We start from the raw sequence: 72,089 nt of genomic DNA on the forward strand, positions 1-72,089 counted from the left end.
GTAGAATCGTGACATAAGAGGTTCGTCGTCCCAATCAAGCTTTGAGGTGACTTGACGGAACTTCGCAGCATAATCCGATGCTGAGATCCTTTGTCGGAGTTCTCGAAGTTTCTGTTCGGCCTCTCGTTCCTCGTCGGTTGTTCCGAATACCTTCGTAATGGCTTCTTCGAATCCTTGGAAACTGGCAAAGACTTCGTCTGTCTCGTTGTCTCGTCGCGCTGGTTGGTTGTCGAGAAAGTCCTCATGATGGGTCCAAACCAGGCGAGTGCCGTTCCAGATAAACAATTTCCTGCGTGGAGTACCTTTCGACTGGGTCCGAGAGCTTGGTCGGATAGAATCGGTGGTAGGCTTTGAGTTGGGTGAGAAAGTCTCGAAGCGTGCCATGAGTACCGTCGAATGGTCCTGGCTGTTTTGGTTTGACTGCTTCTCCGAGGTCCCTAACTTGTCCGTTGCCTCCTCCGTTCCTGAGTACTTGGACCTCCTGTCGAAGGCTGATGATTTCGCGCATCATGTCCTGCGGCGACACGGTGTGTCCGAGTCGGTTGATCCAGTTTGCTGTGCAGGCATGTTGACAGTTATGCGATATTGCTCAGAGAGACGCGGTATCGTTCTGAACAAGAGCTTTCAACGTGTGACGACCGGTGATATTCCCAGGGATAAACCTGTCGTGGGGTTTATGTTGGCAGATACAACAGGGCGTGGTCTGAGCAATGATAAGTATGTCACGTTGGTGATGAGTCGGAGGTCGTAGACCGTAGACTGTAACCAGGTAATCAAGTGATCGGAATCAGAGATGAGATCGTGATAGGGATCGTAATGATTGTGTTGAAAGCTAAAGAGCTATCTAGTCTAAAGGAGTGGAATTGGGTGTCCTTATATACCCAGTGGTCCTTCGTGGATCATTCAGCGAACGTGATGATCCTGTTCACGGATCGTTGGATCATTGAGACGATCCAATGATCCTGTACATCGTCGTTGGATCATCGAGATGATCCAATGAGCCGGATCGTTGGGATCACCAAGTGATCCAAATGATCCATCACGTGACTTCGCGGGATCCTGTACCCCTCCGTCACGTGTCGGCCTTGTTGAGGGCTGCTTGTGACCAACCGTTGGTCGGGTCGTAACATTAATATCGAATTAATATAGCTTATTAGTTTTCTATAAGAATTTAAGGTATTTATTAGGTTTTAATTTTAAGTATTTCTTTAAATTCTTTAAAGTATAAAGCGTATTCTTTAATTATAGTATTTTCCCTTAATAGTAAGGGTAGTAGTATAAGTTCGTTCTTATCTTCCGTTTCTCTAGGTATTTCTTATTCTTTAAAGCTTATATCGTCGATACTTTATTATTCTTTTTTAGGTTATTATCTAAGTTTCGTAAATATAAGGGCTATATCTTTATCTTCTTTATTATATTATTTATAGACTACCTATCGCTATTATCGATTTTTATTTTATATATCTTCTTAGAATCGTTTACTATACTTCTTAATTTAGTCTTAAAAGACTCCTTTAAGATAAGGGTATTTTAGTTCTATAAATTTAACTTATTTTTATATTTTAAGATCCCTTCGCTATATTATTATAAGGGTTTTCCTTAATAGCTTTAAGAACTATTTAATATTATTTTTATCGCTTAAGTATACTATATATTTATCGTTATAATATATAGTCTAACTAAGGAGTTTATACTTTAGTTCCTATCTATTAGTAGCGTTTAGGTATTTCTTACCTTTTAAGGCTAATACTTAGTAGGTTTTCTTCTCTTTATAAGGTTATCTATATTCTTTAAAGTAATATCTAAGTTTCCTATAGTTAAAATACTTTCCTTTACTTTTCTATATTATATTTAGATCTATCTTACCTAGGTTAGTTATATAGGTATAGGTAATAAGAGTTTCGCGCTTCTTTTTATAGTTAGCGTATTAGTTAAAGTTATTTTTATAAGAAGGGTTCTAGTTTCCTCTTCCTTATTTCTTTTCTTAGCGTCGCGTATACTATCTATCGTTAATTTATACTACTATAGTAATATAGTCTAAGAGGTTATTAGGTCGATTTTCCTTATAGAGCTCGTTCTTAACTTCTTCTTTATACCTATCGTAGAATCGTAATATAAGAGGTCCGTTATCCTAATTAAGCTTTAAGGTAACTTAACGGAACTTTATAATATAATTTAATACTAAGATCCTTTATTAAAGTTCTTAAAGTTTTTATTTAGCTTCTTATTTCTTATTAGTTATTCTAAATACCTTTATAATAGCTTCTTTAAATCCTTAGAAACTAGTAAAGACTTTATTTATCTTATTATATTATCGCGCTAGTTAGTTATCGAGAAAGTCCCTTATAATAAGTCTAAACTAAGTAAGTACTATTCTAGATAAATAATTTCCTATATAAAGTACCTTTTTAACTAGGTCTAAAAGTTTAATAGGGTAAAACTAGTAGTAGGCCTTAAGTTATATAAGAAAGTCTTAAAGCGTGCTATAAGTACTATTAAATAGTCCTAGCTATTTTAGTTTAACTACTTCTCTAAGGTCCCTAACTTATCTATTACCTCCTTTATTCCTAAGTAACTATACCTTATATCGAAGGGTAATAATCTCGTATATTATATCTTAAAGTAATATAGTAGCTCTAGAGTTAGTTAATCTAGTTTACTATATAAGTATATTAATAGTTATAATATTACTTAGAGTAACGCGGTATTATACTAAATAAGAGCTTTTAATATATAACGACTAGTATTATTCCTAAGGGATAAACCTATTAAGGGGTTTATATTAGTAGATATAATAGGGCGTAGTCTAAGTAATAATATATATATTACGTTAGTAATAAGTTAGAGGTTATAGACCGTAGACTATAACTAAGTAATTTAAATTAAAGATAGAATTATAATAAAGATCTATATTAAAAGCTAGAAAGCTATCTATTTAAAGGAGTAAAAGTAGGTAGCTATATATACCTATAGAGACTATCCTTAGATTATAGGCCTAGCTATAATCCTTAATATTAAATCGTATAAAGCGTAGTAATCCTATTAATCCTAGATTACTTAGATCTCTACGATCCCCTCGATCTTATATCTATTAAATAGTTATACTAACTATTTATCCGTTAAACTATATTATATACTTAACGCGGTCGACCGTTAGCGGCCTAGTAGCTATGGTCGTAATATTATACCTACTAACTATAGCGAGTATATAAGCTAGTTAATAAGGGTAGCTTAGGGCTATAAATAAACGCTGCGTTTCTAGAAGCTCTATAAGCGTACGCTATATAATAGCGATAGGATTACCGCCCTTCTATAAGATAAATAACTAGCTATCGATATAGATAGGGATACCTTAATATCGGCTACCTATATAGACCGGGCTAGACGCGGTAAGAAGACGCCGTCGACTACCCCTTATACCGCCCTATACTCTAAGTAGTAGGCGAAGTAAGTAATAAGCGAGGAAATTAAGAAGAGGAAAGCTAACGGCCGCTACCTATATTATAGAGTATTTATATACTTTATATTAAAATGCCCCTTCCTTTTAGCTAAGCGGCCTATAGCGGTTTAAGTAGCGAAAATAAAACCGCTCCTCGCCTTAAACGATAAGGAGGACTCTAGCCCCCTAGGCCTAGAGGAAAAAAAGTAGCTTTAGAGTAAAGATAGGCTTTAAAGCCCTAATTATTAGTCTTAGTAAGGGAGAAGGAGGAATTATCTACTTATATAGAAGAGGAGCTTACTTTAATATAAGTTATAATTAATAACTCCTTACCCGTTACTACCCTTATAAATAAGGGCTGCTAGTACTACGCTATAGTTAATAAGGCGCTTATATAAGAGATATAAGTATTAATAGAAAAGATTGCCTTAAGGTAAGTAAAGAGCGCTTTAAGTATAATAGAGGGTATAGTAATTAAGGGTATTATATAGCTAGCTACTAAGGTCGACGGTTACTATAAGCTTATCGTAGCCTATATAATCCCTTAACTAGAATTTCCCTTAATCCTTAAGAAACCTTAGTTATTATATATAGAGTTATACTTAGTTTTATATTAAAGGAAGCTATAGTTTAGGCTTATATAATAGTAGGTCTACTATAACGATAGTTCTATAAGTATAGGACTAAGCGTATAAGCTTTATACTTAGTATAAGAAGTCCTTACCTCTATCTTTATAAGAACTATATAATAAGTAAAGTAAGGGTAAGGCTAGGTAGCGGCTAATATAGCGGTCTATATAGTTAGCTTAGCGGATATCGATAAGGCCCTTTAGATAAAGAAGCTAAAGTTGCCCTCTAAGCTATAATAGTAGATACTAGAGCGCTTTTATAACCTCCTACTACTATTTAAGTCCTAAGAAGTAGATAAGCTTAACCTATATAAGCTAGGGGTAGACTATAGGATTATACTCTATATTAATAAGAAAGGGTAAGAACTACCTATACTATTTAAACCGCTATATAGTATATTATATATAGAGCTACTAGTACTAAAGAAGACGCTAAGGGACCTCTTAAATAAGGGTTTTATTTAAGTAAGTAGCTTTAAAGTAAGAGCGCTAGTCTTATTTATATATAAACTAAGGGGCGGGATATAGTTCTATTATAACTATAGGGCTTTAAACGTAATTATAAGGCTAGACCGCTACCCTTTACCCTTAATCTTAGATACGCTCTATAACCTTTTAAAGGCAAAGTAGTTTATAAAGCTAGATATAAAATAGGCGTTTTATAAGGTATAGATCTTAGAGGGTAACGAGTAAAAGACAGCGTTCTATATATACTATAGCTTATTTAAGTAGCTTATAATACCCTTCGGCCTCTTAAGAGCGCCCGCTACCTTTTAGCGTTATATTAATAATATACTTTAAGACTTCCTTAATAAGTTCGCCTCTATATATATAGATAATATCCTTATTTATATAAGCGGCTCTTATAAGGACTATATATAGAAAGTATAAAAGGTCTTAAAGCGCCTTTAACTTTATAGGCTTTACCTTAACCTAAATAAGTACGAATTTAAGGTTAAAAGGGTTAAGTACCTAGGCTTTATTATTTATATAAGCGTAGGTATATAGGCGGATCTTATAAAGATCTAAGCGATCTAAAACTAAGCGGCCCTAACTATATAGATAGGCGTATAAAGCTTCCTTAGGTTCGCGAACTATTATAGGATATTTATTAAGGGCTTCTCTTATATTATAAGTCCCTTAAATAAGATTACTAGGAAATAGACCGCCTTTCGTTAAGGGCTTATATAAGAAAGAGCGTTCTATACGCTTAAGGACTTATTCTCGCGGGCCTTAGTACTACTTTAGTAGGACTTCGACTAGTCTATATTAGTCGAAGCGGACTATAGCGGCTAGGCACTTAAAGGAACGCTCTCTTAGAAGGTAGATAAGCGGAAGTAACTAATAGCGTTCTACTCCTATAAGCTAACCTTAGTAGAGCGGAATTACGCTATTTATAATAAGGAGATACTAGCGATTATTAGCTACCTTAAATAATAGTAAGCGGAGCTCTAAAGCTATAAGAGCTTTAAGGTTCTTATAGACTATAGGAATCTTAAGTACTTTATAACCTGCTAGTACCTCTTAGAACGGTAAGCCTACTAAGTAGAGTATCTCTTACGCTTTAACTTCTCGATTAAGTACTAGCTAAGGCGGGACTTTATAGTCCTAAATATACTTTCTTAGAGGGATTAAGACCGGCTAATAAGAGTAAATATTAAGGCCTAGGATCTATAGCTTATCTTATAAGAAGCGCTATAGACTTATATAGGAGCTTCCTTAGTAAAGGAAGGTATAGCGCTAATAGATAAGCCTTCCCTTATACCTTTACCTTAGCTTAGCAAGGAGGGATAGACCGGCCTAGGGGCGCGTATAGTATAGGTATTTTAAGATAAGGTCCTCTAGCGCTTATAAGATAGGATATTATCTTTAGACTATACCTATAAGAGCGTATACTACGCTATTAAGTCTAGCGCTTAACGCTTTAATTTAAAGCTAAAGCTAAAGGTATAAGTAGCTAACTATTATATTAACCTATAAGGGCATCTACGTTAATAAAGGAGACTATAGGTACTAAGCGCGCTATATACTATAGAAGCTAAGGAGAAGGATAGACCGCTATAGCTAGACGAATAGAATAAGCTCTAAGGGAAGCTAGTCTAGCTCGTCTATAACTCTAGTATCGTAGGCTACTTAGGTAGGCAGGGTATAGTAGTAGGCCTCGCGAGGGATTTCTACTAGCTCCTCCTATAGTACTATATTCGCCGCTTCCTTTATAACTACGATATCTATAGCCGTACTAAGATTTAGAAGGCATAGCTTAAAGGGCTACTTAAGTAGCTTCCGGTACTTAACTAGTTCTATACGTATATATAGATAGACTTTATAACGGACCTCTTACTTATAAAGGGCGGCAACCGCTATATATAGGTAATTAAGGACTAACTTAGTAAGTTTATAGTACTAGAGCCAATACTATCTATAGATATAGAGTCTTATATAGAGCGCTTCTTATAGTACTAGGCTAGCTTATATAGCTAGCTAGCCTTTATTATAAGCGATAAGGGATCGAATTAAACTAGCCGCTTTTAATAGTACTTATACTAACTACTTTAGATTATATAGCTACTTAGTATAGTATATTACTTATAGACTAATAGAGGGCCTAAGAGGGTTAACTAAGAGGTATAAGCTTACTTATAGGCTATTATAGCTTATAACTAAGTAAACTAAAACCGTTAGCTCCCTATAGCCTAACTTATATTAAAAAGTAAACTATATACCTCTATTAAGATAGCCCTTTTCTTTATAATATATAGCTTTAAACTACCCTTACTAGTTCCTTTTACTATAAATATAGTAGCGGAGTATTATAGTAATTTATTATTAAAGGGCCGCGCCTTTATATTTATATAAAAGCTATAAAAGACTATAGATTATTACTAATCTACGATAGCCGCCGCGGTATAAGATTAAGAGCGGCACGCTAATAAGACTAAGGCCTTAGTAAATAGGTTTATAGTAAGAGATAAGGTATAGCTAGACCTCTATAACTATAGGTTAGTATAGCTAAAAAAGAAGCTTAACTAGCTATATATAAAGTTTATAATATAGAAGGTTATTAGCTTATAAGTTATAAAGCTTAATAGTCTCTTAATAAAGGTCTATAATAAGATTAATATAGACCTCTTTTATAGAGCCTCCTTTAACCTATTACTTAGATAAGAAGTAGCGGACGCTTAACCGCTTATAATCGAGGTAAAAAGAAAGGATAAGTTTAAGGTTAAAGAGATATAGGCCGCGCGCTAGAAAAAGGTTAGTAAGGGGAAACGCTAGGAGGTCCTCGTTAAGTAGTATAGGTATCTCGACCTTATATAAGAACCTATATATAAGTTTATAGGAACTATAGCCCTTAATAAGTTTAAAGCCTTATTTAGAACAGTAAATAAGAATAATAAGCTAGCGGACTACTAATAGTAGCTTAAGCTAAGACTATAAAGTAGGTTAAGTAGAGTAAGTAGTTATAATAATATAAGTATAATAATATAAGCGGAGATAAAAATAGCGTTTATTTTAAGGTAGAGCCCTTAAACTACCTAGACCTACTCCTTATCCTTATCGTTATTATTATCCTTATCTTTATCGTCCTCCTTAACCTTACTAGCGGCGGCGGCGCTCTTTAAGGCGCTTAGGCGGCCTTCTAGGCCCGCGAGCTAGTTAGCGGTAGCGGCGGCTCTAGGGGCTCTAGGAGCGGGGGGGGCCTGGCTAGTAGTAGCGGTAGGGGCAGCGGCGGGCACGGCTAAGGGGACCGCCGATAAGGCGACAGAGGTAGTATTCTTAGTACTAGGAGAGTTAGTAGCGGAAGTAGAAGAGCTAAAGGAGAGGAACTTACTTAAGGATAAGGCCCTAGCGCTCGAGAGCGCGGAGATTACGGTAGGCGGCGGCGGCGGCGGTAAGGCGCTTCTTAGTAGCCCCCTATACCTACCTATATACGCCGGCCTTCTAAGCCGACGCCGTAGCGAGTAGGATAGGAGGCGCCGCCTTATAAGCGCGGCCGGCACGCGTATACTAATAATAACTACCGCTATAGCGGCGCTTAACTTAGTTAGCGTAAGGGAGCTCCTATAATATATACTATATATAGGGGGCCGCGCGGGCGGCTCTAGCCTATACTTAGCGTTTATACTTTAAGAAGTTAGCGGAAAATAGCTACTATACTTATTAGGTAGCGGACTTATAGGGGTAGTAGAGGCGGAGGCGGGGGTAGAGGGGCTAGGCGTTACGGCCGGCGGCGGGGATAGCGTCGTTATACGGAAGGGCGATATAAGGGCGGCTAGCGTAGTAGAGGTAGAGGCGGCGGCGGTAGGCGCGGTCGCGGGGGCGCGGGTAGGAGTAGCGGTAGCGGCGGAGCCGTTATCGGCCGTACCTAGTATAGCGTCGATGAATAACTCCGTACGCTCTAAGAAGGAGGAAGCGGGGGAGGGGGAGGTAGATATATCTATCGCGGAAGTTAGTATTATAGATTACGGCCTCCTACTTTATAAGGCGGAGAACTTACTAGTTAAAGTTATTATTATTAGGGCTATTATTACTACTATAGCTACTATTATAAGTATATATTAATAAAGCGGCCTATATAGCTAAGAACGAACTAACGCCTTAAGTAAAGTAAAACTTATTTATTACTACTACTACTATAGTTAAAGAAGGAGGAGAAGGAAAGAAAGGAGGAAAGGGGGGATGCCGCCTTATATACCCCTAGGTAGAGGAGGCTGCCTAAGGCTAAGGGGACGGGTAACCTAAGGCTTACATAGGTCTAGGCCGGCCGCCGGCTACCTAAGGGCGTATATAATAGGTCGCGCCCTTATTTAAATAGCTAGCTAGCTAATAAGTATAGAGCCTAGTTCTAGCTGCCTAGGCTAACGGGCGCGGGGATAATAGGGCTAGTAGGGCTAGTACGATTAACGGGAAAGGGTAAGGTAGAGCTAGCGGTATAGGCCTAATAGTATAGAAGCTATTAATTAAGTAATACTACGCCGCGCTTAAGGGAGGGTATTATATAAGAGTCTTTAACTATTATAAGTTATAGGCTTAGGCTATAGCCTAAGCCGTATAGTTATATATAGAGGGCCGGATCCTATATATATATATATAGGCTAGCTACGTATAGGAGAGCTCTATATAGCTTATTAATATTATCCTATAAACGGCACCTATACCTATGCCTCTACTAACTCTATAATAACTAGGACTAGTAATATAGCCGGAAGATATATTAAGAGATAATATACCTAACTACTATATTAAGGCGTAATATCTCCTTACTATAGCGAACTTAATAATCGCCGGATCCTAATAATAAGAGTACTACTATATATATTAAGATTAAGGGATTCTAATAGTATAGTTAGATCTTAATTTAGTTAAGAAACTATAAAGATCTAAGGGGTAGAAGTTAGCCCTATTTACTACTAAGAAGTAAAGCTATTACTAAACTACCCCTTAATTAGTATAATATTATAGCGCTTAAACTTACGATAATCGCGATAGCTTTACTAAATTAAGACTAATTAATATAAGGAATATATTATTAGAAAGCCTACCTTTAAGATTACTTTTATCTTAAATAATAACGTCGCTAGTAAAGGTACTATAGTACCTAGGCTACTTAAAGGGATGCCTTACTATACCCCTCTTTATAAGGAAGGTTATAAATATAACTTATAACTACTAGTTAAACGGTAAGAGTAGGTTATATAACCTTATTAATTATAAGTTCGACTCCCCTTAGGGCAGAAGAGTAGGTTATACAACTACGCCTTAAGGGGGGCGCGGTTAACGAACTTAAGGGCCTAAGGAGATAAGATATATAAAGGAGGGTTCTCCTTATATCCTATCCTCTTAGGTCCTAGCTTTTACCTTTTACTATATTTACCTTCCCTTTTTATAGGATATAATTAAGAGCCTTCCTTATTTTTAAATAACCTTCTTAAATAAATAGTAAAGTAGCTAAATTTAATATTAAAATAGCCTTATATTTATTAGACTAAACTCTCCTCTACTTATTGCCCTACTATTTAGAAGCTAGGGTAGTAAGGGGGTATATTAAGGAGAGTAGGTATAAGAGGCTATAGTTATACCTAGTAGACCTAATAGTTATATATAAAGAAGACTACCTAACTAATATAACTCCCTTAGCCTAAGGATATTATATAGGCCTAACTTAGGTATAGGAATATCCTAATGCCCTCTTTTAGCTAGCTATATATAGTTACTATACCTATATAAGCCCCTCCCTTATCCTAATAGATAGACTAAGATATGCATTACTAAATTCACCTTTCTATGCCCCTATTTCTTCTACTATGCTCTTAAGCCCCTGCTTGAGAGTAGAGAATTCGACCAATTCGTTAAGATAGCGAGGGCGAGCTCGTTCTTTGGGACGATATGCCCTCGCCACTAGGCGGCTGCACCTCCTCCCCTCCTTTCTCATTCTCTTTCGGGTGTTTTCTCTCCCGACTCGGCTAGGAAGAGGGTGATGTAACACCCTTTGTCCACCCGGGCCAATCGAGCTGCTTTGCAGCCACATCTCTCTCTTGAATACGGCCACGCAAGGCCAATTTGAAAGACAAGGTTGTCGCGCCTGAACGTCCCGCTGACGGGCAGCAGGCTGAACATAGAAGCGCCTCTGAGCCGATGAAATGCAGGATAGTGGTTTGTTTATCTTCTGTGGAAGGGCCGCGAGATGGTTCTCATTTCGTTTTCGCATTTTGTGGGCCTTCCCCACACCTGTATCGATAAGAGGCGTATAAACTTCCAGCAGCTCTGCACGTCCTGTGCCCTGTCTCGGGGACCTGAGCGACCCAAAGGTCGCTGGACGAAAAATACAATAACTCTCACGAAGGAAGTCTGCAGAAAAGGCATGTAATGAAGTGATGGGGTAGATGTGGTGTATATTCCTTGTCTCTGTCCTCCTCTCTTGCTGCCCCTAAACCTAAGCCCCTATTTATATCCCTCTTTCGTAGCACTGGTAATAGGTCTAGAGAGGCTGGGGACCCCCAGCCTCTCGACTGGAGACGTTCCAGTCTTAAATAGCAGCTTTCCAGCCTCCTCGTCTGGCCTGGTTCACAGCTCCCTTGTTGGCCCAGCTACCCATGGGTGACCTTGGTTGACTCGACCGTGAGCCGTTCTTCGCAACAACAACAATAATAATAATAGGAGAGGCCTCTTCTAGATTAGGGGACTTATTCAACCAGGGTCCATGCTACTCAATTTAGCCTTCTATTGATTAACTCAACGCCATTGAGGCAAAGTATTGCATCTTTAATGCCCTTTAAGTGAATTTGGTTAATTTTGTATGGGACGGCGTGTTGAAGGCTGTGTGGTGGATTAAATGTTTATTAAAGGTTAAAGAAAATCTATCACACAATAAGAGGCACGGACAGTATAGATAACTAAGCAACGATCGGGAAGGAGATCCCCTATATATCGGGCAACGAAAGACTCTTAATTCTCTATCTAAGTAATAGTAAAAAGTTAGCTTCTTATACTTATAATTTTAGGCTAAGTAGCGATATTGCTACCTAGGCAGCATAGATAACGACGTTACCTAGAAGGTTCGAATCTATCACTAATATAGCATTACGAACTGCTTGCTGCCTGTTAGGCAGCATAGTGAATGAGCGTTCCGATCTTAACAAAATCAGTAAGTACAGAGGGATGCCACCTTGATGCATCACTTCTAAGCGAGAGCCTCAGGGGTTTAGGAGTTCTGATGACCCACTTTAATACGTCGCTTTTTTTTACTGAGAATAAGGGTGGGTGAGTAGTTAATCGTGGGCGTAAAATGATAGCCATCGAAGACCTCCTAGAGCCCGTCCAAGGTAGCCTATTGTTCATTCCATCCTTATCCCAAGACGGAAATAGGCGGACAGACGTATATTTCATAGCACGCGGCCCTACCGGAAGCCGTACAACGAGTACTATCGAAGGTAGTGCTTTCGGGACACTCTAGTCGGGCATTCACGACATAGGCATTACCCTCCCGAATAGTACTAGGTAGATAGGAAGGAGTAGCTAAGGAGACACATTTACTACCGTCGAAGGTGGTATCGTCGGGGCAGCCTAGAGGGGTCATGGAGACATAGGCTTGGCCATTGAAGCTGGTGTCATCGGGACAGCTGGGACGCTCTAGTATCACATATCTAGTGCCATCGAAGGAGGTACCCGGGGGGCATAATAGGGTGGTGTTAGAGATATATCGCTGACCGTCGAAGACTGCACCTCCGGGGCAAAACGGCTAGCTAGTCGACACGTAGGTTTTACCGTTAAAAGTTATTCCTAGTAGGCAGGAAGGATTCGACGAGGAAGCGTAAGTTATGCCGTCGAAGGTTGTCCCTTCGGGGCAAGTAGGAACCTCTCTAGAGACATATAAGGCGCCGTTAAAAATAGTTCCGGGCGGGCAGGACGGTTGTTCGTTAAGGGCATAATTGCGGCTATTAAATATATAGCTAGAGGGACATCGAGGGCGGTCTATATGCACGCAGTTAAGGCCGTCGAAGGTGAAGTCTAAAGGATAAGAAGGAGACTAAGGTGTGTTATAGTCCTCCCTAGTTAAAGTAGATCCGGGAAGGCATTCGGGGCGATTACTATATTAATAAACATTGCTAACTAAAGTAGCTCCTAGGGGATATTAGGGTCGCCTAGACGATATATTACGACCACGGCTACTAGGCCGCTAACGGTCGACCGCGTTAAGCACGTGATACGGTCTAACGGATAAATAGTCGGCACGACTATCTAATAGATATAGGATCGAGGGGATCGTAGAGATCTAAGTAATCTAGGATTAATAGGATTACTATACTCTATGCGATCTAACGTTAGGGATTATAGCTAGGCCTATAATCTAAGGATAGTCTCTATAGGTATATATAGCTACCTACTTTTACTCCTTTAAATAGATAGCTCTCTAGCTTTTAATATAGATCTTTATTACGATTCTATTTCTAATTCTAATTACCTAGTTACAGTCTATAGTCTATAACCTCCGACTTATTACTAATATAATATACTTATTATTACTTAGACTACGCCCTATTATATCTATTAATATAAACCCCTTAATAGGTTTATCCCTTAAGAATAATACTAGTCGTTATACGTTAAAAGCTCTTATTTAGTATAATACTATATTACTCTAAGTAATATCGTAACTATTAATATACTTATATAGTAAGCTAGATTAACTAACTCTAGAGCTACTATATCGCCTTAAGATATAATACGCGAAATTATTGCCCTTTAATATAAGGTATAGTTACTTAGGAATAGAGAAGGTAATAGATAAGTTAAGGACCTTAAAGAAATAGTTAAACTAAAATAGCTAGGACTATTTAACGGTACTTATAGTATGCTTTAAGACTTTCTTACTTAACTTAAGGCCTACTACCGGTTTTACCTTATTAAACTCTTAGACCTAGTTAAAAAGGTACTTTATATTAGAAATTATTTATCTAGAATAATACTCGCTTAGTTTAGACCTATTATAAGGGACTTTCTCGATAACTAACTAGCGCGATAAGATAACGAGATAGATAAAGTCTTTACTAGTTTTTAAGGATTTAAAGAAGCTATTATAAAAGTATTTAAAATAACTAACGAGGAACGAGAAGCTAAATAGAAACTCTAAGAACTTTAATAAAGGATCTTAGTATCGGATTATACTATAAAGTTCTATTAAGTTACTTTAAAGCTTAATTAAGATAACGAACCCCTTATATTACGATTCTATAATAGGCTTAAAGAAGAAGTTAAGGATAAGCTCTATAAGGAAAATCGACCTAATAACCTCTTAGACTATATTACTATAGTAGTATAAATTAATAATAGATAGTATACGTAATACTAAGAAAAGAAATAAGGAAGAGGAAACTAAAACCCTTTTTATAAGAATAACTTTAACTAACGCGCTAACTATAAGAAGAAGCGCGAAACTCCTATTACTTATACCTATATAACTAACCTAGGTAGGATAGATCTAGATATAATATAGAAAAGTAAAGGAAAGTATTTTAACTATAGGAAACCTAGATATTACTTTAAAGAATATAGATAACTTTATAAGGAGAAGAAAACCTACTAGGCACTAGCCCTAGAAGGTAAGAAATACTTAAACGCTACTAATAAATAGGAACTAAAGTATAAACTCCTTAGTTAGACTATATACTATAATAATAAATATATAGTATACTTAAGCGATAAAAATAGTACTAAATAGTTCCTAAAGCTATTAAAGAAAACCCTTATAATAATATAATAAAGGGATCCTAAAATATAGAAATAAGTTAAATTTATAGAACTAAAATACCCTTATCTTAAAGGAGTCTCTTAAGACTAAATTAAGAAGAATAGTAAACGGTTTTAAGAAGATATATAAAATAAAAATCGATAATAATAATAGGCAGTCTATAAATAATATAATAAAGAAGATATAGATATAGCCTTTATACTTATAAAACTTAGATAATAACCTAAGGAGGAATAACGAAGTATTAACGATATAAGCTCTAAAAAATAAGAAATACCTAGAGAAATAGAAGATAAGAATAAACTTATACTACTACCCTTACTACTAAGGGAGAATACTACGATTAAAGAATACGCTCTATACTTTAAAGAATTAAAAGAAATACTTAAAATTAGAACTTAATAAACGCCTTAAATTCTTATAGAAAACTAATAAGCTATATTAATTCGATATTAACTAGTACTACGTAGAGGAGACTATACTATAGCGATTACTATAGTTAATACCTTTATAGCTCTATAATAAGAATAGTAACTATAAAGAGAATTTAAAGATAATCTATAAATACTACTTACTTATAAGTACTATAAGTATATTTTATAGATATTATACGTCTACCTAGATTATATAATATACTTCTAGATAAAGGTACGATATAATACCTTCTTAGTTAGGTTTAAAGGATAAGTACTTTCGAAACCCTACTTAAGTATAGAACTAAATTACTAGAAAATTAGTTAACGCTACCTAAATAACTAAGTTATATTATTAAAACCTAATTATAATATACTACTTAAATACCGCGATAATTATAGTTTATTAACGAGATATCTTTTAAAGATATATAAAATCTATAAATACGCCAAAATAGAAGAATAGTATAACGCTACTCGCTCTAAGGTATCTAAACCCTTAATCTTTTAAAGACTTATATAATAAGTTAAATACGATAAGGAAGATTATAACGAATATATATACCTAAACTATAGAGTTAATAAATATAAAAAAGTATAAGTATAGTATAAATAATATAACGGTATACTAAAAGATTATTAGTAATATATATAAAGGCTATAGGCTATATTTAACTAAGGGAGAATCGATATAAAAATACTATATACGAAATAAAAAGATATAAAATAAAAACTTAACCTTTAGTATAAAAATAAATAAAATTATAAAGTATAGTATATAATTAACTATAAAGTAGTATAATATAAACGATATAGCGTTAAGAAATAAGAAATCTTTAATTAGCTATAAGAAATTAGTCTCTTAAGCCTTAATATAATACTATATAACGAAAATATAAAGAAATAATATTAATAATAAATTAAAGAAGAATACCTAAATAAAATAAATAAAGACTAGGTAAAAAATAAGGTATACTATCTATAAAAGGGCTATAAACTAGTACGATATAATAAAGTCTAAGGACCTTATATATAGTAACGGTAAGCTATAGTAACTAAATAGTATTAGATATCTAAATTATAGGATATTATATATATATACTTTTAGACTATAGCGTAATAGGTAATTATATTTTACTTAGAGTCGTTAATCGTTACTAACTTATATAGAGATATAAGAAAGATCTATATAAACTTATAAATATTAAAGGAAAGGCCTTTAACTATAATAACGGAATTATTAATATAGAGATTAATTACCTCGATATTAATATCTAGGGCTATAATAAATAAGTTAACTTCGATATTATAAATATTAGAAAATATAACCTTATATTAAGGCTTCTATAGCTATAGGAGAGCAACCTATTAATTAACTAGAAAACTAGCTAGCTATATTAGAACGAAGATATAAGTTTCTAGGACTAGTAGATTTAGGAGAAAGTAAATTTTTACGATAATTTAGCTACTAAATAAAATAAAAGGGATAACCGTTTAAGTAAATTATTATAGGCTTTAGCGATATAAATAAAAATAGTAACTAAACTAGTAGATATAATAAAATCGACTAATAAGACCTATATACTAACTAATATAGCTATATAACCTAGCATTTAATATAAATAGAATAAAGGATATAATATAAAGATCTAAAAAGTTATTACTACTTTAAGGAAAGACCTTAAATAAATTAATAAAGAGCTTAAGTTAAGAGAAACTAGCTCTTAAAAGAAAGAATAAAGCCTATAAGATAAAATAAAGAATATCCCTTAAGAATAACGGAAATATAATAAACTCTTTAAAGAAGAACTTAAGATAGGGTTACTTAAATATAGCTAATAGGACTATAAAATTTATCTTAAGGATAGAATAACGCTAACGTTCTATAAAATCTATAACTTAAATAAAAAGTAACTATAAACGCTACGCGACTACCTTAATAAGAATCTATAAAAGGGATATATATAAACGTTAATATCTAAAGTAAGCTACCTAGTTATATTTATTTTAAAGAAAAATAGTAAGCTATAACTAGTTATCGACTATAAACGCTTAAACGATATTATAATAAAAGACCGAATACTATTACTATTTATATCGGAACTATAAGATCGACTATATAGTAAAAAATAGTTTATAATCCTTAACCTTAAAGGCGCCTATAACTTAATACGTATAAAAAAAGGATATAAATAGATAATAGCCTTTAGAACGAAATTTAAACTATTTAAATATCTAGTAATACTATTTAAACTTATAAATATACTAGCTACCTTTTAACGGATAATTAATAATATCCTATATAAATACTTAGATATCTTTATAGTAGTATACCTAGATAATATCTTAATATTCTTAGATACCTTAGAAGAATATAAGGAATATATCTATAAGGTACTCCGCGTACTTTAAAATATAAAGTTACTAGTTAAACTAAAGAAAAGTAAGTTCTATATATAGGAAGTAAACTTCCTTAAATATACGATCTTATTAAAAGAGATATAAATATAATAAGATAAGATTAACTTAGTTAAAGAATAGCTAATACTAAAGAACGTTAAGGATATATAAAGTTTCCTAGGATTTATAAATTACTACTAACGATTTATTAAAGATTTTAGAAAGATTATAGTACTACTATACGACTTAATAAAAAAGGAAAAAGAATTTATATAGGATAATAAAGCTAATAAAGCTTTCGAATATATTAAAACTATAATTATATAAGAACTAGTCTTAACTACCTTTAATTTAAAATAATAAATCGAACTTAAAAGAAATATATTAGACTTTACTTTAAGAGTATAAATTAAATAAAAAGATAATAAAGGAAGACTATAACTAATTATATTCTACTTAAAGAAGCTATATAGCGTAGAACTTAATTACCTTATCTATAATAAAGAATTCCTTATAATTATTTAAGCTTTTAAGGAATTTTAATACTACCTTCTTAAAAGTAAATATAAAGTTAAGGTCTATATAGATTATAAGAATATCTTATACTTTATAATAATATAATAGTTAAACGGATAATAGATCTAATAGGCTAAATACTTATTAGAATTCGACTATAAAATAATTTATAGAAAAGGAATAGAAAACGGTCGAGCTAATACCCTTAGTTAACGAAGTAACTACGATATAGGAGTATCTATAGCGAAAGGATAGCTCTTAGAAATTAACGAAAATAGGAACTACTAGTAATAATAGCTAAATATAATATTTAAAGTATAACCTAACGACTCGATATACTAAAAGATCTTAAAATAGATAAAAGAATATAAAGTACTAAAAGGATATAATATAGGATATTTAGAAGTTTTAATATATAAAAATAAAATCCAGATACTATTAAAATTATAAGATAAAGTTATATAAGATATATATAAATATTTAATATATAGATACTAAGGAATCTAAAGAATAATAAAATAAATTAAACGATAATATAATTTCCTATAGCTTAAAAAAGTAGTATAATAAGTTATTAAAGAATATAAACTTTATATATAAAGTAAAGCTAAACGATATAAACTATATAAAGAATTATAACTATTATTAGTACTAGAGAAACTATAGGATTTAATAGCTTTTAACTATATTATAAAGCTACTACCGTTAAAAGAACCTATAACTAATATTAAGTATAATAGTATATTCGTTATTACTAATAGATTAATAAAGTATAAATACTTTTTACTATATAAAGAAGTAAGTAATATAAAAGAGCTAGTATATATATTCCTATGAATAATTATTAGTAATTATAGACTACTAAATAAGATTATCTTTAATAAAGGAAGTATATTTATAGCTAAATTTTAGTAAGCTCTTATAGTATAATTAAGGACGAAATATAAGCTTAGTATAGCTTATTACTTATAAATAGATAGATAAATAGAACGACTTAACTAAACGCTTAAATAATATTTATAATACTATATTAGCTACGAATAAAACAATTAAGTTAAATAGCTATTAATAGCGTAACTAGCTTATAATAGCTTAGTTATAGAAATAACTAAGCTCTTACTAGTATATGCTAATTATAGATATAACTTAGAAGTATTTAAGGTTACTTAATAAGGACTATAAGCGAAACGAGCGATACTATAAGTAGATTAGCTATAAAAATTATATAAAGAAATATAATAAGAACTTTAATTTATTAAAGAACGAATATCTACTTACTATAATCGGAAAAGATTATAGGGACTAATCTTTTAAGAGGGAGATATAGTCTACCTTATATAATAAAATATTAAAATAAAACTACTAAGTAATAAATTAGATTTTAAGAAACTTAGACTATTTAAGGTTAAGAAAACTATTTTAAAAGTTAACTATAAACTTTCGCTATTAATAATAATATAGATATACCTAATATTTTATATCTTATTATTAAAACTAGCGCTACGAAACGCTAAACTATAAGATAAAATCGAAGTTAATAATAATTAAGAATATAAAGCTAAATAAATACTAAATATAAGAAAATAAGGTTAGTAATAAGAATACCTTATTAAGTAGAAGGGATATAGACTAGAGGAAAATACCTAGGAACTACTTAAGTACTTAACCTACTATAGTTCTTTACTTTAATAATTTTACTAGAAGGTTTAAGAGGGATTAAAAGACTAAGATCTATAAACTCCTCGCTAATACTAAATAAGGACTAATTCGCCTTATTAAGAACGCCTAATAATTATAAATTATTTACTACTTAATACTTATATATATCGAGCGTAGGTAAAACGCTATCCTTAGTATTTACTTCTTAGATACTATAACGAAATAACTTAGAACTCTTTTCCTTTATATAATTCTAAATCTTTTAGATATAAGCTAAACGATTAATAGTAATAAATATTTATAACTAAAGGTTTATAAGCTATACCTAAAGCTCTAATAAGGCTTCCCTAGCTTCCTCCTCTTTAAAATATAGCTTATACTACTCCGTTAATAATTTAGTTACTAAAAGAAATATATTAGCTACTATATATAGAAAGAATTAAAAGATACTTATAAAAAGAGGCTACTAAAATACTATTATAATAAGGACGACTACTAGTAATATAATTATTATAGCGTAAAGAATTTTCGGCTATCTAATAATTTATCTTCTTTACTTTAAAGTATTAAGTATACGGTATATTAGTAGGATCTTTACTTAAGTCGATATATTTAATAAGAGTAGCGCGCTTAGAGGCTTTTTAGGAACGATTTTTTAGTATATAACTAGATATACTATTAATAGTATATCCTAAAAAGATAAAGAAATAAAAAACAATATACTTATATATAACGTAATAAGGGTATATTTATATATAGCGGCTAAGGTAGCTATAGTAGGTCTTATAGATAGGACTAAAAGGAGGGGAGATATCGTATTACGACTATAGCTATTAAGCCGCTAACGGTCGACCGCGTTAAGTACGTAATACGGTCTAACGAATAAATAGTTAGCACGACTATTTAATAGATATAGGATCGAGGGGATCGTAGAGATCTAAGTAATCTAAGATTAATAGGATTACTACGCTCTATACGATCTAATATTAGGGATTATAGCTAGGCCTATAATCTAAGGATAGTCTTTATAAGTATATATAGCTACTTACTTTTACTCCTTTGAATAGATAGCTCTTTAGCTTTTAATATAGATCTTTATTATAATTTTATTTCTAATTTTAATTACCTAGTTATAGTCTATAGTCTACGACCTCTAACTTATTACTAATATAATATACTTATTATTATTATTATTAAGATTATACTAGGGACCTAGCTAGAGGTATCTAGAACTTTAATATTAAATAGGAGGGAAAAACTAAAGTACTTAAGGGAAAACCCTCCCCTCTTTTAGTATAGGTCCGCCTCGAACGAGGTCGTAGTAGCATGTCACACATAGGATATCAGCCTCCAACAGTCTGACCCCCTATTCGCACAGTCCGTTTCCACATTTCCCCACAGAAACTTCTAGGAGGCATCATCAACGCATCAGTGGCTTCCAGATGATCCGATCAGATGCTTCCATTCACTACCATTCCTTCCATTCTCATATTCAGGCAGTCTATAAAGATCTCGCCTCTTTCCCACCTTAGATAGCAGAATCAAGAGTCTTCCAGTCCCTGATCTTTATGCCCACTTGCTCATCCTCCGTGCGATAGTTATGAGCCCGGTCTGCCATTGACTGGGTATCTTATTCTCGTTCATTCCGCTGCGCAGAATAGCTTCCACAATGAGCTCAGCTCTAGATCTTGATGGCTCTTCCAAGGGCACCGTGCTCAACGGCCCTTGCGACTGGAAACAATGGATTTCTATCATCAAGAAATTCGCCACGTCCCACAGTCTTTGGGACTTTCTGGACCCTGCCGTCAAGGAGGGTAAGCCGGTTCTTCAGCAGCCAGTTGAACCAACATTCCGACAAATCAACCACGAAGCATCTGATCTCGTGGATCTGACCTCGGAGGAATTTCGCCGTCTCGAATTCCTCCACACCCAATACCGCTCGAAGCTTCAAGGGTATAGGGATCAAGTGAAGGCACTCGCCAGCCTTCAACAACACATCGTCAAGACCATCGGCAACTACTACAGCACCATTGCCGAGGAACACGACGTTGCAAAGCAACTTGCCTTGCTTCAGGCTCGTGTGGCCCCAACCGACTGGGCACTCGAGAGGAAGTTGTTCAGCGTTATCGTTCCACCCTTCAGTCGCCAAACAGGACCAAGATCGAAGCTTGGGTCACCCAATGGCAGAAAGTCCTCACTGAGGCAAAGCAATTAGGGCTTCCTGATGTCCAGGACCTTCGCCCTACCCAAGATTTCCTACAGGCTGTTTCGTCCATCAACGCCCCATTCACAGACTATTGGGTCAACAAATGGAAGACGAGGCCGTATTCGGCAAGCCTGATTGGAAGACCGACTTCCCGGACGGCATTAAGATCAGTGAGATCTTTGAACGAGCTCACCGAATCAAGGCCGCCAACAACAGCAAAGGATCATTCGAGCTGCCTTCCAAGGCAAGGGAGAGAAATCGGAGAGGAAAGAGGACAAGCCTAAGTGGTCTTCAAGCAAGAACGCTGATGGTGTTCCTATGTGTGTCTGCGGAGAATATCACCGCTTCGTAGATTGCTTCTATCTCATCAAATCAGCTCGGCCTGATGGCTGGACTCCTGATCAGAAGGTTGAGAAGAAGATCAAGGAAATCCTCGACTCAATCCATGGGCAAAGAAGATGACGGAGAAAGCAAAGACTTCAAGAAGAAGGAAATGGAGAAATCGTCCGACTCCTCCGTTAAAGGCACAGCGTTTGCCGGTCTTCTACCAGCTCCTGACAACACACCGCCTCCTCAACACCTCCATCAACCAGTTTCTCGACGGGAAAGGCAGTCTACCCGCTGTATGACTCCTTTATCCTTGATTCCGGATCAGACACACACATTTGCAACAACCGATCCCGTTTTCTTGACTACACCGCCCTTGCAGAGCCAGAAGAGCTCTTTGCAGGCGATAGTCAACTTCAGATCCTTGGCTACGGCACAGTCCGTATGAAGCTTGAAGAAGGAGGACTTTTTCAGCTCAACGAAGTTGCCTTCGTGCCAAAATTCCACACCAACATCGCATCCCTCGACCGCTTTCTTGCGAAGGGACAACTGGAATCCACTATCTGGACGCGTCTCTAAAGACGATCAGATTATATTTCATACGAAACGCCGCTTTCGTCAACCGGTCATCGACTTCAACCCGATTAAGGAGGACTCACGCCTCCAACTTCACATCTTCATCTGCACCTCGCGCAGTGAAAACAGCAGATGCTACGCTTTGGCATAAGCGCCTAGGTCACTTGAACGCTCAAGCCCTAGAGCATCTTGTTGAGAACACGACGGGTTCGAAGATCAAAGGCCCAGTTACCATCGATTGCACCGCGTGTTCCCTTGGGAAGGAAAGAAGGTCGTCTCTCGCCGAACCCCTCAAAACCGAGCCCCAGACCATTCTGGAGAATCTACGTTGATATCTTCAGTATGAACACCTCATTCAACGGCAAGGAAGCTGTTCTTCTTATCAAAGATGAATTTACAAGCATGATCTTCATCTACCTTCTGAATGACGCGACACAAGGGTCCGTTATGACTGCTTTGAGAAACCACGAGGCAATGGTTCAACGCCAATGGAATCTCAACATTTGCATTATCCACCGTGATAACGATCGTTCTCTTCAGAGTGCGTATGAGAGCTGGATCGAGGAAAGGGGATTCAAGATGAACCTTCTGCCCCTTACACTCCCGCTCAAAACGGTTCTGCAGAGCGATCTGGGGGGGTAATATCTGCCCAGGCCAGAACAATGGGAATTGATGCCAATTTACCATCTGATCTTTGGCCAGAAACCTGGAAAGCTGCAGTGTTTTTGCACAACAGATCGCCCATGCAGAACCACAGCTTCCGAACGCCTTTCCAGCTGCTTCATCAGTGGCTGCGAGACAACAACAGAGACATAGGCTACCAGCAAGACCAGCCTGACATCACGTTTCTCAAGGCATACGGCTGCAGAGCCTATCCCTTGACACCCCAGGCCCTTCAGAACAGACAGAAGAAGGACCTAAAGACCGACCCTCACACAGAAATCGGTTATCTCGTTGGATATGATTCCACGAACATTTTCAGGATCTGGATTCCGTCCACATCAGAAGTCCGAAGGGTCCGAGATGTGACCTTCAATGAAAGCATCTTCTATGACGGAAATGATCAGCCACCAGAACCTATCCCACAGCGCGTGGAAGTACAGCTTCCAGCCCACATCGAGGACGAGTCGGATTACGAGGAAATCCCCACTCAAATCGATGAACCTGAACCTGACCCCGTTGAGCAATCTCCTCAACCTCAGACCAAGGAGACGCCACCACGATTGTGGTACAACCCGAACCATCTGATCATGAGGACTCGGATGATCAGGATGAGTTTCATGACATTCAGCACCCATATCCGACACCGGACCCCGGTCCGAGTGACTCAGCCACGGCGCTCAGCCCGCTCACCAAAGCTCTGCCAGGCCAGAAATTTGCTACTTTCGTCAAACAACTCGGTCTCGTCGATATCTCTACGTTGCTAGGGATCTAGTTTCTTTCTTCAGTTTGCACTGCCCACTAGCCAGCACAACCTGGGGGGGTATGTCACACATAGGATATCAGCCTCCAACAGTCTGACCCCCTATTCGCACAGTCCGTTTCCACATTTCCCCACAGAAACTTCTAGAGGCATCATCAACGCATCAGTGGCTTCCAGATGATCCGATCAGATGCTTCCATTCACTACCATTCCCTTCCATTCTCATATTCAGGCAGTCTATAAAGATCTCGCCTCTTTCCCACCTTAGATAGCAGAATCAAGAGTCTTCCAGTCCCTGATCTTTATGCCCACTTGCTCATCCTCCGTGCGATATAGCAGTATATAGGAAATTTACGCCGGCTACCGTAAGCTCCTCCCGCGAAATCGCGTCTTAGCGCAGGCCCTCTTAGGCTATAGCCGCTACTATCCCGAGCGGCCGCGGCCCGGGCTCGCTAGCCCGGGCCTAGGGTTATAGGCAGTAGTCTCTCTCTAGGGGCCTAACTTGCGGGCGCCTCTATTTACCCTAGCTCCCGCGTCGTAGCCGCGTAGCCGCGGTTACGTCGGCTTATCGGTCCGTTAGTTAGTAAGGTAGGTAATATCCGGTTACTAGGCCGGGCGCTAGTATAGGTCGCTCCTAGGTAGGGCCGGCTAATCGAAATTCGGTTAGCCGGCTCCGCTAATTATAAATCGGTTCCCGTCTAGCTACGCGATTTCCTAATCGGGGGCGCGGCGGCCTATATTTACCCTCTATCTCGTAGTTACTAATTACGCGCGCCTAGCTCGCGCCTATATATACCTACCCTTCCCCCTTAGTTTTATACGTGCCTCCTCCTATCCCTCTATTATCTATCTCTTTTATAGGCTTAACTACTACCTCGCCTACTTTATTTCTATAACTTTAGGTCTCCTTAATACTATATCTAGTTCGCTCGTCGTCGCGTCGTAATATCTAATTAGGAAGCCGACTTAGGTAGTAGCGGCTCGCCTCCTCTAAAACCCCCTCCTTATAAGAAAGTCGCTATAGTAGCGGGATTAAAGCACTCTATCTTATATTTTACGTATATCGGGCGTCTTACTAGTAAGCTTACTTATAAGTCCTTCGCTAGCTATTAAAACTAGTCTTATATATATTAATCCTAGCTTTATCCTAGGTCGGTCCTACCTTTAGTATTTTTACTAACTTTAATAGCTATAAAGGCTAAAGCGTATATTACTTACGCTAACTCTAACTAGTCTTATTACTAAGTAAGTAACCCCTTCCCGCTATAGTACTATCTAAGTTCGGTGCTAATCTAAGTTCTAGATTACCTTTAAAGGCGAGGAGGCCGCTAGTGCCCTCTACTAAGTATAGTCCGAGGTCGATAGCCCTTCCCTTATTAAGGGTTTAGTATAAGAGCGCCTTTATTATACTACTCTAAAAACTTATATTCGCGCTAGTTAGAAGGCCCCCGCCGCTAAGGGTAAGGGCGCGTTAAGTAAGTCTGCCCCTAGTTTAGCTACGGTCGCTAAGAATATAAAGACGCTTATATTAGCTTTTACCCGTTTTATAGATAATACCCGCTATATATATAAGTCCCTAGAAAAGCACTTAAGTAAGTTTAGCGACGCTATTAAGACCTTAGCCTAAGTCGGGCCTAAGTCGCTCTTAGTCGCTTAAAAGACTCTTACGGCGGTTAACGATCTCGCTAACTATTTTTATCCTATTACTAGCGACGGCCCTAACGTAGAGGATAGCGGCTTTAATCTTACTAGTCTTACTAGGCCTATTCCGGCCCTAATCCCTATTAATAAAGGGAAAGGTAAAGGTAAGGGCAAGGTAGTAGCCGCGTCTAAGGCCCTATCTAAGGCTAAGGCTAAGGTATCTATACCCGCGGCCGTCGCGGAGCCGGCTTAGGAGCTAACCGCGTTTCCCTTTAACGCCGAGCTATAGCCTAGTAGTTCTCTTAGCGCTAAGCCCGCCCTAAAGCGTCCCTATCTTACGTTACCTACTAATCTTACTAACGCTCTTAACTTTATCTAGTAGCGTCTTTATAGCTATCGCGGTTTAGTCCTAGCTAAGATTATTACTAGTCTTAACCTCGATTAGATCTATAGTTATAGTATAGGCTATAGCGAACGCCTCTATACCGCCGCCGGTATAGGTCCTGCCTTAGTATAGACCTTAGTTATTACTTTATCTTATAAGCTAGCCGTCTAGGCTAGCTTTAGTTTAGGTTTAAGGTTAGGTCTATTCGGTCGTTATTAGGGTTCTTATAGCGGTAGTAGTCCCTATACTCCTCGTAAGCCTTAGGTTACTCCCTCCTATACTCCGCGTGCTACCCTAGGGGGGTCTCGTTATTCCCGCCGCGATAATAAGGTAGACGTTACTACCGATAAGCTAAGCTAGGGTCGTAGTTTAAGGGGGGCTATTTATTAGCTCTATCTTAGTTTAGTTCTAGGTTAGGTCTTATTTAGTTATAGTCTTTTAGTAGTAGGTCTTATTCTATAGCTATTAAGGTTAGTTCGGTTAGGTTATATTAGTTTTATTTAGTCTATAGTTTAATTAATAAAGTTTATACTTAGTCTAGGTTTAGTTTAGTCGAAGCTATAGTCCTATAATCGTAAGTTCTCTCCCTTTCTAGGTCGCCCTAGTAAGGGAGGTAGTTAGCTAGGGTAGTCTTAGTTAGGGCCGCTCTATCCCTAGCGCGACCCCGGTTCTATTATCTAGTATATCTATATATAGCCTCTAAGCTAGGTTAAACTAGCGGAGCCTACCTAAGCGGAGGAACTATTACGCTAGCGGCGCTATAGTCCTTTTCCCTTAAAAGCCCGCTCTTACGTTACTTACGTCCTAGGCCTATATTAAGAGGGACTCCCTCGCCTCTACTATTAATAGATAGTTAATTATCGTATAGTAAATAGTATCCTATCTTTATCTATAGGTATATATTAGCGAAACTACGCTAGGGACTTATTAGTTAAAGAGGAAGTCGTTAAGCCCGATCTTTCCTATATATATCTAGGTAATTGCCGTGCTAATATACTTAAGGAGGCCCTTATAACGGTCTAGCGTTTTCGCCTTATCGAACTAAGGCGGGAAGTTAGCGGGGTAGAGGGTAGTCTAGTATTATCGGATCGCGTCTTCCTTAGCATTCTATCGAGCGGCCTATTCCTTATTTAGCCTTTTAAGCGACTTAGCTTTATTTAAGAGGTCGTCTATTCCTATCTAGCTCTAGACCCCCCTTATCTCCTCCGCGAGGGGGGGTCTGCCTAGAGATAGTGCCGCCGGGGGTCTGCCCTTTCTCTAGTATTACTTCTTTTTAAGTATACCCGCGACTACGTTAAACGCGCGTTAGATTTAGCCTAAGAGCCCTAAGTCTTTTAGCCTCTAAAGGGTATCTATTATTCTTTAGTTTAGGTAGAGGTCGATTAAGGGCACCTATGCCTCCGCTTTAACTTAGTAGACTAAGGTCGCGCGGTAGGCACTTATTACTACCTAGAAGTAGGCTAACTAGTCCTAGGTAAGGTCCCGCGCGATTCTATATAGTTTCCCCTCTATAGGCGTTATCTTATAGAATATAACTATAGCGTAGGAGATTAAGGACCGGATTACCTTACTATAGACTTCCTTAGCGTATAGTAGGGTATAGCCCTATATAGACGCCGCGAGCCCGGTTAGGGCTATAGTCTAGCGCTTTAACTTTACTTAGAGTTATTTTAGGTATGCCTTTTAGCGTAGTTTCCGGTATACCTAAACCCCTAGTAGGCGGGCCTCTTAGACCGGGGTTACTATATCGGCCTTAAGGCGGACTAGCGTCGTTATTGCTTATCTCCTTTATATAAAGTATAGTAATTTACTTTTCGATAGTTTAAAAATAACCGCGAACTCGGTCGCCTATTCCGTATATACCCTCTAAGCTTCCTCTAAGCGTGCTACTATAGTAGCCTCGTTAGGTCCGATACTAACTATATTTATATCGTCGGCGAAGCTAACGGTATAAATACTATATATTATACTAAGCCTTTTATATAGGGGGGTTATATAGTATAGAAATAGGATTAGGGATAGGGGGGAGCCCTAGGGGACTCCCGTTAGCACTTAAGTTAGCTCTAAGGTCCTTTTATTAAAGTAAAGGGTTAATCTCCTATCGCTTATAAAGCTTAGTATTAAGCTTATAAGCTACCTAGGGTATCCCTTAAGCTTTAGTTCCCTTATAAGCTTATTATAGTTAACCGTATTAAATACGCTTTTAATATCTAGCTATAAGAATAATATAATGCCCCTCTAAGCCTACGTCGCGCGTACTAGTTTTATTACTAATAGGATCGCCGCCTTTATAAAGCGTTCCCTCTTATTCCTTATTTATCCGTTTAATAGGATGCCGTTCGCCTCCGCTACTCCCGCGATCCTCTAGGCTAGTATCTACTTAAGTACTTTTCCTACTATAGGTAGGAGGGAGATTAGTCTCTAACCCCCTACCGTATAGTAGGCGTCCGGCCTCTTACCTAGCTTCTAAATAACTACTATATTCGCGCTATAGAACCGACCTAGGAAATATAAGAGTTAGGTATAGGCGTTAAAGATCGTAGCTAGTCGCTAGACTAAAGCTAGGCCGTACTTCTTAATAAACCTTAAAAGGACGCTATTTAAACCCGCTGCTTTCTAGCTTACTATCTTACTTAGCGCCCCTACGATATCGGCTAGCTAGATCTATTAGTTAACTATAAGGGTCGCCTTAGCCGTAGGCTAGGGTAGCCCTTAAGTCGTGCCGGCCTTTAGTAGGAAGAACTTAGCGGCTAGTAGCTAGGCCTTCCCTTCGAAGGTTTCTATTAGTTAGTCCTTACCTTCCTTAACTAGCGGTAGGATATAGGTCGGTTCCGGTAATAGCTTATTATAAAGTCTTACCTACCTCTCTATATTCTAGAGCTTAGTATTATTAGCGCTAAATTCCTCTAGGAACTCGCGCTAGTAGGCCCTCCTTACCTCGCGGACGGTTTACTTTTAAGCTATAGACGCCTTATATAAGTCTTCTTAGTTCGCCTTATTCCTTTCCCGCCTATACTTCCTCCTCGCCCTCTTAGCCTCCCTCGTCGCCCTCCTTACTTTTAGGGTAAACTATATATTGCCCTTAAGTAATACTCGCCCCCGGCGCGGAACTATAGCTATCGCGATCTATACTAAAGTAGCGAAGACGTAGTCTAGGTCCTTATCGATATCCTTAGGCGTTTAGAGTATTAGCTAGTATAGTCCTAGCTAGGATATAGTCTCGGCTTTAACTAGCTTTACCTCTACTTCTTTCTACTTTAGGGCCGGTTTAGGTGCCTAGGCCTAGGTATCGACCTATAATATAATAGTTTAGGGGATATAGTTTAACTTAGTTAGGTCTAGGTTAGGCCCGGTATACTATATTTTAGTCTCCGGCGTTACCTAAGCTAGGTCGATAGTACTATCCCTTTAGCCGTAGAAGAATCTTATATACTCCCCTCTTAGGGTAGCGAGTTTAAGTTATAGCCTTATCGCCTCTTATATAAGTTATATCGCGCTATCTAAGGTTCTATTATATCTATCCTAGAGCGGGTAATAGATATTAAAGTCCCTTACTATTACTATAGGGTGCTTTAGTTCGATTATGCTTAGGTCGCGTAGCGCTCTTACCCTCGCGGCCTCCGGTAGTAAGTAAATCGCCTATAATCTAGTACTATCCCCGAAAATTACCTTACTTTAGTTTAGTCTAGACTAGGGCGACTAAGTCCCTAGCCCGAGCCTTTTATATATATATAGCGCGTACCTCCCCTCCTTATAGACTAGGCTATAGGGCGCCGCTCTAAGGGGGGGGGGCCGCCTCCTAGTATAGCTTTTACTTCCTATAGTACTATTAGGTCGAAGCCGGCCTAGTAGTAAAGCGCTAACTAAGCTAGCTTATATCTCTTCTATATATTCTAGAATAGTACTTTTAGTTATATATAGGTAGGGTCGGGGTAAAAGGGGTCGTTTATATAAGGAGGGAGGCGCTCTATCTCTTAGCGCTTCTCTATCTACTATACCTATAAATATCGTTTATACTTAGTTCGGCCTCCCTAGCCCTACTAGCCGGCGGGTGTCTTAAGCTCGACCTCTTATCCCGGCGCGGTCTACCTAGTCCCCGCTTCTAGACTATAGTCGATTTAGGAACGCCCTAGGTTTCGATAGTAAGGAGCACCCGTTACTCGGCGTACGTCTAGGTATTCGCGAACTATTAAGGTTAACGTAGGTAGTTTTCCCTCGCCTTTTTCTAGGCTTTATTCGCTATAGGGTAGGTCTAGGTCTACGATAGGTAGTCCCCTTAGTATAAGATATAGTTATAGGGGATTTCGCCCTTTTTAGCCCTATATTTATCCTCGCCTTTATTATATACTATACTCCTATATTAGCTATAAAGTTATATCGATATATATCGCTTAGCAATATAGCTATATCTATAGTAGTTATAGTACCTCTATAGTAAGACTAACTTATCGTAGGGTTTATATTAAAAGATCTATACTTTAAGGACTAGGCCTAGGTTATAGAGCTTATTAGCCTCCTCTAAGCTACTAACCTTAATAAGTATAGTCGTTGCTATCGATATCTTAGATTAAAGGTATAGCGCCTAGGCTTAAAGGACCTTAACTTTATTCGCCTCTATAATCTCGTAGAGTAATCGCTCCCTATCTACTATCACTACCCTTAAGGGGACGTTCTTTACGACTACCGTATATATATAGCGGGAGATCGTAGCCTCCGGTCTAAAAACGGCCTTAACCTAGCCTTAGTCCCTTTAATAGGCTCTCGCCGTAGTATTAAATATAACCGCGATATCTCTACTTTAGAGGCGCCTCGCCGCTATAGCGCTTATAGCTTTTAGGGCTATATTTACCGCCTTTACTATATCCTTTAGTTCGCGGCTTAGGATTTTAGGCGGTGCCCTAGTAGGAACCACGATAATCTCGCGTTTATAGCGCGGTAGGACCTATTTTACTATAGCTTTATATTAGGTCGGTCCCCTAGTCTCGGCTATAACCGCGGCCTAGGTTCGCTTAGGGCCCCCTAGGCCTAAAGCGATACCTAGGCGGAGTTCTTCCTAAACTGCCTCCTTAATTATATCCTAGATTATCGTCTTAAAGCTCTCGTCCGCGCGGAGCACCGCCGACGACGCGCTACCGGCGCGGCTCTTCGCCCTAGAGAGCCGTTCGACTACTGCCTATACCCTGCCGAACTATGCGCTTAGGATAAAGCCCGCGAGTTCGTTATATGCTACTTTTTCTATGGGGTCGCTCGGCGCCCGGGCTAGTATCGTATCGCTGCTTCGGGTTTATTAACTCGCTCTATTAGGGTGTATAAATTCGGGTAGCGTCTCTTCGCGCTACGCGCTTTAATCGAGCCCGGTGCGTCGAGGGCCGCTACTACGTCTACCTACCCCTCGGCCTCGGCGTAGTATCGTTACTAAGGGTAATTAATGCTGCTAAATTAATTCCTAGTATTAGTTAGTGTTTTAGTCGCGATGCGTACCCGCTATAGGCGTATATCGGTTTCGTAAGAAGTTTTTTTTTCCCTATTAATAGATAATATAATATACTTATTATTGCTTAGACCACGCCCTATTATATCTACTAATATAAACCCCTTAATAGGTTTATCCCTTAAGAATAATACCGGTCGTTATACGATATATAGAAGTAGCTATTATATATAGAGTTTAGTAGGTAAGAAAGCTAAGAGTTAGATATATAATAGTCTCTACTTAAAGTTAACTTGCCTAGGTAGGATAGTCGTTTAGAGGAAATATAAGTATAGCTATCGAAGCTCGTCCTAGGGGGATAGGATAGGGTTTCCGATATAAGATAGGTTTGGCCGTTAAAGGTAGCTCCTCCGGGGCACCGAGGCAGTTAGGTTAACACGCAGCTCTAGCTATCGAAGGTGAAGCTAGTAGGATAGACGGGCTCGATAGTAGGCGTAAATAGGCATTTCTCGCTATTAAAGTAGCTGCCGGAAGGGCATAGACTATCGTTAATAGGAATTAGAATATAGGCAGCTCTATTCCACGTTAGGCCCGTGAGGCAACACTGCGCCCGGCCCTAGTAGATGGACGATGTTTGCCCCGGCGGATAGGAGGGCCTTCTATTAGAAATATATAAACTAGCCTAGAGGGTCGTACTAGGAGACAAGTAGGCGGCTGCGAGTGCTGGCAGACTCTTCCATTAAAGGTGCCCGTTAGGCAGACTAGCGCCGTTTCTAAGATATAGGCCTGGCCTTTAAACACCATTCCTAGGGAGCACCGCGGTAGAGAAGAAGGAATATAAGCATTCTATTTAAAAACGAACCCTTTAAGGCACGCTAGGAGCTCGGTCGATACGCAAAGGCTATTAGAAAATTTAGTTCCCGGGGGACAGCGGGGGTGCTCAGAGCTGATATATCCTTGTCTATCGAATTGCTAACCGCTAGGATAGGACGGAGATTAGAGGGACACGCACGCCTGGCCCTTTAGGGTGGATCTAGGAGGGCATAAGGCCGGTCGTTCGCTGATGCAAGCTACTTCCTTAAAGATGCTTCCGGGAGCATAACTAGGGCTTTCGGCGGAGACGTAAGCGTTTCTAACTAACTCTGATCCGTTAGGACATAGAGGTTGCTGGTTAGAAATACACGAGTGTCCGTTGAACTAGAAGTTCGGCGGGCATGTCGGTCGGCTAACATAAATCGAGTCCTCTTAGTAAGTGCCGGGAGGGCAAATGGGTGTATTGGGTAAAACACACTCGCGGCTATTATAAAGCGTACCCACGGGGCAATACTTAGCGTTTCCGGCGGCGTTAGTGGCGATGTAAAGGTCGTCGAGGGTGATGGGCCGAGCAGGAGAAGTCGAATTTAAAGTAATATAAATAGGGGATAGGCTAGGTAGGTTCTGTGCAGCAGAGTGAACAAAAGGGCCGATGCTGACAAGCAGGGCCGCCTAAGGTTTTCCCATGATAACGACGGTGGCAGGGCTTGCGACTACCTAAGTAATACAATGCCAGCAAGGAGAAGGTATAATAGGCTATGCGGAAGTGGTCGGGATGACCTCCTCTTATAGGTTGTCTGCTAAAGGGAGCCCTCGGCGACACCGAGGTCACTAAAACCTCGAGCTTAGGCCTATCATCTTTTTCTTAAACATGACTGCTTCCTACTTTCCATCCCGTGCAGAAAAGTGATCATGGTAAGACCCCGCAGGGATATAATACGCCGCAGGCAGGAAAAGAAACAGCGATCGCCATAAGGCGGTGTGATTGACTTCGCGGGAAGAACGAACTAGAACCTAGGGTTAGTTTCGGCGAGAAACGTTGGATCATCGCCGATTCGTCGTTATTATTAGACGCGGGGATTTACGATAGGTCTAGCAAATCTAAAGATAACCTAAGTGTCTTGCAAGGCCATGTCTCATTAAAAACAAGAAGTGTGACTTAGCAACACCGACCGAGGAACATAGTTAAGCGAATATTATACCTTATCTCTAATAGTCGTTTACTATTGGTCTACGTAGCTAGTATAAGAGCGTTATCGCGTCTAATGTTAAGCCTATAGGAACCCGAACACCCTTAACTCTTTTTCTTACAATTTGCCCGAATATATTCAACGTAAAGAAAATGCTCTACTATCTGCTTTTTATATTCTTCCCTGCCTCGTCTTATACGCAGAAAACCACTTCCGCCGCTGCTAAGAGCTTCTAGCGTATCTGCCCCGATCTAGACGGCACCTAGCAGCCGTCGGCCTCGGAGCATACGTTGACTTACCATTGCTACACCTATCCTTATCGTTATAACGCTACCAGCACAGAGAATATCGTCGACCCTATAGACTACAGCGGCCTATGTCTAGAAGACGTAACTTGCCACGGAGCTGTCTGGAGTTACCAATCTCAACAATGTTGGCTGACTCGCGTCTAAAATAACTTCCTAATTCGCGATCCTAAGAGTAGACGCGCTCTCCTCTACATGCATAAATCAATCAATGGAACGCCGCAGTTACCGGGTAGTAGCGAGGAACTCGCAGCTTGTCAAACGACCCTGTCAAACGCCCAGGCCAACTTGAACAACACTCAAAGCACTCTATCGGCTTGTCTTGGACGCGAGACCACTCAGGCAACGGAACTCTCTGGCTGTCGTGGACGCGAGACCACTCAGGCAACGGAACTGACCAAGTGTCGGGCCGATCTTGCCACGGCGTTGAAGCCACTAACCTGCGGAGTCGCCAAATGGGGTAGGGGCTACTATAGTTTTAAAAACTATGTGCCCCGCGTCGCCGATTGCAAAAAGCTATGCTAAGCTGATGCCAAATGACTTTCGTATAGCGCAAATTCTGTTGCTACCGGCACTTGCTACCTGTACGACAAAGTTACTAGCGAGGTGCCTTACGGGACGTGGCAGAACTTTGTACAGTACGATAAAAGATGTCCTTAGGCCGGGACTGCTGCTTGGCCATGTTGGGAGACAAACATGCCGACTTGCTCGCACTGCGACGGCCATCATTGCGGATGCCCCCCCCCACCCCCAATCCCCTACACCACATCTCATGAGATTACGTCTGCCTATTCGACCGCCTTTTGGTACGGTTCCAGTAAATTTTCGCAAGATTACCTTGTCGGGCAGAAACTCGCTTGTGGGCATCTCTGGGATGTAATAGCTGTTGTCAAGGTGCAATTTGACTTCTCCTTCAAGCTGAACCATTTCTGATCCCACCCCCTGAACACTAACTGAGTTTTCGCCCGCGCGGACTTCCTCTGTGGATCCCCAGGTAAACGATTCCTCCTTGAACCACCTGAGATCGTTGAACACATGTACGCTAGTGTAAGGCGCACACACAACTAAACAGAGAGTGAAGAACGGGGGTCAATCATTCAATTCATTGATCTCTGACGAGCTCCATCAGGTGCTATGCAACCCTACTTTTATAACCACGAGAGGCCTCCCAGCCCCGTGCTTTTCCCTGGAAAAGTCACTACAGCTAGTGGTTGGAATCAACCAGCCATCTACCGTGGTTAAGCACTTTAGGCGCGTGACAGGTTGCCCCTTCCTCCTGAAGAGTTCGTCCCGAACTCTTAAGTTCTTATCAAGACAGACTGGTCGTAGTCCGCCAGAAACGCTTTATCCGCAAAGACGCTTCTGGACACCCAAGAGTTCTCTTCATCTCCATGTCTTTTCCATTTCACAAGATACCTCCGACGACTTTTCGGCCCTTGATGATCGAGAATCTTTTCAACGTCATAGGTAGACTCGGGCATAAACGGATGATCCTCAGGCTCAATAGGCTCTTGATTCCGAGTCCGATAGAGCTCCAAGCTGCTGACAGGCAAGACATTGTGAATCTTGACTGTTGAAGGCAGGCGTAGCCGGTAGGCTAGTTTATGACCCCCAACGACTTGTTCAATCTGGTAGTCCGCGGTTGCTTCGCTGATGCCTGCAGGCTGCCGGCCACCCTTGAGGTGATTTATGCATCTTTGTCCAGGAAATCTTCAGCTTCCGCATCGATATGCGCGCGGGTCACATTCGCTAATGCTGCAAAGTTACGGGTAGCTAACTTCCCTGTGGGCGCAGGGGGGCGAACCGAATCGTGCAGACTAGTCCACAGCCTCCCCTGCGCCGGGGTTCAGGAAGGGGACGTAAGGTAGGACATGTCCGTTAATTTCTCTTCCCTCGTCTTGGACCAAAGCATGGCAATGTACGTGTACATATCTGGGAAGAATTGGGGGTGGCGAAGCTTGCAGCGGAGGGCGCCTCGTGACTAGTGGAGGGCTGCCTTCGTCGGCATCAACTTCGGGAAGAAGACGGTGACTTCTACGAAGCCTGCATAACGCGTAGACGAATTGGCGCGTCGGCTGGTCGGCGAAGACGCCTCGTATATAGCGAGCAAGTTGGAGGAGATCTGCCTTAAACCTGCTTACATCGTATGACTTCTTTTGCTCTCCAACGACAAGGACGTCCTTGTAGGTGAAGGTACTGTTAACTTCCCTGTCTGTGTGAAAGAAGAGATCCATCTGGCCTTTCCGTTCCTTGAACTGGTTGGCGGTTCGGGTGGTGTATAACTTATGGGGTGCATTAGTCAAGAAGCGTTCTTCAAGCGCACAGAGCCATGTCTAGACCGGTTTTTTATCGGGAGTAGACGGGAAGTCCGTCTATTTCTTTCTATCGTGCGCCACCATTATCCTCTTTAGCATATCTTTCTATTCTTTGCGCTAGCTCTTAGAGTCGAAGAACTTATCGCAGAATCCTCCTATATTGCGAAAGGTGCAGTCTTTGATCTCTAAGAAGAGCTCTCCTTCGACAATATCGCGAGTTTCGGTATCGGCAAGTCGGCTCGAGCTAGTCTTAACGGGTGTTCCCTTATAGGTTAGGACGATGCTAGACGGAGGGGGAGTGAGGGAGCTAAGGGTATCGATGAGACTAAGGATGGCCTCCCAGATGGCGATGTCGGGAGCTCTGGCGATAACACGACGAACGAGAGGACGGAATAGCTCAGGTTATACTCCGCCTCCTCGAACATGCTGTAATATGGAGAGCAACTTGACTGCCACGCTGCTGCTCTTATCTGGTGAGAGAAGGCTGAACGCGGCCGGAGAGGCGACCAAGGCACCCAAAAGGCTTGCAATATCCTCTTGCCGCAAAACGTCGGGTTCATTAAAGTCACGTAGTTTATCTCGAATATAACTAAGCGTATTATTAAACGGGCGGTCTAAGATAACCTTAATCTGCTGCTCCGAAAGACTTATTTTGGTGTCGGGTAGAGCATTGCTGATTGCTTGGCGGAGAAATGGGAAAGCAAGGAAGAGGTAGTTCAATAAGAAAGTAGGCGGGCGCGACTAATCACGTTCGTGTCGCAGGGAAGCGACTTACCTCAGCAAAAGTTAAGACTAGAGGAGTCTAACCATTTTGGGACAAAGCTACGCTACTTGGACTACTCCACGGGAGCGGAATGACGAGGGTGCCCTCATTTTGCATGGTGCAGCGGTATTTCACCAGCTTCACAAGTACGTACATAGAGTCATAGCAATAGTACTGCTATTTGTACATACACCTGTAGCCGAGAGGGTCCTGCGTGCGTTGCGGTATAATTTCTGCTATGCCTCCTCTCCTTCCTCTTAGACTTCTGCCTCTCTGCCTCATCGTGCCGCCATAACCTGTTACCCGGCCGGGCCACAAGACCTCTGTTCTGCATCTTGCGCGAGTTCTTAGGAGGGCTCTTACAAGGGCATCACGGCGCGACTCTCTTCTTGTGTCAGGTCGATTGGCTGGTGTTTCTACGAGCCGGCTCGTTAGTCGGTGCCAGAGCAGAGAAAGGACTTGAGTATAATACACGTTAATAGCACTTCTAATGGGGGTGCTCCTATTTAGCATGATGTACCGGTATTTTAAGAGCTTGACAGCTGTATTGAACTCCGTTCTCCGTATAAATTGCCGTGTGTTAATGTCGCGTACTCTATATGTGTTAATTGACGCTGTCGCTTGTATCTGACAGGCGGCCACATCTTTTTCGTGACAGTTAAAGATATCGCAAGCCTGCTGCCGTGGCTTTGGCCGCGTTCCCTTGAGTGCTCAGAGCCGCGGGCGCTATAGATAGCCAGGCCCTCTTTCTATCTTACATGCACTCTCTGCATCTCCCTTTGCGTAAGCCAACGAGTCATGATCCCCGCTTCGGTCTCGCTCCGTGGTTCTAAGCAGAGCTCCTGACGCTCACAATAGGGACACGTAGCCACAGGACATTTGCCCGATTTTTTGTTCTTTTCGAGTATTGCCACTGGAGCCTACATTGTCAAGGCCTAGGTTTTTCGGCGCGTGACAGTAGGATACAACCAATGGCCCAGGTTGGGTGGGTTGCGTTGATGGCCACACTGTCGCCCACTAGCGTGGGCATGATGGTGTAATACTGCCTTTGCTAAGCTTCCTACCCCTATCCGGCGTCCCCGATATGTGTGCGCCATTGGTCCCAAGTCCCGGGCTCTTTCGACCAGGTTTCGGGCTCTTCCGGCCTGGGCTTGGCCTCCTAGACCCTGACCCTTCTCCCCCTGCACTTGTCCCCGGCACACTAAGTTGATCAGGCGCCTTCTTCCTCGGCCCAGTAGGCGACCCCGGTTGGCCCATATTGGACGGTTTCCGACGTGGACTCGGGCTTCTGGGAAGGTTCCAAAGAGGCCCGTCTCCCATCATGCCTGGAACCCTAAGCCCATCCCCACCAAACTGTCTTTGAGTGCCCTGAACGATGAGGTCCTTAACAAGCCCGAGGTTTGGCTTGTCTGGCGGCCCTCTTGGAAGAATCACAGGGCTTTTGAAAACGTTTGAAGGCCAAGCAGTGACTAGCCCTAAGGGAATAAGGAGCGGCATTGCTGTTTGGGGGAGCTTCATTTTCGCCAAGAGATGCTCATAAGCAATATTAGTAGCAACGAATGTGTTTGGCGATGATATGCTTGCAGGCAAAATCGATAGTAACGAATGTGATGAACTGAACAGTTTTCACACAAGCTATACAGTTAGATGGCAGGCCCCTACTTATAGTAGCTCGACATTGGTCTTCCAAGTAGAACTGGCCTTGTCTTCAAGTGTAGCCACGGAATGCATTGCACCACAGGCGGCTGAGCAACCGGGCATTACTGCATGATTTACGCTGTCAGTATTGATGGGGTTCTGCGACTACCTTGCTGCTTCGTATAAACGACTCAATACACACTATCCGTCCTCCGTATCACCCTTGTCCAGCTCTCCGCCTCGTGCCCTGCCTGAATCGTGTACCCATACCACGCCGAGCTCGCAAGGCTCTCTGATCCACAGCGCCTTAAAGGTATCAAGGCGGACGCCACAAGAGACCCGCCCCATATAGATTTTGTGCTGTCTTACATCCTTGTCGGCTGTATTCCCCAGTGCCTTTCGCCCCCGCCGTGCGTTTTTTCAGCATGCATCGTGAGGCTCGAAGACCACAGCCGTAATCGTGGCTCTATTATGCCGCTGCAGCAAACGAGGGCATCGCGAATGCTAAACATGCCCCCTTCAGTAGCTTAGATATCGAAGCCAGCAGCCTTCCCACCAGCGCCGGACCAAAGGCACCAGACCTTGCGGCTGCATGAGATGTTGCTTGAACCCGGTACGGGGGGCTGCTTAACAGCTCCAAAGCAGTCATCGTGAGCCTGTCTTTGCGTCGTTTGCTCAGGAGAGAGCTTAGGAAGAAATTTCCTCCCTGCCTGCGGGGCTTTACAATGCAGTTCAATGCTTGACAACAAGTATCGCCAACTACGTTAGTCCCGGCGGGTTTGGGAAGCCGAGGAACCTTAGGGACTACGCATAGGGGCTGTGTCAGAGGGAGCAGACTGACGGTCTAATCCGCACACGTATAAACTCCGGTGAAAGAGGCAGGTCAGACACAAGGACTTGAGTCAGGTATCGATATAGTAGAGGAACATTGCCCTAATCGGGATACACGGGAATTGGCACTGATTCATGGCCACCACGGGTCCCAGATTGGTATCTATTCGTATAAATACCCCCTCAATCTCGCACAGATAGATAAAAAACATGCATCATCGTTTCGACTCAATTGTGCCTGCCCTTATCCTTCCGCCCGCGCTCTCAGCTTGCTAAGAGGCTGTCTGTCAAGCATTCGGCTCTGGCTATTCGGCACACAAAACGCGGGTCATAGCATAGTGTGGCTAGTCACAGGCGTACGTAGTCTAGAACTCTAGTTATAGCGCTGGGGCTGTCTATCAAGCATTTAGGTCTGCCTATTAATCATTCAAAATGCGGGCCGTAGTATGGCTAGTTAATAAGGCGTAGTACCGATACCACACCATTACGTACGCGCATTCCCCGCGCCATGCAGGCAGCGGCTTAGGCTGCTTGTGGCGAGCCTGCCCGAAGAGACAGATATGCCCTCGCGGTGGCCTACAAGACGCTTAATAAAGGCAGGCCCAAATGCTCGATAGGCAATCTCCTAGTATACTATTTCCTGTATATTGAGATGGTCTTGCTTGGCTGTATATGTACATTTTGTCAGTGGCAATTATCGTAGTGCGGCGGTGTACTATCCCTTTGAGTGCGCGAAGGCCGGTCAGGGGTCACGAGCCCCACAATACGTAGCTACATGTCAGATACACATTCAGGGGCTAGCAGCATCAGCAAAGCCTTCAACAGTCAATTGTCCTAGTAATGCATTTAAATTAAGCTCTATGGCTTCGCAACAAGATCCACAAGCTTTGCAGACAGCTATTCCAGCTGTGAATAGCTTCGAACATACCCTCTATGCGCGGCTAGACCACTGTCAGCGCGAGCAGCCTATCGACAGCACAGTCCGCCCTACATTCGGAGGCTTACAGCAAAGACGGTAGCTCAAGACAAAGGTTTCGGGCAGGCGACATCTTTACGCCTTTATCACAACACAAACACGTCAAGCATTCAAGAGGGTCTCGCTGCGTTGCTTGTAAAGGCTTTAAGGCTGGGCAGCCTCGATCACAAAGTCAACGCATGCCGTTGGGGGCAGCTAGCGGTAATAAGGTGCCAAAGAAAACAGACCTGGGCTGCAGCGAGTGTAAAGTAGCTATTTGTACAAGCCCGCATTGTTAGGGACTTCTATCATAGCCTAATTTGCTAGTAAATTCAAGTACTGTCTATAGCGCTATGTATCATTGGTTGGTATCCCTGCTCGTGACCCCTGACTGGCCTTCGCGCACTCAAAGGGATAGTTTATAGGGGCGAGGAATCATATACGCACCTACGAATAGTTGTGGGATATCGGTGCTGTGGAGTGGGCCTGTGACTAGCTCACTAGCCACTAGTTAGTATGGCCCGCATTTTGAATGCCGACCATAGCCGGAGCCCCTTGATGTACAGTCTTTTCCCTGAAAGATTGTATGTCAATTTGTATCTTTTTATTAGCAAGCCCAATACAAATGCAACACAGACGCTAACAATCTTTCAGGGATATGACTGTACTCCAAAAAAGGCTGCTAATTAGGGTGCAGATTCTCTTCTATCCCGATCGGGACCTGACCGTTGATAAGGCGAGGCGTGGCACGAGGAAAGAGAGGCGAGGATGCTTGACCAGTTGAGGCAGCACTGCTTACTAACGAAAAGTCTAATGGACCAATTTCTACCCCGCCTACGTAAGGGACTCCTGTTTCAGGTAAGCAACGTAATGCTAATCTCGGATACGAAAATAGTCAATTACTCAAGGACTACGGAGGAAGCTTTCAAAAGTCATGAGCGCGCTAAATTAACCCCTGTACGGACCCCTATAAGGAAAAAGAAAGGGGCAAAGCAGATATAGTACCCCGCACGTTAATTTATGGCGCTTCCCCCTCTTTCTTTTACAATAATCCGCGCAATAACCTACATAAGGAAATGAGGCAAAAAACCGATATCGCGACTCGTGCGTTAATTGTTGTGCTACGAGGCGGCGGTAAGTAGGCAGCTAACGTAGCTACTTTAACTAGCGTGCCTATAAGTACGGTAAAAGGCATTTACTCGCGAGCTCTTTAGCGGGGATTTAAGTCCGATAATTACTTTATTCTTCGAGACGAATTTCTTTAAGATGCCCCTCGATCAGGCCGTCCCTCAAAGCAATAACTACAAAGAAGGGCGCACCGAAGAGCCGGGCTAAAGCTATTCTAGCCTAGGAAGCAGCTTGGAAGGAGCTACCGCAAGAGGAAATACAGTCTTGGATTGAAAGAATCCCCCGTCATATACAGAAAATCATTGAGCTTAAAGGCGGCAACGAGTATCGCGAGGGTCGGAAGGATTAGTAAAAGCGAGGAATAGAGCCATAGTAATTTAGTTGCCCCTTTCTTTTTCCTTACAGGGGTCCGTACAGGGGTTAATTTAGCGCGCTCATGACTTTTGAAAGCTTCCTCCGTATAGGCGGAACAAGCAGAGCCCTGTGGGATGCGGCATGACTGATCAAGATAACACTCCCCCTTGTTGTTCCAAACTAAATGCTGCATGTTACAGGGCACTCCGCAAAGCCCTACTAAAAGGGATTCAGCCGACGACGAAGAAATGAACCAGATAGACGACATGCATGTACCATACAAACGTATTACGTATTATTTGCACAGTCAATCCCCTGTACACCAAGGCCCCTTTGGATTTTATTTTTTTTCTGGGAGGGAGGGGGGAGGCCAATTTAGCAAACTGGGCGACTGATGACTGTGCGATTTGATCAACTGCACACGACATATTCCGGGGGAGGCAGATGCTGGGGAAGCCGGGGAAGAGGGGCCAGGCAAAAGCGAATAGGTCTGTATTATTAGCAACTAGAGGCGACTGAACTTACTCAGCAGTAACTGCATTAGCAGACTAGTTTTAGGGTTTGGCTTCCCTGGTGCCTAGCAGTCTAGCAGAACAGGAAGTCTTATTGCAGCTTCCGAGGGCCCCGTGGTAGGCTATGCTACCTGATCCCCGTAACATTGACGTCCTGTTTTAGCTGGGCCAGCACCCGGGTAACCCTCGCCACACTCCAGTGGCTTTTCCCTCTCCTCCTATGGGCACACACTATCCACAATCTGCTTGAATCGACGTGGACGATCAATGCCCCGCTGTCCCGACCGGACGAGAAGAGCGAGTAATACGGTATATATCTGCCTCGTACGTACCAGGTATTGCAATTGTATTTCGCGGGGCGGCTTGACTCTGTCTTGGTGGAATGCAGCGGGAGGATGCAGGCTTGGCTTTCGCATTGATCATGCTTCCAGACGGGCCCGCAAACGGACTTAGCTTTCAGCGCAACGAGAGCGTCATTGCCGTGTTAGCGAAACGGGCCAGACTATAACCATTCAGCTCTTGTCTGAGGTTTGCTTTGGACATGAATCTGGGATACGTGCCATGGGAGCGCGGGGGCGCCGATTCATCCACCCTAATATGGATAATATATATGTATATAACACGGCTTCCATGTACTTCCAAATGCTTACGCTTTTACTAGCATCAACCATCCTTCTCTTCGTCCTTTGACTCTCCTTGTATTCAATCCCTTACAGCTCGGCGTTTGGGCCAGGCACTCCACGCCATGGAATTTCGAGGCCAACTTCTTCCTCCTCTGGCTCTTGTACTGCTTATTCTGTTTGGCTTAGTTGGCTTTTCAGAAGGTCGGTACCGTGGTCTCGCCGATCCCAGTCCTATTCCATTAAGTGGCGGCTTTGCGTCATACTTGTCAAAGCCTGCTCTCAGCTGGGGACGCCATTATCGGCGACAGGAGGAAACCGAGCAGCTCGTCCAGAAAATATTGGAAGCACAACAAGATGCCAAGAACTGGATAGAACAGGCCAAGTCGGCCACCACGCCTGAGAAGCTTAAACAGGTGAACGAGGAGGCCGAGAAAGCAGCCAAGAAAGCGAGCGATGCGATGAAACAGCTATCAAGTTTAAGCAACGATGCGTCTAAACAACAGGCGTTTGACCAGGGTTGGGACGCGTTTGTCGACGTATTAAATAACAGGACAAATGCCATTATGACCAGTTACGCAACCTTATTCGCCGAATATGGAAAGAGCATCAACGAGGACAAAGCGCAACTTGACGACCTTGTAAACAGGATAACCGATGCCGACACGTACAGAGAGCACATGGATCCCTTTCACGCAACGACTTACAACCTCGGAACCCAGGTTTCGGGTGCTCTTGGGTTTCTTGAGGACAAGCAGCGACTGACCACGCAGGAGCCTGACCCATACCGACGGGATCAAGTGGAGAAGGAAGAAGACGCAGAGGGCCGTGCACTGGTCGCTTTGCAGGAAGGACAGGCTGTGGTCGCACAAGTATACGGGGGTATCAAGTTGCAGGTGGATACTTTTGTTGGGGGTATGCTTGACAACTTCATCGTCATCAACAAAATCAGATCCAAAGTGCGCGGTTACATCGATGCAGAAGACGAAGACGGCAGCGGCATGCAAAACGCCGATCAGGAAGCCGACGGCATATTGGTTGCCATCCAGGACGCGCTGTGGGAGCTGTCACCCGCAGCACCTTTTAAAGACTGGTACAATAAGATTACAAGCGACGAGGAAGTGGGTGTATGGGGATGGTTGGGCGTCACCTTTGAAATTGGACTCGAGGTCCTCGCGTGGGTGCCCACGCCGGCTGCCCCTGCTGCCCGGATATTCAAGATCGGGCGAACGGCATACAAGGTGATGAAGTTGCTGAAAAAGGCCCAAAGAATCATCACAAGATCAAAAAAGCTCTGCAAAAGCGTCAAGGCTATCGGACAGCTTGAAACGGCCGTTGCAACTCTCCAGTCGCTACTACAGAAATTCACCATGGGTTTGAATCTAGCCGGATTCATTGACGAACAGGAGTCGAAGCCGAGAGAACCAACCGAAGCCGAGAAGAAGACGCTACTGGAGCTTAACCAGCTCGCCAATCTGGTAAAGGTGCCCAAGAGGGGGAGACTAAACGACGACGAGATCAAACAAGTGCTCAGTACCCTCCAGGAGAAGCTGAAGGAGGGTGACGTCGTCAAAGACGCCATGAAAGCCACCATCTGCAAGAGATACGACCTGAAACTGTTGTCCTTGGTCGGTGGAGGAGGAGGGAGGCTATGTGGTCCCGGACGGACGACCCCCAGTTCTAGTCCCAACAAGAAGCCCGCACTTCCGAACAAGAATCCCACAAGCCCAGAGAAGAAGAAGACCAGCCCCAAAATAGACGAGAAGAAGAAGACCAGCCCCAAAATGGACGAGAAGAAGAAACAGGATGCGGGGAGGTGGTTATTGACCGGCACCTCAAAGCGAGCAGATGAGAAGCAACAGCTGGTCGACGATGTACTGGCCCTATCCAAGAGGTCCACAGATAACCAGGGCGAGATGGACTTGGATCGTACCATCAGCATCCTTGACCGAGCCGCCCAAGATCTCACCAAGTTGGACAAGGGTGATGGGCCTGGCAAACGCGACGAAGACGACGACGTGGATGGACTCTCGTTTTTGGACAACGAGGAGCTTCTGCAGGGGTTTGCCGCCCTCTTTAAGCCGAGCTTCAACTACGATCCGGAAGACGAGATAGACGATGCGAGCAATCCTGAGTTGAACGAGGTCGATTCGAATGACCCCGCAAAAGATGGTGACCTCCCAAAGGCGAACGAGCCCGAGAAGGCGGAAGAGCCCGAGAAGACCGGGCCGCCCTCTTGGTTTGGGGGATCCCCAGAGGCCTGGACGAACTATATTGATCCGAGTGATGTTGATTGCGATCCCTCAGGTAGAGACCCGTCAGATTGTGACGACTGGAAGTTGGATCCAAAGGAGTTGAAAACTTGGGGGGAGTTGGGTTGGACCAAGAATAAGCCGCCGAAATGATACAAAACGGCAGGGTGCATTCGTAATAAGATCGATTATAAGCGGCTAGAAAATATATATTGTCACGCGCAGCAGGTTTTACATGAGGAATGCGACCGCAATAGTAGGCCGGGGTCGCGACAAGAGTATCGGGTACAGCTACCTATCTCTTTTGAACAGATGCAATGAGCCTCTACACAAAGACAAGAAAACTAGAGGATCGGCCCTGGTCTTAAGGCGTTACTGACTGGCCCACAGTTGAAAGGACCACTTCAGCAATAGGCATGCATGGACGTTTTAGGAGTCATTACTCACGCACCTTACATGATTTCTGACCTAATCGTAGTGCTTCGTGGCCCTCTTCAAAAGACGGGCTCAGCCTCAGTCGTTGCCTCCTCTCCAGGCTTGCTCAGTTCCCGCTTTCCCGGTTCCAACATATCGACAGTATAATAAATAGGGTTCTACGTCTCCTAAGTTCTCTTCCAGTTCCACTTTGTCTGCGTGAAGCCCTCGACCGCCAGAATCTTAATATCTAAAGACGACGAGAAAGTCGACGATGAAAAGGAGCTGCAGATGGAGCCTACCCGAGGGTTAGTTTGTTAATGAACAACTAGTAGCCCGTGAACCAAATGGGACACTACTTACGGGAGTGATACACCCAACTCTGCGATCCGAGGGCAACCCCGGATCGTGCTTGCTCGGTCTCCGCCCTAATTCATTTGTCACAGAGGCCACAGGATCGCCGTGAGCCACACATTTCTAGTCAGCGGGTTATGAGTTGCGTCTTCAAGATGTTGGACTTGGGCCGCGGTGGCCTGGTTGCGCACGATAGGCTCCATTGCAGCAGTGGCAGCGGAGTCGACCCGAGTTTCTTGATTGCTCGAGTGTCGAAGAAGTCTATGAGAACAGCGTGTGAAGGCTGTGGAGTTGATATGCCAAAGTGGTCAGGATGTGATGAAAAGGGAGAAGCCTAACAGTGAGGATGGCCTGAACTGCAATTCATTCCCTAAAACTGGCCGGAGAGGGGACTTTTATCAATCAGGTGTATCCCACCTTTCATATGGGCAAATGACTTGGTGGCGGTGTACCACTGCCATTAAACAACAAGCTGCAACCATTTTGCGACCACTCTAGACAGCGTCACAAATCATGAAAAGGCTCGTTCGGCCGACAACAGAGTAGATATCGCTCATTTTAGCACCCAGTCCCTCCCAGCGCTGGCAATACCTGACTGTGGCTTACCCGTTGAACAGAACGGCATCTCATAACACGCACTGGGAGGACCAGATCGAGGGCTTCCGCAAGAACCGACGCGTTCTCGTCGCCCGTAATATTACCTTCAAGGCCACTCAGGCCGCATTCGAGACCGACGTCCGGGCTGATCTCACCAAGCCCGACTGTCGAGGAGACTTCTGTCGTGAAAACGGGTTAACGATCTAGGTCCGGAGGTTACCTAGTCGGGCTGACTCTAGCAAAGGTGACTGAGAAGGATGAATAATGTTGTTGTTAAGCGGTGGTATCGAACCTTCTAGATGACAACGTCATCTAGGCGGCCTGGGTGGCGACATCGCCACCACAAGGCAGCCACAGGTGACAGAACTATAAGAAGTCACTTTTTGTTAGGGAGGAAGAAGAATCTAAGGACAAGAAACATAATCTATTCATCACTTGCACCCTCTCTTCGCGAGAGTAAGCCACTTTGTTGCCCACTCTTCAACCTCTTGTTCCGACATCTGGGCCAGCTCGAGATTAGTCTTCTCTTCTTCAACTGAGACGAAGAAGGGGTCTAAATCTTGAATGATGCCCGCCCGCAGCCACGAACGTAATACCTGGCACATGCCAATCGTCTGCGCCTCGAGTCGATTCTTGAGAGGGGTGACCATTCTGCCTGCTGCGGAAAAAAGGCGCTCGCATTCGGCGGACATTGGCTATATGGTCAGGAAGTCGAGTGCCATTCGCGACAGATTTAGATACTTAAGTCGCTTGTTATCCCAGTATGAAATGGGATCGTCAACTGAGCCGTCGCTAGCTCCACAGTGCGTTGTCCAATGCAGGTATTCATCCTGGCCGGGCGCGAGTCCATCTCGGTCTGCAGCTGGAGCCGCATAGCGGTTTCGTTCTAGAAATTCTTAGAATGGATTGCTAGAAAGTCTTCGCCGTTTTACCACGGGTTCTATCCCCGGCGCTACTTCTTCCGGAAGAGTAACCTCTCGATACTTAGCACGCCAGACATCGTGCACGATCCTCTGCGCCTCGTTAATCCAGTCTGGCCGATGACCCCAGTTGCGTTCGAACTATTTCCATCGGTACGCTAGATGAAGGGCCAAACTGGTGTAGTAGATAGGAGTGTCGCCTAATGTGCTATAGTAGTTATTTAACTTCTGCCAACTAAGATTGATGTTGATCCTGAGATGTTCGGGATCGGGAAAATTATCTGCCGCGTCTTTATAGTGTTTAAGTTGTCCGAGGAGGAACTTAAAGCCTTAAACGATATCCTATACGTTGCCATATGATCCTATCTATCCGCGCTTCCGCTTTCGAATTTAACTATTATTCTAATCGTGGCTTCGTAAAAAGTGAGAATTTGGTCGAATATCTCAATTACCTCCTAATCCTTATTGGTAAGTGTTGAGGAGAGAGAGTGGGCATAAGAGGCCACAGTCATGCTCAGTGGACCCAATAGTCATGCACAAGGAAGCTGTTGGAGGACTCCAGTGGGATCTGGAAGGTTCCATGGATATGGCGACTCCGTCGCCTGAGTCTATATAGACTCGGATCATCATCACATCTGTAGCTAGATAGACAAGCATCAATAGATTGCTCACTCATCCTTTCCAATCCGCAGGTGCGGACAACAGGTTATGACCCCTCGCGCTTCTACTTACTCAACTTAGGCTCCGAACAAGGTGTATCGGAGCCAACTCCAGTTCACGGCAAGACATCGCCTGAACAACTTGCACTCCAACTGAGGCAAACTATCTGGATTATCTTCAGCCAAAATGACTGAAGCCTCTCTTCAACTTCCCAAAATTCCCATTCTCAAGGGAGAGTCAAATCTTGAAGAATGGAAGGATATGCTCATTCAGACCCTGGAGGTCCAGGATCTGGAAGATTACATCCTCGCAGAAGTCCCGGAGCCCGTGGACCAAGCAGAACGAGGAAAATGGAAGCGTGACCGAGCAAAGGTCATGCTGATCATCAAAGGTTCTATTTCACCAGTTCAGACGACCCTCGAAGCGGCCGGGTGGAGCCGATTCACAGAGAAGGATCCAAAGGTTCTTTATGAACTCATTCAACGAGCAATTCCGAAGGTTTCCGCAGATGCGACCGGAGACCTCGTAGCCGAGTTTGGCAGCATAAGCCGCAAGACTTTCGACAGCTTGATGGCTTACCAAACCCGCATTCAGTACCTAAAGCGACGCACAAAAGAATTGAACTGCGGCTTTGACGACAAAGCATGCCTGTGGTTCACCATCAGAGGACTTCGCGAAGTGTATCCCCAGTGGTATACCTTCCTTGAACGAGACATGAACAAAGGCTCTCTGACGTGGGAGAATCTCATGACAGAGATGTACGCTGAAGCCAACAAGGAAAAGACAGCTATGGCGCTCTCAACACTATCCACGAACAGCAACGAAGCATCCGCTACTCAACGCACCTCAGGTCCCTCCGCTCAATCTCGAAAACCCCAGTCTGAGCAGACTAGAAGATTCTGCCCGACTTGCAACAGATCGCACTGGGTTGATTACCTATGTGTTCCTTCTGCAGAAGACATCACCAAGGCGGAGACGCGGAGTGTTTTGCAAAGCACCCGGAAAAACTCGAAGAATTCCGTCGCCGGAGAAACAGGCAGACGAACGTCGAGCCTGCCCGAGAAGAAGTTTCAATCAATCAGAATGCTTCTCAAGCAGCATTTACTTTCAACAGCGGCCTCATCGGAATGTCGATCACGCCTGAGGCGGCTCAGCCAACCAAACCAAGCCGAGCTGTTCAGCATGCCCTCAAGAGTCAGACGCTTACCCGTGACAGCATCATTGATGACTCGGGAGCAAGCAATCACACCTTTAACGACCTAAAATGGTTTAAGGATATTAAGGAATTGCCACAGGAACTCTCGTTCACGTCAGCCAACGGGGATCTAGTAGCCAAGGCGATAGGCACAGCTTACATACGGGCCAAACGGTCAGACGGACTGGTGACCGAGATGAATCTCGGCCGCTCAGTCTATTGTCCCACCGCGCCAATCAATCTTCTTAGCTCAGGTCAGCTGAGAGCTGATGGAGCGATTCGCGACGGCTTCAAAGACTGCATCATCCACAAGGACTCCAAGACGGAGATGGCCATGATCGATTGGATCAACAATGTGGCAGTCATCCGATCGGAAACGCCGACGACTCGACAACAAAACCAGGGCAACATGCTCCTGGCAGTATCTTATCAAGTCATGCACGAGCGATTGATGCATGCATCGCCAGAAATCGTTCTCAAGGCCTGTGAACAGGCAGGGATCAAAATCTCAAACAGGGAAGCAAAGGAACACCATTGCAGGACATGCCACCTCGCAAAGTCTGCCCTAATCGTCAGTCGTACGCCGCCTGTGCGACCAGCCCGACCGCTGAGTCTCGTTCGGATCGACCTCATCGAGAACAAGCCACTAGGTCATCGCCAATTTCGCTATACATGGCACGCAGTAGATGCCCATTGTGGATACCATTGGGTTCGATTTCTTCGACACAAAGACGAGCTCTTTCAAGCTACGAAAGATTTTGATGCTTACATTCAACGAACAACTGGATATCAGGTCCAAGAATATGGCATGGACAATGATGTGTCTTTCAACTGGACAACAGAGTTGATACCCTGGGCCCGGGCAAACGGAATCAGTCTCAAACCGACCGTGCCTGGTACACCCAGACAGAATGGATTGACAGAGAGGGCTGGATCGAAGATCACACAGCTCGCTCGATGCATCATGATTCACTCCAAGCTTCCGGAATTCTTGTGGCCCTATGCTCAAGAATCCGTCGTCAAAGTTCTTAACCTGCTTCCGTGCAAATCTAACCAAGGACTCTCACCTCATGAGGTCTTTGCCAGTTTTCTCCGAGTTAACGAGGAACTTCACAAACCCTACATTCGCCACCTACGCACGTTTGGTTGTGTTGCATACGTACACATCAAGAAAGAACGGCGCGTACAGGCCAGGAAGATGGCTCCAAGAGCTGAAGAAGGAAAGTTAGTTGGCTGGGAAGGCATTCATGGCAAAATTTACCACATTTACGTGCCAGCTCGGAATCGAATCGTCCGGGCATGTGATGTTCGCTTTTACGAGAAACTCCTCCAGGAACCACAAAAGTCGGCAAGCGCCGAAGAAGTCGATACAATTGAGTACGAAGCTACGCTTCTCGACGAAGTTCAAGAAGAAGAAGCTGGAGCAACCATCGTTGAGCGAATATCTGATTCGCTGTCAACCATCGAACCGGGAGGAAGGACGACTGATAAGGGTCCGTCCATCGAAGAAACGCAAGACCATCATCTGCCAACGCCGGAGATAACGCAAGAGCTGGATGAATCCCACGATTCTTCTGTGAATACTCTGTCAGACTCCGAAGACAGCCAGGAAATTGACGGACTGGCTGATGAACGGCCAATCTCTCCAGAAACAAGCGAGACTTACACCACGTCGGTCGTGAGTTTACCTCGACCGAGTCGTCAAAACGCGCAGCGACCCGCAGGGTACTATCAAAAGCTTCATCGCGGCAATTCGGGAGATCAGGCTTTAGCTTTGTTACCCCAGACGTAGTCTCTCCGATAAACCGTCTAGAAACACTTTGTTTGACAGCAATGAAGGCGGAAAGCCTTGCAAACTCGCTGCAAAGGCTACCCGTTCCTAAGTCATACAGAAAGGCTCGAGTGTCCCCAGATTGGGAGACGAAGTGGAAACCAGCATTTGACAAGCAGTACAAGTACCTCCAAGATCGAAGTGTATGGACACTAGAAGAATTACCCCACGATGCAAAACTACTTCCCGGAAAATGGGTTCTCGACGAGAAGAAACTTCCGACAGGAGAACTGGTCGGCAGAGCCCGCTGGGTTGTCTGTGGAATTTTGAGGAACACGACAGCTGGGCAGTCCAGGATGTGTATGCTGCCGTTGCAAGCACGACATCAGTCAAAATATTCTTAATATGGACAGCAATTCTCGACCTCGAATGTTATCAGTTCGACATCGCTACAGCCTTTTTTGAATGCGGACATACCTGAGGGCACGAATATCTATGTTATGCAGCCAGAAGGCTACGAGGACGGTACAAGTAGAGTTTGTCTTTTGAAGAAAGCTCTATACGGCCTGCGAAAGAGCCCACTTTGGTGGTTTCTCACAATCACGCCCATTTTGAAGACCCTTGGGATTCGAGCCCCTTGACGCGGATCTCTGTCTATTCAAGGACGAAAAGCGAGGCTGCATTCTGATCCTCTATGTGGACGATATGCTAGTCGCTGCACCAACAAAAGAGACAGTCTTCCACGTCAAGGAGCAGCTCCAATCGTTCTTTGAGCTGAAAGACCTTGGTGAAGTGAACGACTTCCTCGGATTTACGGTCATCAGAGATAGGCCGAACAGGCGCGTACATCTCTCACAGGAGAAGTTTACCGAGAAAATCATATCCAAGTATGGATATCAGACGCTCAATGCAGCAACAACACCATGGCCCCGAGGATTTGAGCTTCCGTCTACTTGGGCGTCCGACAAATCTCTCCAGAAATCCTACATCAAACAGACTGGCTCACTAAACTTTCTTTCAACTGGGACAAGACCCGACATTACGTACACAACAAACCGTCTTTGCGAAGCTAATGCTGGGCCGTCTGAACAGCATATGCAGTTACTTAAACACCTTTTCAGGTATCTCATTGGTACCAAGAACTTATCTCTGTGCTTGGGTGGAAAATACTCCATTGCCAATCTACCACTTCTCGCCTTCGCGGACGCGGCGTTCGCCGACCGAATACCGACACGCCACTCGACTGCTGGCTATGTCGTTCTTCTTGCAGGTTGTCCAATCTTGTGGAAATCTAGCAGGCAGACAATCGTAGCGCTATCTACAACGGAAGCTGAGTTCATGAATCTCACACCAACTGGGCAAGCTTTGCTATGGATAAACCGCATTGTTCAAAATCTTGGGATTCAATCTGCAAAACCGACAATCATATTTACAGACTCGCGCAACGCCCAGCTCACGGTACTCAACCCAATGAAATCGGCACGAACCCGCCACATCGACGTCCGTTACAAATGGATCATTGACCGAGTAACTCGAGGAGACTTTGACATCCAACATGTCTCAACACAGGACATGACAGCTGACGGACTGACAAAGCCACTCACCCAGGACCGTCACGTTGCGTTTGTTCGACAACTTGGACTTACCTGTCTTGCAAACACCTGATCCTGCATTCCAACTTCAGGCATTCGATCTTGTTTTCATCTAGCCATGTCTGGCTACGGGGGGGTGTTGGAGGACTCCAGTGGGATCTGGAAGGTTCCATGGATATGGCGACTCCGTCGCCTGAGTCTATATAGACTCGGATCATCATCACATCTGTAGCTAGATAGACAAGCATCAATAGATTGCTCACTCATCCTTTCCAATCCGCAGGTGCGGACAACAGAAGCCTGCCTGAACAACATGACTCCCCTAGCCCAAGGACACTATGCAGGCCTGACTCAGGTATAGGAACATCCTATTGCCCTCTTTTGGCTAGCTATGTGTGATCACTGTACCTATATAAGCCCCTCCCTTATCCTAATAGATAGACGAAGATATATATTACTAAATTCACCTTTCTATGCCCCTATTTCTTCTACTATGCTCTTAAGCCTCTGCTTGAGAGTTATGAGCCCGGCCTACACGGCTAGACTATCTTTTACCCGCCGATATTACCTTTAAAGCTATTTACGAGCTATTAACGCCGTTATAACGCTTAAATTATAGTGTTAAGGCAAGGAACCTAGCTATACTAAGGGGCACTACTAGAAATATACGAATTACACGAATTACGTATCCCTTAAAGAAGGATATTACTTATTAAGCTAGAACCCCTTATTTTCCTAAGATAACGTTAAAGGAAGTAAGAGGGGATAATTATATCGTAAGACTAAAGGAAAGCCTCGATTAGACCCTATAGATTAAGGGGATTAAATCGTAGGCCTAGACTTACGAGATTTAGGAATATACTAACCTAGACGGCATAAAGGAGCTTAAATAGCCCTAATAGCCGGACTAGGAGCAATTTATTATTAACCTTAGAGGGAGACTATCCTAACGAGAAGATAAAACCGAGGCTGCGTTCCTAGCGAGGCGAATAAGCTATAACGAACGATACTAGGATATAAAGGACTCCTTTCGTAACCTTAAGAAAAGGTTCTAGCTATAATTCGATCGCTATAAGGTCTAGCAAAAAGCCCTAATCGTACTCGAAGAATTAATTAAGAAAACGATTAGTAAAGGGCTTTAAGGGATAACCCTAATATATAATAGCCTAAGAGAGAAAATTAGGGAATTAAAGAAGTAAGCCCTACCTTTAGGGGCAGAGGAGAAAAAGCTAATTTATAAGAGATATACGACCTCTATTAATAAAAGAGGTATACGAGACTAAAAAGCATAGGCAGAATAGCTCGACTAAATTATTATAGATTTACGAGACCTTAAGGTCGATATACTTAACGATATAAGAATTAGATAGGACTTTCTTATAGCGGTAGACGAGTAGGACCTATATTAGTCTATAATAATAAGGGCTCTCGACCTCTATAATAAAAGACACGGCAAAGATTAACTTCCCCTAAGGAACCTAATCGCTAACTTTAAATAAGAATATACCTATAGAAAGAAGTCGTAACTACCCGTAAAAAGGGGAAGCGCTAATTAAATCTCTAGGAAATTAGACACCTAAGCTAAATGCGCTAGCTATAAGTAGCACGTTAATAGCTTAATAAGCTAGTAGGAAAATTGCTACTTACTATAGGTAATATATAATAAGAAGCCCCCGATAGGCTAGAAATATAGTAATCTAGCTAAATAGAATATCGAAAAACGGCTAAAGGACTATCTAGACGAGAAAGTAAAATGCATAGCCTAGACCCCTAATTCCTACCCTAAAGGAAGAGAACTAGTAGACACTATTATTAGTAATAACGGGCTAGGAAAGACTATTAACACGGTCACTCTATCTAAGGTAAATACGGCTATAAAGGGAACGCCGTTACTTACCGATAAATTAATATACGACTTAGGGGCCGATATTAACCTCTTTAATAACCTAGGTTAGTTCTAGGAAGGAACCTTTAAGTAGGGTTCTACCGACGAAGTCTAGGTTAGAGACTAAGCCTTTAGGGTATAAGGAATAAGAATAGCAGTTATCCCTATAATTAACGGTGGAAAGATAACCCTACTAGATGCCTACTTTATCCTAGAAATACCGATAAGTGTCTTCTTAGCTAGGCTAGGGATAACGGCAGGGATATTCTAGAACCAGCTCCTAGGATACCTTTATTCGGAACCTACGAAGGAGGTTCGTATTAAACTAACCGACTTCGAAGGTTAATTCGTAATAGGAATACTCCCGTAGCATAAGCGGGTATTCGCAGTTATATAAGCGCCTAAGCCGCTAACTAGGGGGGTAGGTGACCTATAGCATCGCCGCCTTAGGTATCCTAGTCTAAAATTACTAGAGAAGCTATTAGAAGCCTGCCTAGGCACTAAGCTTTAAGGCCCTATAATATACAGCTATTAGATATACGCAATAGGGAAAGCTAAGAGGGAAGTCTCGAAAAAAACACTATCCCTAAGGCCTAAAGGTCCGGGGGTATAAGTTAGCTTTAACCTTTACCCTAGCCCTATAATAGTATATAACAGGGAAAAGAACTTCGCCCTATTTACCTATATAGATATATCTATAAGGTTCTATTACCTAATAGAAAGAAAAATAGGTATTAGGGATATCTTTAATAACTTCGTAGCGTTACTTAAGACCTAGTATAGAGTTAAAATAACTATATTAGTTACTAACGGGGAAAGGGCTCTTTTAATAATAGAATAAATAGATTATATAACTAATAGAGGGATATAAGTTATATAGTTAGCCCCTTTAACGCCTACGCAAAACGGTTATATAGAGAGAATAGGGGCAATAGTAAAGGAAAAAGCAAGGGTTATAAGGCTTAACTTAAAGCTTCTAGAAGAGCTATAGCTAGAGATATACCGTATAGCGGTATACCTACTTAATATAATACCCTTCGAATTATATAATTATAGCTAGCAGAGCCTATATAAGCGTTAGTAGACCTAGATAAAAGAAAATAATCTACTATATTACTATATTAAAGATATTAAACTAGACATTATATATTTAAGGGTCTTTAGCTATATAGCGTTCCTAATAACAATTATAGTATTAGAATATATTAAGTTATATAAGACGCAATTACCCATTAAGCAGAGAGCTTATATCGGCTACTTAGTAGGCTATAGGTCTACTTAATAATACGTCGTATAGATACTATTAATTAGATAGAATGAACTAATAGTATTAGCTAATATATAGTTTAACGAGTCTATAAGCTATAATATAAAAAGAGAAGAGTAAGCCTAGCTAGTCTAAATATATAGCTACGATATCCTTAGAGATATAGCCGTAACCGACGTTATAGATAGCGGGGAACCTAAAACCTTTAGGGTACTAAGTTTATCCGATAATAATACGGATAACGGTTAGACGCCGGAAGAAGCAATTACCCTCCTATAGGACCTATTGCCCCTATATACTCTAGAAGATTAAGGATTAAAGACGCCCTTATAAGGATTATATAGATATATATATCTTTCCCCTCCGGAAATAGTAGGCCTACGGATAGAGATTTTAACGTTACCCCTTCTACCTAATACTATATTTAATACGGAGTTACTAAGCTCTATGCCTCCTATGCCCGTAATAAACACTATAGCTAGCAACCCCTCCTATATCTCGTTAGGGAGATAGCTTAAAGATACGATACCTATATTAATCGACTCGTCTCCTTAAGACGAACGCAATAATATACCTCTTAACCTAGGGGGTAAAGGAACGATTATAGTATAGGTTTAAGAAGATAACCCCTAGTCCGAACCCCGCATCCTTAACCTAGCGGTTAGTAGGGCCGGCTTAAGGACATTATAAATATAAGAATAACGTAGACGAAAGGATACGTTATAAGGGATTAACCTAAGCAACGTTATTAAAGGAAAACGGGCTCGTAGGCCTAAGAAATCCCTTATTAATAATATTATCGTAAAGGCAAGTAAGTATAAGCTTTACGTTAAAGATATACCGCCTCCCTACCTTTAACGCGGTAATAGCTTTAGAATTCGCATACAGTAGAAGGAAGCTATAGACCGCGAAATAGAAAACCTAGTAAGGGGCATATAAAAGACCATCCTAAAAGCTATTATTAAATAGAAAGGTTACTTCCTAATCCCCTTACGTTAGGTCTTTATATATAAGACCGATAAATAGGGGTATATTATACGCTTTAAAGCACGTATTATAGTTCGTAGAGACCTATAACCCGAAGGTAACGAGGATATATATATAGCTACCCTATAAGCACGAATATTTCGACTACTAATAGCCTTCTACTACCTCGAGGACTTCGAGACGGAATAATACGACGTAAAAATAGCATTTCTATACGTAATCCTACGCTAAGAAGTCTATTACTAGCCTCTACTAAGATTCTTAATGCCTAGGCTATGCTTAAAGCTATTAAAAGCACTATACGGGCTCCGTATCTCTTTAAAGCTATAGTTTAAAGAGATATCTAGTTTCTTTACTAAACTAAGAGCCTAGCAGCTAGTAGAAGACGCCTACGTACTAGTCTATAAGGGCGTTATTATCTTTATCTTCGTAGATAACATCGTTATAATATATCTAAAAAGGCAAAAATAAGATTAGGAAGAGCTATATAAGGCTATTACGAAGAAATACACCGTTACGTATATAGGAGAGCTACGCTAGTTCCTTAGCATCGAGATTATTAGGGATAGGGATCTTAAGAAGATATAGCTCTCGTAAGCTTCCTATATCTCTAAGACCGTAAAGAAATATTATATCCTTAATAATAATATCCTTCGTAAGCCTAAGATCCCGCTAATAATAGAAGAGCTCGTCCCCTACGAAAAGTAGGCCTTAAAGGAAGAGATATATAAATATCTCTCTCTAATTAAGTCGCTTATTTATCTAGCAATTTATACTAGGCTAGATATCGTATTTATAGCCGGAAAGCTAGCCTAATATAATTATAACCCCGGGCCGCGCTATAGGCACAAAGCACGTAAGTGCCTAGCTTACCTCTATTACACGAGAAACCGCTATATCTGCTTTACGGCGATAAACCTAATAAGGCGGCTAATATATATATCCGACTCCTTATACGCCGATAACCTAGAGACTAGGAAGTCCTTATAAGGATACGTATTCCTACTCCTTAGTAGGCTAATTAACTAGAAAGCTACTAAGTAAGCTATTATAATAACGTCCTCTATAGAAGCTAAATTATTAGCACTCTTATAGATAGCTAAGGAATAGGTAGTATTTAGCCGACTAATTAAGGAGCTTAGTATTAGTATTAAAGGGACTATAGAGCTCTAGTATAATAACCTTTAGACTATTAGGCTTCTAACTAAATTAAGCGCGAAGCTTAAGATAAACCTTAAGCACATTAACGTTTATAGATACTAGCTTTATTAAGAGGTGCAGTAAGATCGGATATAAGTTAGCTAGATCGCATTAGTAGATAACCTAGCTAATAGTATAACGAAGGCGCTTATATACTAGAAGTATTAGAGCTTTATTAAGCAACTAGGACTAGTAATACGGCCGGAAGATATATTAAGAGATAATATATATAACTACCGTACTAAGGCGTGATGTCTCCCTATTATAGCGAACTCGATAATCGCCGGATCCTAATAATAAGAGCACTACTATATATACTAAGATTAAGGGATTCTAACGGCGTAGTTAGATCTTAATTTAGTTAAGAAACTATAAAGATCTAGGGGGTAGAAGTTAGCCCTATTTACTACTAAGAAGTAAAGCTATTACTAGACTACCCCTTAATTAGCATAATACTATAGCGCTTAAACTTACGATAATCGCGATAGCTTTACTAAATTAAGACTAATTAATATAAGGAATATATTATTAGAAAGCCTACCTTTAGGATTACTTTTATCCTAAATAATAACGTCGCCGGCAAAGGTACTACGGTACCTAAGCCACCTAAAGGGATGCCTTGCTATCCCCCCTCCTTATAAGGAAGGTTATAAATATAACTTATAACTACTAGTTAAACGGTAAGAGTAGGTTATATAACCCTATTAATCGTAAGTTCGACTCCCCCTAGGGCGGAAGAGCAAGTTATATAACTACGCCCTAGGGGGGGCGCGGTTAACGAACTTAGGGGCCTAAGGAGATAGGATATATAGAGGAGGGTTCTCCTTATATCCTATCCTCTCGGGTCCCGGCTTTTGCCTTTTGCTATATTTACCTTCCCTTTTTTTTATAGGATATAATTAGGAGCCTCCCCTATTTTTAGATAACCTCCTTAAATAGATAATAAAGTAGCCGAATTTAATATCGGAATAACCTTATATTTATTAGACCGAACCCTCCTCTACCTATTGCCCTACTATCTAGAAGCTAGTGTAATAAGGGGGTATATTAAGGAGAGAGAGTGGGCATAAGAGGCTATAGTTATACTTAGTAGACCTAATAGTTATGCACAAGGAAGCCTGCCTAAATAACATAACTCTCCTAGCCTAAGGACACTATATAGGCCTAACTTAGGTATAGGAATATCCTATTGCCCTCTTTTGGCTAGCTATATATGATCACTGTACCTATATAAGCCCCTCCCTTGTCCTAATAGATAGACGAAGACATGCATCACTAAATTCACCTTTGTGTGCCCCTATTTCTTCCACTGTGCTCTCAAGCCTCTGCTTGAGAGTAAGCTAATTCTCGGGCTGGCAAATGAAAGGCAGCCTAGTAGATCTCCTTAGACCCCCCCTCTTACTCTTATTTTGCTATTCAAACTCGATGCGATAATGCGCGATAAGTCGCTCAACGTAGTCGCGTAGAAGAAGGACCCGCCTTATTATATACAGCTAGGAAAGCCACCTAGTATCGTTATCTAAGACCGCATATAGCGGCTTTCTTATATTTAGCTTAGGATTAGATGATTTAGCGAATGCCTCTCTTTAGATACTGCGAAGTATATTAGTTAATAAGTCTGATCTATGGATTGCTACTACGAGATTATGCAATTTGCCTACTAGCCCTTTCTTGCGCCAAAGCAGATGTTCGGCTTCGGTGAGAGGCTCTACACCTAATAACCGACGCTTAAAGGCATCGGCATTATAGCTAAAAAGAATAGCCTTGGCGGAAAGGTTTAAGATATGTCCGAAGTAGCGCTATCGTCTAGCTTTGCTAACAAATCCCAGCTCTCTACCAATAATCTCTAGGGCCGTGTTATTATTTAGCGCATTATTAAGGGTAAAATAGCTAATCTTATCTTTAATCTAATATAATTCGATGATATCTAGGATTTCTGCCGCAATATTCGGGCCGGTGTGTCGAGCGCTAACTTCGGGAACTCTAATTGTGATCTTATAGGGTTTATTATCCTCGGTCCTAAAAAAACAATAGATACTATATAGCGTATGCCGGTTCCCTAACCTCTAGCCGTTAAAAGAAATATAGATTAAGCTAGGAGCCTTGCGAAGGACGTCTATGACCTTGTGTCTATGCTCTTCGAGCGCGACGACGATCTTCTTCCGAACTATTGTGTGGGTTATGTTGGCCTTGCGACCTAAGACAGATGGGTTCAAGTACTCAAAGATAGCGTAAAGCTCGGTTTCTTCCGCGGTGGAGAAAGAATAGTTCTTAGCTACGATCCAATTTATAAGGAGTCTGCGGAAGTGTTCTTTATTAAATCGTTTAATAAAGTAGTTCGCGATAGCCTATTCTCGAGGATCATATAGGTCAAGTTTCATAGACTCTACGAGAGTTTTCTATCCTATAGGCCTCCTATGTTTCGACGTCTTCTTTTTAGCGGTACCCTAGGTCTTCCTAGGCGCGGCGCCAATCCTATAATCGTTAAATAGATGGTTGTACGCATTATGAATGCCATCGGCTTCGAAATTGCGTGGACGTGGCGCGTTCTTGCGTATATAAGCCTGGCACACCCACCTGCGATCGCCTTGTTTCTAGATATCATACCCGAATTGCCATGCCTAGCAACGCGTCTCTCTAACTCGCTCGGAGAAAAGCCATCCGGGGAAATGGCTGCATAGTGTGCGTTCGTACTGTTCGTCGTGGGCGAGATGGGTTGCCATGCCCGTCGAAGGAGACGGCTTATAAGGATGAAGGGGTGGCGAAGAGGGCGTTAGACCATGTGCTGGCTCGAGACCCATTACGGCTACCTCGGCGTCGCTGTCGGATAAACTGACGGAAGTGCACGAAGTCATGTTGGCGAAATGGAAATAAGTTATGGGGGTTTTTCCAGTGGAAACGGTAGAGCAGAAGGTTGGAAGGCTGGATATCCCCCCGTGTGTCAACGGCGTTGCACTAAGAACGCGGTTCGGTCTACCCGCGATGTAAACCTCGAGGACTAGGTACGGGTTTACGAGTTTCGCGCGCGACGCGACGCGCGCTTGCACTATGTATAAAGTCGAGAGTACGGTACTCTATCAGCAAGCCAATTCAATGGATGTCGCAAGTAGCGAATGGTATCGTTGAATATATGACCGGCATCGCGAAAAGCCTTAAAACGCGTATCTAACGCGTGAATGTTAATAGACTACGCGATTTTTATATGGGCGGGGAAGGAGATTTATATCGTGTATGAGTTCAGTTGGCGTCGCGGAGGTCATTCGAAGGCGTAGGCTTTGCACTACTAAGGGAGTGTGGATAAGTATCAATAAATAGCGACCCTACGTAGGCAAGGATTCGCAAAGAAAAGTAAGTGATGCATATTAGCTTCCTAACGAGTTTTGACTTAGCACACTTCGAAGAAACAAAGTTATTTCACGAATATAAGTGTCGTAAGTGGCATTCAACGGTCCCGATATATAAATTTAGTTTAGTTTAGTTTAGTATATTTTCCGTCTAGTAACTTTTAGTCGCTCAGGTCTCTATAGGGGAGCATAGGACGTGCTAAGCTAGTAGGTGTCTATATACTATATATCGTTTACTTTACCTACTATCTAGCATTTTATCGGCTTAACGGCGCTTATAATAAACCTATTGCCCGTTAGCGGGATATCTAGGTATAAAGAGAAAGCTATCCCGTAGTTAGATTAGCTAATTTGCTTCTAGGGCCTTATAGCCCTTAATAACCTTAGCGATCGTATAGTCTCGAGACCTTAACGCCGCCCGAGATCGGAGCAGGTAATAGAAAGAATTAAGAGGAAAAGGTAGGGTAAGAGAGGAGAATAATAACCGTCTAGTAGCGTAGGTAGATCCCTTCGAAGAAGGAGCTTGCTTTTACTAGCCTAATAAATTTATTAAAGTCCTTACCGATTACGCGGTTAATAGCTATAAGCGGCGAAGGTATAAGCCGTATACGATACTATAGTATAACCTTTCTATAGTAAAAGATATATACTAGCTTTTTTCGTTGTCTATATAAGTACGTTAGTTATATATTATCGTAACTAAACCCTTCGTAGTAGTTAGTAAAATCCCTATAGTAGGTTCTTACTATAAGTAAGTTATAAAGTAAGGGCTAAGAGAGCGCTAATTCTAATAGATAGCTAGTTATAGCTTTAAGCCTTAGGTATTATAGGACACCTTATAGCCGATAATCTAGGTACCTATAACGATATCTACTTCCCTTAAGGAAGTTACCCTTAACTCCTTAATGCTCCTTATAAAAGAAGGAACTTAGAAGCTACCGGGCAAACTCTAGGAAATTACCCGGAAATCCTATAAATAATAACTAAGCGGATTATATAGATATTTTATAGAGATTTCCCCTAAGGATATATTATATAGGGAATATACTACGATTTCCTAAGTAATAATAGCTCCTTAAGGACTATACTAAGATTTCCCTAAGAAGTTACTATAAGAATATAGTAGGGAAATTATAGAGAAATACCTATACTTACCTAGGGAAAATACTAAGAAATACTACTAATACGCTATACTACTATCGTACGATTATAAGGTTAAGATATTACTTAGTTAAAGCCCTAAGTAAGGTCTTATACTTACTATAGTATATATAGAGGATAGAGAACCTATTAGATCTTAGGCGGGTAGAGAAAAATATAGATAGTTATTACTACTCTTACTCTAACTTATAAGACTAGTAGCTAGTCTATATTTAATACGCGTAATACTATATAGTAGCTAGTCTATATAATACGTTTAATTATATATAGTAGCTAGTTTATTTAATTACTTATTTAACCTATACTAGATCTAGGTAGATAGCTAGGTTAAAATACTAGCCTTATACTAAGGGACTAGTATATAATAAATAGTAGTAATTTTAATTTACCTAACTATCTATTCTCTTAAAGTCTATATCTAGTAAAATAGAAAATAAAGAATAAGGAAAGGGATAAGTTAACCTTAACCTATAAACCTTAATATCTTCTTAAAAAGAAAGCTCCTACTTATATATTAACGAATACTAGCGTTTTAATCTCTTTTTGTAGAAGAAATACTTAGGGAACTTTAGATAAAGGTAGAACTTCGACGTATTAAAGCTTAAGTAATATAGAGCTTCTATTAGCGGTTAGAAAGATACTTATTTCCGGGATATTTCCTATTAAGTTCCTATAGAAATAAAAGATAGCTAGATCGCCTACCTTAGTAGTAGGAATAACGCTTAAAGGAATTAAGAGCGGAACTTCTATAATATAACTTACTAGCTTACCTAGCCGATCGTTAAGGCTTATAAGAATAAATTAATAACCTAGAATACGTTCTAGTAATAAGGTAATATTAGCTATAAGTAATAGAGCTATATAGAAATTAGTATAGTATAGCTTCCCTCGCCCTACCTTAACTACCTTTATTAAAAGGATAAAACCCTAGAAGTTCGCTAAGAAGTTCGCTAAACTATAATAAATAAAATAAAGAAGAACCTCTAAATAATACTACCCTTAGTAGCACGTTCGCGATAATAACCCTAGCGAACTAGCTAGTAAGTTTAATTATAAAAGAAGCTCTTATAAGACTATTAATAAAAGCTATAATAAGAGAAACTAGGGATAATACTACTATAAACTATCCTTAAGCACCCTTAGTATATATTAAACTAAAAGATATAGGGAAGTTTAACCCTACTAGCCCCTTTAATATAATATTTAACGTCCTTAAAGAAACTAAGAAAATAATTATATATAAAAGTATCGATTGATTTATCGATTCCCTAAAGTAGGTAGCTATCCGCGGACTAGAATACGCTAACGAACTAGCGATATTAATCCCTAGCTTACTCCGCGGAACCGCTATTAAATAGTATTCTAGCGATCTTAGTAAATCTAACTAAGCTATACTTTATACCCTAGACTAAGGATATACCGCCTAGTATACTAAACTATAAAAACGCTTCGCTATCTAGCTAAAAGTAGCTTTAAGATTATTATAAATAGAACGATTTACTACCTTAGATATTATAAATAAAGCCGACTTTTATAGATAGATATTAAAGCTCTACTAAAAAGTAAAAGTAGTACTATACTTAGAAAAGCACCTTATAATACTAATCTATTAACGACTAGATATATTACTATAAGAATTATTCTACTAACCTATTAGTTTAGAATTATTTAATACTTAGATTAATAACTATAAGTAACTTATCCTATAGTTAGAAACTAAGCTAATAGTTAGGTTATAAGGGAAGATAAGTAATATAGTAAAAGAACGTATATAAAGTAGGTTATATAAAACTAAGAACGAGACTATAATAAACTCTACCTTATTTATAGCTAAACTAACTAGTTAGAAACCCTAGGAATAAGGATAATTCTAATAGAAAGGAAATATAATAACTATATTAAGATAAAATAATCTATACTAAGTAGACGTAAGCTTAGTACTAAACTAGTTAATTAGTCCTTAAACTAAACTATAGCCTTAGGATTTAAAACTAAAGGAGGGCTCTTATAAGGGCTTTTACCCTATATAGGCCTAGACTAAGGTCTAGGCTAAGTCTATATATAAGCGGCCTCCGCTCCTATATAGGCTAGGCCTATACTTCTCTTTTTTTCCCCTTTTATAGATTATTAACCTTCTTTTAATAGACCGTACCTAAGCCTATACTTTTACCTACTCTATAATAGTATAATCTACCCTTTATTTTACCCTCTCTATATCCCTATATATAGAATAGCTATTTTTAGCTGCCTTTAAAGCCATCGTTTAATTACTTAGTTTAATTAAACCGCCCGCGCTAGTATATATATACGAGAAATATCTATACTCCTATAGTTATAAAATTAAGGCGAACGTAATACTTAGTTCGCTTAGGTAATTAAGAGCCTCTTATAATAGTAGGGCTCCGTACGACTAAGAGCGGTACTACTATACCTTAGTAAGCTCGATAGCTCCTTCGCGGAGCTCGAGCTATAGCTACTTTATATAAAAGCAAAGCTCTATATTAATAGCGCTATAATAAGGGATATCCGCGCTTAATTTAACTATCTTTACGCGAGCTTATCCCTATATATATAAAGGTATCTCTTACTATTTACGCGTACTAATATAAATAGACTAGCCGACCTCCTTATAAAGCTTTATATAACTTAATATAGCTAAGTTAGTAGGCTAGGAGCTTATAATGCTTTATTAGAAGTAGAGTAAAGCTATTCTAGCCTACTTTATATAGTTCGAAGAGGTGCTTTATTAAGTAGATATATATAGCTAGCCTAACGCGGTAAAGTATAATTACCTTATTACGAGCTTAAATATAGATTAGCGTACCTATTTAAGAAAAAGGTCTATACTACTAAATATATATACTAATCTTATTTACTTTCTTTATAAGCTTAGTAGTAATAAGTTTCTTTTTTTATCTTCTTCTATAGTATAAGAAAAGGATAACGCTAGTAATACTATAGATATCTCTATCTCCGCTTTAAGGACTAAGGATAGAAAGAGGTAGCGATAAAAGGGTCGCTATATAAGCTATAGTAGTAAATCCTATTAGTTTTTAAAGTACCCGCGCTAGGAGGCGCGGGTAAATATACTCTAAGTAGTAGAGGGGCGTATATACTAGGATAGAAAGGAGGTTAGGTTTAACGATAGCGACTCTAGCAATAAGTAATCTTAGTAATGCCTTTATAGGCTTTATCGGCGTCCCTTTATATATAGTAATAGCTACTATATAGACGGGACGTATACCTATAGCGATTAAAATAGTAGCTAAGATATAAGAAGGCCGCTAATATAATATAACTATAGTAAAAGGGAGTACTTATATAGCCCTATATAAGAAGGAGTAAAGCCTTATATACTAAAGTACTATCCTTTATTTTATAGTACTAAGAGCTACTACTATACGCCGATATAAGGGGGGCGGGATACTATAAGCTTACTAAAGCTAGCTATATATTATTTTATATACCTTTACTCCTTAGCTAAAAGTATTAAAGCCTAACTCTTAAGGGGCAGCCCTTATTAATAATATAGTCTATTTAAGAAGCTTACTTAGGAGGGTATTATATATTATTTACTAATGTTTTTTCCGCGACTAAGCGTATATCGTCCGCGTAAGGGTTCCGTCCCCCTAAGCGCGGTATTAGGTATTATTTAAAGGCGCGCCTTTTTAAAAGCTAGGTAAGGGTATAATATAAGGGCTTTTGCCCTATATAGGCTTAGACTAAGGTCTAGGCTAAGTCTATATATAAGCGGCCTCTACGCTTATATAAGCTAGGCCTATACTTCTCTTCTTTTTCCCTTTTATAGATTATTAACCTTCTTTTAATAGACTATACCTAAGCTTATACTTCTACCTACTTTATAATAGCTCTTAGGAAAACCCGATTATTATTAACCTCGCCTATTAGCTTTAAGCGGTACTAACTAATAACTAGGGCGGGATTTATCTTTCCTAGGAAATATAAAACTAGATCTTATTTACCTAGGACGAAGGGCTAAAAGATAAGAATACTACTACCGATATAAGAAAAGAAACTAAAGAAATAGAAAATAAGATCCTATTTATTCCCGATATAATAAAAGTAGAACCTATAGGACTAAGCTATTTACTTAGAATACTAAGGAACTAGCTAACTATAAAAGCAGCGCTATAAACTAAAATATTAGATCTATTAAAGCCGTCTTAGTTTACGTATACCTAGATATCTATCTTTAGAACTAAAGGCCTAGACTAGCTATTAAACGTATATATAGACTTTAGTATAGCTTACTTTATAATTAAGGAAGACTAGCTTAACTACTTTAACGATATAACCCTTAATATAACTTAGTAGGTCCTACTATCTAGTATAGGAAAAAGCTAAACTAAGGGTTAAGCGACCTTATATTATAGAGTAAGTAGAAGTATAAGCGTAGGTACCGTCTATAAGATAATATTAATAAGCTATATAGAGCTCTTTTATACGTAGCTAGCCCGCCCCTATACTTATAGGTTCTAGCCCTTTATATATAACTATATAGCTTAGGCCGCGGCCTAAGCCTATTACCTATAATAGTTAAAGACTCTTATATAATGCCCTCCCTTAAGCGCGGCGTAGCGCTACCTTATTAATAGCTCCTATATAATTAGGCCTATACCGCGGGCTCTTCCCTACCCTTTCCCGTTAATAAGGCCGGCCTTACTAGCCCTATTATCCCCGCGCCTATTAGCTTAGGTAGCTAGGACCTAGCTCTATACTCGTTAGCCGGCTAGCCGTTTAAATAAGGGCGTAACCTATTATATATACCCCTAAGTAGCCGGCGGCTAGTCTAGACCTACGTAAGCCTTAGGTTGCCTATCCCCTCTACCTTAGGTAGTATCCTCTACTAAGGGGTATATAAAGTAGTATCCCTCCTTTCCCCCTTCCCTTCCTTCTCTCCTTTCTTTAACTATAGTAGTAGTATTAATAGGTAAGTTCCGCTCTACTTAAGGCGTTAGTCTATTCCTAGCTATATAGGCCGCTCTATTAACGTATACTTATAGTAGTAGTAGTAGTAGTAATAATAGCCTATAATAATAATAACTTTAACTAATAAGTTCCGCGCCTTATAAAGCGGGAGTATAAGGGAACACGTATCACGGTACGATTAGTTAGGTAGTAGAGATAGCTAGAGGTACTGCGCTATGTATATTATATTCTCCTCGTCGTAAGACTAAAGCTTGCTAGAAGAGGGATTTCTCCTCTTCGGTCGGAGTAGCGAGTGGTCTATAATATACGAGCGGGGTAGGCACGATTCCCTACCGATACCCTACCGATATATTAGTACTACGTACCCGAGTGCTTTATTAGCCCGTACCTCCTAGTAGCGCTCTTATAATTATCTCCCCTCCTATATAGACGTCTCGGCTATATCTTTAATATATATTGCTTTCGCTACGCTACGTATATTCGGTTAGGAAGAGAGGTAGTTTCGGTTATATATCGCGCGTATGCGCCCGTATAAGTATACGTTAGTCTACGCTCTATAACGTTAATAGTTATTATGCTAGCGGTTGCCGCCGAGCAACCGTTGCGGTGTCGCCTACGTATCGGCCGCGCAACTATAATATAAAGAGCGTGCGTATATATCTCCTACTTCTTCTATTTTCTTTTCTTCTTTACTCTTCCGCTTACGATTGCTATAGAGTTTTACGCCTTTTTTTATTAATCCCTTATACCTTTTTATATTACTTTTTATCGACGATTTATTAACGATAATGCCTTCTATGCCGAAGAAGACGAAGAACTATAACGCCGATTTCCTACGCCGTATACGGGAGTAAGTAGCGGCGGGTTCGCCCTCGAAGCGTAAGCGATCGGCCTAGAAGTCTCGCAGCGACGCTAGTTCCCCCTTAGCGAAGAAAGCTAAGAAAGGTATAGGAGAATCCTAGTCCTAGGAGACTTCTAGTCCGGGACCTAACGTTAGCGAGGGTCGTGCCCCCGTTACCCCGCCGAGTGCCCCGACTCCGACCACCGATAAGCCTACCTCTATAGGCCCGGAAACTCGTAAGTCTATTACCCCCGTTAGCGATGCTAATGCTAGCGAGGAGATCGTGCCTAGGCGCTCCTAGGTAAGTGCCGATAACCTAGCTACTCCGTCTCGATAGGGCGGCTCTAGCTAATAGGAGATTATCGCCTAGGCCGCTCCTTAGAATAAGTAGGCCGATATTAACGACGAGGCCTAGCCGAACGAGGGCTAAGACTATCCCGATACCTAGCCGAACGAGGGCTAAGACAACGATAACGGCAATAACGGAGACGGCCGCGATCTAACTCCTCTTGCCGACGAACCTAAGAACGGCGGCGCCGGAGACGAGGGCACCTAGGCGGCGGCACGAGGCGGTCGCGCTCCTACGAAGAAGCGTACCCGATCTAAGGCTAAAGCCCGCCCGGTTAAGGCCTATAGGGTTATCCCTCGTAAGCTCTAGTATATATATTGTTTTAGGACGGTCGTTAAGGAGTATAGTACGACCGAGCCTAAGCTTATTGAGGTGCTCTTAATTAGCTATATTTTCTCGGGGGTTTCCTCGACGCGCTACGAGTAGTGCTATAAACGTGCCGCGACCTATAACTAGGTAAGTTTCCCCTTAACTTTAAATGTCACGATTAATAAGCTAATCTTTCTTAAGGCCGCTACTCTTATATCTAGTAACCGGGCTAATATAGTCGCTATCGTTAAGCACCTACGCGAGCTTAATAAGCTAAAGACCGGTAACGAGGATGCCGAGGACGATAGCTCGGACGCGGGCGTGCTCGTTTTCGAGGAGGCTAATCGGCGCCGTCTCGCTATTACGGCATAGTATTTAGCCGAGGCTTTCGACGCCGCTAAGACGGCCTATTATAAGTTCTTTAGGACTATAGGTATATAGAAGTCTACTATCGTGAGTTTTATCCGACCCTTTTATTAGCGACCGCCTAACGATATACTAGGTCGAGCGTGCCGACTACCGTACGTTAATTAATAAGCGCCGCGAGCTTATTATTCGCCTTAACCCCGCGCCCCTATTCGATATCGCCCGTATAAGCCCGGAGTACTAGGCCTAGGAATCCCGGTTAAAACTCCGCCTTATCGACGGCGATACGGGCTATACTTCGTAGTAATACGCCTTACTATTTACTAAGGCCGAGGTAAGTGCCGTGCTAATAGAGATAGGTCTCGACGCGGAGGATAAGGAAGGAGCGGAGGATAGGGTAGTTCCGGTGTTTCTAGAGGTATTCGGTATAGCGGAGGGGGCGCCTTAGTTAGTTCCCGCTACGCTAGCGAAGAAGAGGGGTAGTCGGAAGTAATAGATAGGTCTTATCTTTCTTTTATTTAGCTATAACTATCCTTCTCTCCTTTATCGTTAGGGCCTTAGTAGAGTTACGGTTTAGTTTTATTTTCCTTAATAATATTTAATAGGTAGTATAGATAGTTTTCCCTATTCTCCTATTTTACTATTTTATATATAGTTATAGGACGTTTAGGCGTACCGATACGTTAATAAGTCGGTGGCGATTTAGTAGGGATTCGTTACCGATTCGGTAGCGTCTCCCTACGCTAGTAGGTTTCCCTACCTTACTTAGTCTTACGCCTTTTTTTCCCGGTTAAGCGAGCAGTATATTCTTTAATAAGGTCTTAGCTATTCGCTATATCTTCGGCCTCGACCTATTAGTTATACTTAGCTAGCTATCCTTTCTATTTAATAAGGAAAAAGGTGTCGCCCTTAGATCTCTTTTAGTCTTTAATCTCTTAGACTTCCTATTCGCCTTCGTCGTCCTCTAAGTCTAGCATCGGTAGGGTTTCGCTATCTTTACGGGTGCCTTTACGCTCCTTCTATAGCTCTAAGAGACTAATATAGAAAACGTTATAGAGGCGTAAGTACTTCTTAGGGAGTGTAAGACGATATGCTTGCTTTCTAATAGCTTATAGGACCCGAAACGGTTTAATATACTTAGGTAAGAGTTTTCTTTTTTTGTCCTTAAGGCGTAAGTTCTTTATCGATAATACTATAAGGTCTCCTACTTTTAGTATAAGCGGTTAGTGCCTTAAATCGTAGTATTTCGCTTATAATTTAATAGCCTTTCCCTAGTATTCCTTAAGCCTCTTTCGTAGCTCCTATAGCCTAGTAACTCTTACTCTTACTTCGGGTACCCCCCTCTAAATAATATCGTCCTTAGTATTAATATAGAAGTTTAGTTAGTAACCTATTAACGCTTTATTAAGTAATAACCCGGTTATCGCGTTCTTTATATTATTATATATAAATTAAGTAATACGTAGGAGTAACGCCTAGTTAGTTTATTCTAAGTTAGTAAAGTATCTTAAGTAGTGCTATACGGCTTAGTTTATTTATTCTGTTTGCCCGTCGGTTTATAGGTAAAATGCCGTCGATAGCCTACGTTTTACTTATAAGATAAAATAGAGATCTAACTAGAACTTACTTATAAATAGGGACCCTCTATCTAAGATAATGCCTTTCGGAGGTCTATATACTAATTTAACTTAGTAATAGAATAATTCTACTAGCTCTAGGGCTATTATTATCTTAGAGATAGGAAAGAAGAGGCAATACTTAGTATATCGGTCTACGATTACTAAGATCGTATTAACGTCTCGTCTATTATACTATACTTTAGGCAGACCTATAGTAAAGTCTATTAATAATTCTTCCTACGGTCGCATAGGATATAGTAACGATTATATAGTACTATAGGGGCGATGCCTCCTAGACACTGCACCTTAATATACTAGGCATAACTAGACGTATTTATTTACGTCTTTCGTTATTCTATCCTAGTAGAAGTTCCTCGCTAGTAGTTCGCTAGTGCGTCGGGAGCTAAAGTATCCTATTAATAGGTCGTTATAGAAAAGCTATATTAGCTCTTACCGTAAGGCTACCTCTAGAGGCACTACGATACGACCTTTCTATAGTAGTAGTCTATCTAGGCGCACTAACTAGAAACCCTTCCCTTTCGAGAAGTCTTCGGTCTCCTTTAGCCTGCTAATCGCTGCGTTAACCGACTAAGTGCGTTTTAGCAACTCTAGTAATAGTTCTAGAACTTCTACTATATAAACCTTTATATAGTAGGCCGCTTCTTTAGCGGTCTTCCTTAAGAGTAACTATTTATAACTAGCTCTCTCTTTAGCCTAATCGGCTAATCGTTCGGGTCTCGCGCCCGAAGTATTATAGTTTCGCTATAGATAAGCTTATATATTTTCCTTATATAAAGGCACTTTACTACGCTTATATTAACTCGAGGTTAAGTATCTCTTTGCCTATAAAAACGCCTCGTTATTTCTCCGTATAGATACGGTGTTAATAGTAGCTAGCTTCGCTTATAGCTCCGGTAATAGTTCCGTAGATAGGGGCTTCTCGCCCTCGTATCTAGGCATTCTCGATAGCGCGTCCGCTAGGTTAGATTTACCTATACGATACTTAATCGTAAAGTCGAATAGTACTAAATATATATACTATCTTACTTACCTCCTATTTAGGGAGGTCTAGTATATAAACGTCTAGAGGTTATAGTAGTCCGATAATACCTCTACTTTATGCGCTGCCCCTTCGACGTAATATCGCTAGTGTTTAAATAACTTAACGATAGCGAAGAGTTCTTAGTCTAGAACACTATAATTAAGTTCGGCTCTAGTAAACTTCCTTAACTAGAATGCGATCGGATAGTAACGCCCTTCGTTATTAGGTTAAGAGATAATCCCTACTATCGCGAATTGCGATATATCTATTTCGATGCGAATACGTCTTTCTAGATC

General features: G+C 41.3%; 3 protein-coding genes across 3 annotated transcripts; all 3 read left to right on the forward strand.

Moving 5' to 3' along the window:
• Window positions 1-20,974: 20,974 nt before the first annotated feature.
• Window positions 20,975-21,520, forward strand: HRG_04236 (uncharacterized protein; the record flags this gene model as incomplete). Its single annotated transcript, XM_044862707.1, has 1 exon — window positions 20,975-21,520. One exon carries the CDS (start codon window positions 20,975-20,977, stop codon window positions 21,518-21,520), a length of 546 nt encoding a protein of 181 aa, XP_044721321.1.
• Window positions 21,521-23,157: 1,637 nt separating this feature from the next.
• Window positions 23,158-23,841, forward strand: HRG_04237 (Integrase, catalytic core; the record flags this gene model as incomplete). The annotated part of the gene is made up of 1 exon (XM_044862708.1): window positions 23,158-23,841. The coding sequence occupies one exon, from the start codon at window positions 23,158-23,160 to the stop codon at window positions 23,839-23,841; it is 684 nt and encodes a 227-aa protein (XP_044721322.1).
• Window positions 23,842-43,284: 19,443 nt separating this feature from the next.
• HRG_04238 (uncharacterized protein) lies at window positions 43,285-45,123 on the forward strand (the record flags this gene model as incomplete). The annotated part of the gene is made up of 1 exon (XM_044862709.1): window positions 43,285-45,123. One exon carries the CDS (start codon window positions 43,285-43,287, stop codon window positions 45,121-45,123), a length of 1,839 nt encoding a protein of 612 aa, XP_044721323.1.
• Window positions 45,124-72,089: the final 26,966 nt, after the last annotated feature.

Source organism: Hirsutella rhossiliensis (assembly GCF_020360975.1).
Source record: "Hirsutella rhossiliensis strain HR02 chromosome Unknown scaffold00004, whole genome shotgun sequence".
Taxonomy (NCBI): Eukaryota; Fungi; Ascomycota; class Sordariomycetes; order Hypocreales; family Ophiocordycipitaceae; genus Hirsutella; species Hirsutella rhossiliensis.